The sequence below is a fragment of the Trifolium pratense genome, linkage group LG5, assembly GCF_020283565.1.
Source record: "Trifolium pratense cultivar HEN17-A07 linkage group LG5, ARS_RC_1.1, whole genome shotgun sequence".
Classification (NCBI taxonomy): Eukaryota; Viridiplantae; Streptophyta; class Magnoliopsida; order Fabales; family Fabaceae; genus Trifolium; species Trifolium pratense.
The window spans coordinates 43,280,272-43,348,263 of NC_060063.1; the positions used below are offsets into that span (position 1 = coordinate 43,280,272).

Consider the following 67,992-nt stretch of genomic DNA (forward strand, 5'->3'; position numbering starts at 1 on the left):
ACTAAAAGATCTTTATTTTATTTTTTTATCAATAATTATTAAAAGATCTGTCACTTCATATTGGGATACAAAGTAATTTTGTACTCGGATATGAAGTGACGCATCACTAACCACAAAGGCTTTATTTGTGTCATATGAACGTGAGTAATATATGACGGTTTGGATAAATCAATATTACAAGTTCTTAGGGTCCGTTTGATTGGAACGGAAGAAAGTGGGAAAAAATAAAAATATGAAAACTGTGAAATGAATTTAAACTAAATATATTAGTTAAAATTCATTTTTCAATTTTCATATTTTCTTTTTATTTCCTTCTAACCAAACACATTATTAAAACATTGTTTCTCTTCATTAAATGACATATGTATCTCAATAAATAGATTGAAGTCACTGAACAAAATGAATTTCATACTTATGATCCAAAATTTTCTCAAAATTATTTCTAATACACCAATTCTTTTCTCTAATGTACAATATTAATTAATCCAAGAAATTTATTTTATAAAATATCATACTGTTGAAGTCAATGAGCAATTCAGTACACTTTCAAACCTTCACTTATTGCATTACATGACTAAAGTATGAAATGAGAGAGAGAGAGAGAGAGCAGCACTAACTTGTTACATATTATTACTACTTAGTAATCTTAATTAAATTCAGACCCTTACATATTATCCTAATACACCAAATTTCGTCAAAGGACACCATTTATTTGGTGTACAATCTTATTAGAATATTGAAGTACAAAGAATGAAACAATACAATCTCTCAAGATATATCATCCATTTGAAAAAAATAATGTAAAACCACGTGGCCGAACCTAGTATTCCATAATTCCAAACAACTATATCCTAGGATCCTAGGATTCTTAATATATCCGAACAATTTATAACTACTACACCTCCACTTGTTGGTAGATAAGGTGGACAAATAGAAATAACAATTTTGGAAGCAACAATTGCTAATTAACTGTGGTAGCAGCTGGATTCAAGTTAGTCACTATCTTAACAATTCTAAGTTTTATCATAAAATAAAATTGAATTTCTTTTGTTGAGTTTTTATGTCTATTTGCTTAGTTAACATTTTTGGTAGTACAACATATTGTCAATTAATGACAAACAAAAAGAGACAAATTGGTTGATGAGATCCAAATTAAAAAAGAATGGACATTCTTAATTTCTTCCTCTCTTTCTTATGAATTGAAGCTTGGTAGAAAACACAAAAAATAGAGTAACCACAAATTAAATTGAACACTATATTAAGAGAGCACAAAATTTCCAAAATGGAGGTCTTGGAATTTTTGGGGAGGGACATGAGACGAGAATTAATTTGTCCATATTTGATCCGATATGATGTCTTTCTCGTAACACGGCTCAATTTCATACTAGATCGGGTCACCCCCAAAGTCACTAGTACTTGGACGAACCATCTCATGGACCGACTCTAGAGGCACACTCAAGCAGGGTTGAACATCATCATATCATTATCAGGACAGTTGGATCCAAAACCCTAAGCTAGCTAATTTGTGTATAGCTCTCCAAGACACGTACACAGTTATCCGAGCAAAGGTTTTAACCTTAAAATTAAATACTAAACTACAGTGTTTATTTATTTGATCGTCGGAGTTTTTTTGAGAGTTGTTGATCAATGTTCACCATCAACAAACCTCGTTCACATATTCAGGTCGGAGATTTAAGCATGAAATTGCCATTAAAAAAAAAAAGAGATTTAAGTATGAAATCAAATGCTAAGCTAGTGAGGGTTAAAGTCAATTGTCAAGTAAGCATAGACACAATACCAAAACTTTTCTTTACATAGAGACTATAATTAATGCGACCAATTTAAATTTCTTACGGATTAAGATTTGAGTTTATTTTCTTATGGATATTTTAATTACTTGAAGATCAAGACTCTTATCAGGAATCAAATTTCTGACCACATGTTTAAGATGATAAAGACTTTTACCACTTATATCAATTCATTGTTGGTGGATATTTTAATTTTTTATTTGTAGAAATCACGAGTAACTTATCTGAATTTTATCTAATGGTTTAGATGAAATTACTGCAATAATCTCGACATTTATCAAGTTTATCAAACTATAAAAAAATGAAAATATTGTGTCAAAAAAAATGAAAATATTAGTTGTCAAAAGTTATATTTGCTCTTTGATCTCTTGTAAGTGGTAATAGTTTTTTTTTTTTGTCAATTAGGCTAATTAATGACTAAAAATTCACCTCTTTAGGTGAATAAGTATGAGATCCAGCTTCAAACCTTTGCCCAACATATAAAATATAATGTCGCTAAAAAGAAAACATAATTTATATTGATATAATGATATATAGTATAAAATTCATTCACGGTTTAAATACAATTTTAATCCTCTTATTTTTTATTTTTTTTTCAATTTTAACATCTAAATATTCAATATAATGTGGTGAGTGGTAGTGTGGTTATGACGTAGCAAGGTGACATGGCTACAAACTGTTGATGTGGACGGTAAAATATTAAATTGATAGAGCTTAAGTGGCATATTTACAATTAAAAGTAATTTAATAAAAAAAATATGGAAATCACGTAGCACTTGTTGGAGGCTTAAGTGGCCAGCTAAGATAAGAAATTATGAAAAAATGACTTTAGTAGGGTCCCGGCTTAATTGACTTTGAATATATTGATAGCCCACATTCATTTTGATAATTTTCAGACCATAAAATGAAGTCGTTAGAAGAAAAACTATGACACTTTATTGTTTTCTTCTTCTTGATCATATTCTAGCTATATTTTCTTTGTAATTTCGGTTTAGGCTGCTAATTTTTTTTTTTTTTGGTACAAATGAAATATTATGCTTTTAACTTTATATTGCATTTCTTTGCTATTTCTTAAGTTAGATATTGCCGTTTTTAGGGGAGCAACATGATGAGACACATAAAGGAAATATGAACATGTGGGTTTGGTTCTAACTAGCTTTTCTCTTTTTTTTTGGTTAATTATATAATGGATGGACTATAAAGTTGATTAAGATTGAATTTTTGAAGGACTTGAAATTTGAGTTTAACAATATTAAAGGATGTAAGACCAAAACTTTTTGTGAATAAAGTTAAGTGTAAACTTTAATCTAAGAGCCTATAACTTTTTATGTTATTCTATTTATTTATTTTTGGGTTTTATCTTAAAGGGTATATGGTGTATCAAATTATAATGTTGTTAATTTTTTTTTAAAGAAGTTGTTAATTTGATCTCATTGATATTTTTGTATTTTTTTTTGTTTATTCATAGCACTCCTTGTGTGGTAATAGTAATTTGTTAATATAAATCCTTATTAATTTTTAAAAGGAATGCACTATTAGTATAATCCAACTTTGCACACGCATTCAATGAGAATTCATCATTTTGGCGTGTTATACCCCACTCTTATAATTTTTTTTTTGTCTGGTAGTTTAGTGACTAGAAAATTTCACTCTTATAATCTTATAGTTTATGAAATAGCAAAATAAATTAAAAAGCCTATAATTGGATATCACTATAATACAATTTTGCACTAATATCACTGAATTTTTTATTATTTATATATACTGATCTCCACATTTTAAGAAACATTGATATCATTTTATGCATCATTGTTCCCGTGAACGTAAATACAAAAATATGTTGCCATATGCATGAACTGAGGTTTGAATATGAGATTTTTCACTTGTTCACATTTAAAAGATAAAATTCTCGCCACAAGCTACTTGAAAAAAAAAAAAACTTATCAATAATAAATATATTTCAAAAATTCTAACACACATGTTAAAGAAATAAATGTAAAAACACTCTTTTAAAATTTGTGAATTTAATTTTTAAACTAAATGTTTTTGTATTATTAAAAAAAAAAATTAACAAACAAGCATGTATTAAATTCCATATGCATACTATATTCTATATTTCAATAAATTACATGCACTTAGTTCTTACCATGGATACGACCCTAGCTTGTTCTTAATTCTATCTTTTTTTCTCATTCTCTTTTCTTTAACAAAAGTAAATATCATTGGAATGGTAAACGAGCATAATGAGTTATAATGAAGTAAAATAATTACATAAAAAATGTTTAACAAAGCATAAGCATACAACAAAGCAAAGTAAAAATAATGGCTAAAATTTAACAAAACAAAGACGCAAATCATGAATCCCAAATGTGATCATTTCTATATTCACATAAGAGTAAATATTGTGGACAAAAGGACTCTTGACAAATTCCAAAAGTTTCAAAGTCTAATGTAAAAAAGGTTGCTAAAGATCCAATGTACCCAAAATTCCAATCTAGTATATTATTTATGCTCAACCTTTGCTATCATTTGGAATAATACCAAATAACTTTTAGTCAATCTATTTATCTTGCCGTCAAATTTTAGATTAATATCAAAAAAATTCTTTGCTATTTAACTGAGACAATAATGTTGGAATAATCAATTTCATTAACTAACCTCAAGTGTTTGCTTGATCACAAAAAATAGAGCTCGTTTATTATTGCTTTTTTAATTAAAAAAGCATATTTTTTTAAATAAAATAACTATTTTTAAAACTTTTCATCTTGTACAATTTTTAAAAAAATGAGAATCTAAAAAAAATCTAAAAGCTTGTTCAAATGAGTTGTTTTTAGTAGTTTATAAGAAAATAATTTTTTTAAAAGGTGATTTTCATATCGATGAACAAACAAAAAAACAATTTATACTTTTTATAACAAATATTATTGGTACAGATGGGCACTAAGCTCAAAGTGTGAGACCACTAAACATAACCTTATCATTTAAATAAAGTCTAATTTAACATTGTAATTTCCTAAATCATTCGTTTTAGAGGGAACTCATTAATTACTTGAATTCAATTTATAAGAAAGCAACTTTGAGGGCCATTATGAACATCACTATTACTTACTTTCTTACATAGGTGATCCCTTGGTTAAATCACATTTTCTTCATAGACAAAGATTAAATCCATTGCTCTTAAAAAATAAAAATAAAATTCTACTCAAACATTTTCATGCTATATTTTAAATAAATATTACTAGTACTGTATAAATTACGGGTAGTTTCTTGTTCTTGCCAAGAAAATTCTTTGGGTAGTGTAAATGTGGGGCAAACACAAGGATGACCAAAAATGATAAACCAGTTTTATAATGGTCAATTCAAATCTTAACTTTTAGGTCCATAATTGTTGTTTGAAGTTTTAAATGGCAAGGACCACGATTCCACTAACTCATAACACTATTTTTAGAATTTTTCGTATTATCTTTTCTTTGACAATGATTAATTAGTGGAACGAACAATAATAGTAAAACATTTCATGATATATTTTAAATTATTAATTTAAATAATTTTATGTTTATAAGACAATTGAGTTTAACTCTTTTAATGCGCTATTATTAATTTATAATAATTTTATCATGCATATGTGAAAATAGTAGGTGTTTAATTTAGTTGAGCTAGAAACATGGAACACGAATAAAAATGTCGAAATGTAACTTTGGAGTGTATTCTAACACTTCTACGACTTTCATGAACCTTTTGGTATTCGACTGTTTCTAGTTTGAGACTATATATCCTTTAGTAGACTACCAAGGATCAAGGTCGGCCCTATACAAGTGCAGGGTGCGCCTACACAGTCGGGCCTCCATTTTCTTGTGGATTAAAAAAATAAATAGATGGTAGTACGTAGGTCACTAAAAAAAATAAAGAGGTTAATTTAAAAAAGTTAAAATAGTTGTAGATGTCGATTTGAAGTTTTACTTGGACTCTATTATGTTATAAAAAAGAGTTAATGGTTAGTATTGATAGCAATTGACAATGATGATCATTTAAAAAAATATAATATGAAGACTTATCGATAATTTTGCTTCAAAAACTACTACAATGGAGACTTTTTTAAGTAACTAGAAGGTATTATGTTGTTATTAATTAGAATAAGAATAATTTCTTTATGCAAGAATAAGAATATTTTATATGTTAGTTACAAGGATCGCTATTTTTTAAATTATTAATAATCTAAATGAAGATTATTCTTTAAAAATTATTTGTGTTTTTTTTATTAAGAAGTTCATTTTTAACTTTTAAGGTCGGACCTCCAAATAGTCGGGTTGGCCCTGCAAAGGATTCATCTAAACTTATTGTCAATTTCAAAGTAAACAACATAAGGGAAAAATACACAAATAGAAATGGTGTCTTTCTGATTTTGGGATTAGGAGGTGAACCTCTATTAGGTGGTGTTTGTTTTGGTGTTTATTTTTGGCGTTCCGCAAATATATGGCGTCCTGCTATGTAGTTACTTTTATATCGGTTTTTGTTCGTCTTGTGCAGAGACCTGGTTAATAATACATTTGTTGTTAAAAAAAGAAAAAAGAAACGGGTGTATCAGTATACACGCGGTGCAGATAGGAATCTTCAAGATAGACATATAATTTTAAGTTTATGGATCCTACTTAACGGACCTCCAAAAACTTATGAAGTTCAAGTCCAAAAATTAAATACATTGCTCTTTGGGCCCTTTGAATTGCTCTCAGACCCTTAAAATACCCTCAATTTGAATCCAGGAATTTTTGTATCCTACAATCCGAAATGTAAGCAAGTTTTGTATCTTGCGTTCCAAAATATGTCTTAAATTCAGAATCTAAAAAGCAAAATATGCCTTAAATTCGGAATCTAAGATCCAAAATGATCCTGTATGATGCTTTGGCATTTGCGTTCCAAAATTAACATGGATTTTGGAATCTAGGTTTCGAAATCCTGAAATATGTAGTAGAAATGCCAGATTGGTGAAGATTGTGTAGAAAAAAGGAAAAAATAACATATGTTCCATTAACATGGATTCATAACATCAATGATAATATGACAAAGTGATATAAGATTCATAATATGCAATATTATCAATTATGATTTCCTCGCCATATTTGAAAGCATACATGTCTTGAATCTTAAATTTCAACGCAAAAAATGCCAGTGACATTACAACCACAAAAAGTCTCGGTGTCCATACGTGTCACTAGTCAGCAGCTGATTCGTCATTACTCAGAATGATTGGGTCATCTTTATTTGTCTCCTGCTCACCTCTTTCAATGTTAATCAATACCTCAAACTCACTCTTTCGGTCGAAAAAAATTTCTCATCATATATTTAAGCATTATTCTCAACACGTTTTCCTCTATTTTCGTAACAATTTGGGTTGAGTGTGTGTTTGGTTATGAAAGTACAACTAACTGCAGCTGGCATACAAAAATACATTTTCAGAATTTGCATTCCGATATTAAGCGCGTTTGAATCCTAGGTTCGCGAAACACACAAAAAAAATTGAGAAAAAAATAATAATTAAAACCCATTTCCGATCATGCGTTCCAATATAGACCTTGTGTTTGGGTCCGAAACACAATTAAAGGGGGTGGAAATAGCAATTACAGAGATATCAAGTTGAAATTCTTGTAATAATCATCACTCAAATTACATTATAAAAATACGCTTCATCTTAGGGATGACAATGGGTAGGGTACTATAGTACCCATTCTCATACCCGCAGTTTGAAAAAATATTTGTACTCATCCTCATACCCACGTGGGTAACAACCTTTGTACCCGTCCCCATATCCTATGAGTACCTAGGTACCCATACCCGTACTAGTTACCCGCAATTTTACTAAAAATAAACCGATCAATTATAAAATATCATATCGTTTTAATATAATTAATTTTTTTAAAGATTTTAATGTTGACTCATCAAAATTATAAACAAAAATTTTACTAACCTCATGTTAAAGTTAATTTCTTTGTTGACATATTCACATGGTGTTTGTATTATGTTATAAGTAAACTTTTTTATTAAAAATGTGTAATAGTTTAATAGTATTGTATTTTTTAAAATTGATATACATATGTAATTTATACAATAATATATATAAAATAAATAGATATATATATATATATATATATATATATATATATATATATATATATATATATATATATATATATATATATATATATATATATATATATATATATATATATATATATATATATTATGCGGGCATGAGGTGGGGTGGGTACTAAGGTACCCGTACCTGCACCCATACCCGTTCATTTTTGGGGGTAATTACTCATACCCGTACCCAAAATGCGGGTTTTTATCCTACCCGTTATGGGTATTTTTTGCGGGTGCACGCTGAGTATGAGTCAAATTGTCATCCCTACTTGATCTGGTAAAACTTAAAAAATAAGACATTTGTTATAACAACTTCAGTTATATTGTGTAACTTTTTCTGAAATCGAACAAATTGAAAGATATAAGAATTGATAAAATTAAAATTATTATTTATCACTAAATCAAGTACAACTTTTTGTCTCAACTTTATATTATTCTATTTCGTATTTACTTTTTTATAAATCAAACGGAATCTAATATTATTAGTGTTCTAAACTAGATAGTCCATCCACACCAGAGTCATCATTATGGGCAGGGTCGAGAGCATTCAATGCAAAAAGCAGTCTTTCATTCCCTTGTTTCGTCGTGGCACAACCCCCATGGAAGGCCAAGAAATCAAGTGAGATGAAGAAAACATGCGATCACAATGACGGTTCAACCGGATCAATGAATCTCAACTAATCGTTGTCAGATCGAAGAATTTTGATAATTCAAAAACGAGTCAGAAGATAAATAAAGTCTAACAAATATTGTTTTATCTAAAATCAAGTATTATTTATTTAAAATTACAATAAATTTGACAAGATTATATAGTAACACCGTAATACAAATTCAAAGCATAAGTTTTTTTTTCTTTTCTTTTTTCGTCACAATTCACAAACAATCTAAAAAATAGATCGTTGTCGGTGAAGAGACGAAGAGGAAGGTTTCTAGCGGTTGAGAGGAAGAAGGAAGTGAGGCAAAATAGCATGAAAACTTGAAAACTAGAAGAAGATGGACAATAATTAAAAACATGATGAAAACTAGCATGAAAACAAAATAGCTAAACTATAAATTATGAGCAACTCGGTTAAAACTTGTCACCAAACATAACTAATACTATAATTTTTATTCAAAATTAGTAAATCACAACAAATATCAATGATTTCTTTTTTTTTTTTTTTTTTGTAATAAACCTATACTTTGAATAAACTGTTTTCCGTTCGATAAAATAAGCCCCCAAGATGAGTTTGTGCACACTACGTATAGCGCAAGTTCATAGAAATTGTTAGCATATAATGACAAAAATGAACCTGCTCAATTAACCTCGTTGGACAAAAGAAGTACTAGTAGCAGGGCCGACCATATGGGTGTCCAAAGTGAGCCACCGAACAGGGCCTCATACAGTTAGGGGCCTCTAATTGTTTATATCTATTGAAAAATTTATATATGTAAAAAAAATTAATGACTTTGTTACTACTAAAAATATTTTATTACTAAAAAAAGAATATTTAATAGACACACTCTTAATTTTATAAGCAGCGGTTGATTGTAAAAAAAGAAGCAACATTACAAGAAAGTTTTTTTTTTCCCAAAGGAAATGTAAAGTTGATAATGATATTAGATTGAAGATGTATTTTAATGTTATTGATTAAAATATGTCGCTTTTATATATTATTTACAATTATGACTATTTTTTATGTTATTTACAATTTAAATAGAGAATGATTTTATTTTATTTTTTTAAAATTATTTTTTATTAAAGATTTATTTTTAATTTTCAAACAGAGCCTCCAAATACTTGGGACCGGCCCTGACTAGCAAAATAACCTTAAAAAAACCAACCAAATAGGAATGTGAATTTTGTCAAAGTTTAAAGCTGCTAACTAAGCTGACTTTTAATTTACTTATCTGTCTTATATCAAAGATGGTAGCAAAACAGTCACTATCTTAATGCACTAATTATTAATATTAATAGTTAGTGTAATTAATGTGCAAACTCAAATGATCAAAAGTCCATGGGGCCCCACATATTATTGTGCATCCTTGTGTGACTTGCACGTTTTTGTGGTAGCTCTTGTGAAGCAAGACCACATGCATAATAATTGAAGGAGATTTTGAGTATGCATATACTCCAATTATGATGGACCATGGACGCCTGAAATTAGGTTTCAAAGTACTCAAAAATGAGTTTTTTTTTTTTTGTTATGAAAAGAAAAAGATTTTGATGTTGTCATGTTGAAATTACTTGCATCATTCACCGCATGCTCCCTTGTGAAATTGGATTCTCCGTGGTTAAAAATATTGGGCTATGAGAGAAAGTTGAGTTGATCAACATATTGTGCTGACAACAAAACAATCATACAGATAATTTTAACACCACATATTCATCCAATATCTTAAAACAATGAGTCATTTTACTTATAAAGTGTTTAATATTCACTTTTCTAAATAATATAAAACTTCAAATTACATATTAGACTTGGATGAAACTCACTTTACATAACATATTCCTCATTAATCCAAAGTACTCTCTTCAACCAACTTCAATGTAGTTATAAATTTAAAAAATAATATTAATTAGAACTCTTTTCAAATGAATGACACATGCAAATAGTCAAGATATTAACACGCTTTTTATTTTATTTTATTTTTGTTATAGACAAATATTTGATGTTAATATATTGCTTTAAACGAGAGAAAAATATTAGCAATTGTTAGTGGAGATCAAACTTTAAACTTCACTATTAACCTTTTCAACTTTGCAATACTTTTATTAATTTTTTTTATATTAAATACTACTATTTATTAACTATTATGGACCGAGCTTCCCGCTCAGAAACCCAATCATACGAGCTTGGATAGCCGGGGTAGCTTCCAATACGCGAACATGACATGGATGGTCGACATTTCAACGGTCAAATTCCTGACACTCTCGTAACGTCAAATTCCACCGGAATGATGAGCATTAACTGCTCATCAAGACTTTCCAGCCGTTTTCCGACAGCCATTTGATGGCCATTAATGTCATCAAGGGTCTTGGCCTTGCGCTGAGGACTATATATACGTGATTTCATGCCATTTAGAAGGTACATACGATCTAGCACAGAAAACATTCACTCCACACTTAAACTGACTTGAGCGTCAGAGTGTCTGCAGGTACACAACTCCCCTTCTCTTCAACAGGGACAATCAAGAGCACAACGCCGGCGCGGTTGCATCTTCTGATCAGACGCGATCATTAACCAATCACAATTATATATCCACCTAAATGATACATATCCATATTTTTACTACTAAGCAACCCCTTTGGAGACGCTAGCTCTTGATTAGAGAGAGCCAAGAAAAACTGAGTCGGTAATACACGTGGAAAGAACGTGACACATTAGAATGTGACCGTGAATAGAAGAAGAACACAAAAGAAGATTCTTCATGAAAGTGTGGACTTACAATAGCCGTCAGTGAAGACCACGTGTCCACTAAACTCAATGACAACGCACAACAAGTGAATCTATCATTAAAAAACACATAACAAGGTTTGGTTGGTGTAGTTTTTTTAGTTTGGTTTGAAGAAACAAATAACTCCAAAAACCAAGTGGTCCTTAATATCTAACAAAGGAAACCCCCTCTCTAACTCTCTTCCACTTTCAGATTTGTCTTCCAAGTGTTCTGGACATACATACACACCTTCTAGATGAGGATGAGATTAATTTTGAGGATATGTGACTCGATTAGTGTCATTTCTAGTTTCCCATTAATACCCTTATTATATTTTTCAACTTCTAGCTAGCTACATAATACATTACATTGCTATAAAAGATTTAGTCAAAAAATAAATAAAAATACATTACTATAAAAGAGTTGAATGATGAATTTGAAAAATACTACTTAGAAAGAATTGACTGATGAATTTGAAAAATACTAGTTTTTAGTTGGGGGCAAGTATTTAAGCATTTTTTTGGTAGAAAGTATTTAAGCATTTTATTTGGGTACACATATAAGTCTTAACATAATAATAAAAAATAACGCATAATCCACTTGGACTTGATCTAGTGTTGGCTTGAGTCGTCATTGGAGTATGCTCCTCTCAAGATCTCAAGTTTGATTTCCTCTGGTGCCAATTTCGATAGGCTATGTCTATACAGAGCAAAAAAACCATGACTTTAAATGGGGCCCCGCAAGTGAGCGGTGAAATTGGTACTTTTAGATTAGTCAGTCCTAGACCTGGTTAAAAAAAATAATTCTTAATTGAAATTTATTTACCTCACAACTAAAAAAATGTAAAAATGGTTAGTAGTTTAATTTTGTCAAGAAAAAACAAATTTTTTTTTTGGTCAATAGAAAAAACAATTTTTTTTTGAAACGGCAAATATATTATTAACCAGTTCTTTGCACAAGACGAACAGAGACTGGTATAAAAGTAGTTACATAACGAGGCGTCGTATATATGCGGAATGCAAAAAAAAACACCAAAACAATCATCACTTAATAAAGATCCACCTCCTAAACCCATATATAATCAGAAAGGCACCCCTCAAATTTCAGGCCACCAGAACACACCAACCCAGTCCTAAAAGTTGTCATTGGATCGACTCTAACTCTCGATTTCGAATCAAAAGTGATTAGTCCATCAGAATTCAAAAAAAAGCTCCTCAAACTAAAAGCTGAAGGAAGAGAAAAAACAATTGTTATTGTTAGTATGGAGCTAGGGAACTTCGATCTAGAAGATAAGAGTATTAAAGTAGCACTTGATTTGAATTTGAGCATCAATTACGTAATGCACTATTGATCGGATATTGCCTCCCACCCGCATTGATTATTGATGAGATCACTTTAACCTTCTTGCCAATTTTTATTTGCTGTATATGGATTTATTTATTTTAAGAAACACCGTCATGATAGAACGCAAACCGATAATTTTAATTGTATCTTAATAACATATTAAATGAATTTGAATTTGTCTGACGTTTTACACAAATGATCTATATGATATAAACTTTTCAATCCAACGGTGAATTTTATAAAATTTATATCGGTTAAAACGTTTTTTTAGAGGTGTAACATTTGGTGTCATACTAGTTGGTTGGTGTTATATATTAAAATGCAAGAATTGAGAATTTGGGATGCAGCCATAAACTATGCAACGTGATCCAAATATGATGAATTTGCCGCAACGGTGCTTTGGAAGCAGATTAAAAATGCATGCAATGATGATGGAGAAGCGGTTGGTTTTGTATCATCAACTTATTCGCAGTTTTTTAAAACTATAAATTCACACATTTAAGAATTTTCCATCAGGATGATTGTTTCAACAAACACTAGAATTTTTTTATCACATCATGATGAAAGTGCAATTTTTAGATTAATTATACACCTGTTAAAAGAAGGGGCAGTATTTTTTGAATAATAGAAAAGGGAGTTGTTTCTTCTATATTTTTTCACTTTGTTGGGAAGACTGAAAATATGTCATGGATCCCACCATTTATCTTCTCTCGTCCCTGTTTCTCTGCTACACCAAACAAGAGAGATTCCCTTTCTCTCTTTTATGTCTCTCGTCCCTTTTTCTGTCGTCTCTATTTCACTACTACCAAACACACACTAAAAAGGTAATTAATTTTAGAGTTATGTTAATTAGACTTGGATCTTCTCAGATTTTAACTAATGTTTTCGAGACATTAGTTAAAGAAAAAAAAGTATATTTTACATTGGCTTAAATGCAGTTTTGCCCCCCTGTTTTGATTAAATCGGAATTTTATCCCCCTGTTTAAAAAGGCGGACTTTTACCCCATCTGTTTTATAATTTTTTGGATTTTGCCCCCCTAAAATTCTGCTTTCGAGTAACAACTTCAAAGCTTCGCACACAACTCAATTTGGATCAATAATTCACCAAATGGATATCGAAATGACTGTAATCGAGTTATCTTTCCACAGAATCAAACCCCACTAAATTTGAAGTTACAAAGAGAGATTAATTACCGTTTTAGTGAAGGTATGTCCCCCAAAGATTCTGCACAAAATCTGCTTTCGAGTCACAACTTTAAAACTTCGCACAGAATTCCATTTGGATCCATAATTCATCAAACGGATATCGAAATGACTGTAATCGAGTTATCTTTCCACATAATCAAAATCCACTAAATTTGGAGTTACAGAGAGAGATTAATTATCATTTTAGTGAAGGTCTGTCCAAATCAATTATTGTATGGAACTACTACTGGTATTTTTGTAATGTCTCTCACCCTGTAGCTCATTTTTCAATAGTATTTACATGTTCGGAAAACTAACGAAATTACCCTTGTTTTCATTTAAATTTCTTCAAATTTGGAGTTACGATGTGTTTGGTAGACAATGTTGAATTTGAAGGTCATAAGTAGATTTTTGCAAAATTAGTAATTGGACAGACCTTCACTAAAACTGTAATTAATCTCTCTTTGTAACTCCAAATTTAGTGGGGTTTGATTTTGTGGAAAGCTAACTCGATTATGGTAATTACGGTATATGTTTGGTGAATTATTGATCCAAATTGAGTTGTGTGCGAAGCTTTGAAGTTGTGACTCGAAAGCAGATTTTTGCAGAATTTTGGGGGATATACCTTCACTAAAACGATAATTAATCTCTCTTTGTAACTCCAAATTTAGTGGGGTTTGATTATGTGGAAAGATAACATGATTACGATCATTTCGATATCCGTTTGGTGAATTATTGATCCAAATTGAGTTGTGTGCGAAACTTTGAAGTTGTGACTAGAAAGCAGAATATTAGGGGGGGCAAAATCCAAAAAATTATAAAACAGGGGGGTAAAAGTCTGCGTTTTAAAATAGGGGGTAAAATTCCGATTTAATCAAAACAGGGGGGGCAAAACTGCATTTAAGTCTTTTACATTTTTGACACAAATTTCAAGGATTTCTTTTTTATTTATGATTTCCTTAATTAATGTCTAAGAGACACTAAATAAGTGTCATTTTTCTTAATTTCATTATTAAAATTATTAACATGCCGTCTTTAAAGTAATGAGCATGGTTTGTCAAGAAGGTATCAAATTCAAAAATTCCAACTCAACTAACAAATGTCGATACTCGATATTGTTTGATTGAATTGCTTCACTAAAATTCAAATTCGAAAATAGGCATGGTGACCGATAGGGTGTTTAAATTCAAACCTTAAGGTGGATAAGTGGGATAAACTGAGTTCGAACCTTGGCCTCCTACATATATTTATTTAAATTTTTATTAGTGTGATATATTGCATAAACTTATTATTTATTGGTTTTTAATTTTTTATGTTATATTTTAAATCAAACCTATTATTTTACATTGTCTTTATAATATTACTAATATTTAATAAAAAATTACAATTTATAATTGGATATCTAAAAAACTAATCCAAATTAAACCGCACAAAATTGAATCGGGTTTTTGTTTTAAAACTTATCCAAGCCGAACCGCGAACACCCATAGCGAGAGAATAAGGATAAATTTTGTCATCCCCAAATTCATAAAGTTCGTCTATCCACATACCCGTCTCTATTCTCAATAGGTTAAAATGTAAAACCTCAAACTCATACCTAATGGGAGTTCAGGTATTCCCGATGAGGTTCAGGTATCCTATCTTGCGCACCGCCACATCAATTTGGGTTGCATTTTTGTATTTTTTTTATTTATTAAAATAAGATTTTTTTTTGAACCATTAAAATAAGAAGTTAAAAACCCAAAACTAAGTTTATTTCAACAATGTTCTTTAAAAAAATAAAGAAAAATATTGTTTAATACAACGTTAGATCGAGAATCTATATATGTCTTAAAAGTTGTAATAAAGTTCCCAAAAATATAAATTATTTATTGATCTTCTATCCATACTTTGATACTTAGATGTTCTTAATTTATAAATTATTTTTTGATCTCGATAGTATTTTTAAAACATATAATGAAGATACAATACTTCTAGTTGTTGATAATCTCCGATGCTACCAAAAGCAATATCAATTGTTAAAGGATATATCAACATAAATATAAATATTTTTATAACATAAGAGTTCTTAAAAAGATAACGATATTTATTACAAAGTTAAAAAAAATCAATTTTTTATTTAAAAAATCTAAAATACCAATTTGAAAAATTAAAGCATTTTTTTTCCAACCCAACAAACAAGAAAAGGATGCCCCTGACATGTGAGAATGATTCGAGCCGTATGAAGGAAACTTGAATATTCGATTTAGAGTTAAGAGGTGTTTATATCACTAAACAACTCCTTAAAAAAAATAAAAGAGTTAGTTTATCCAGTAGTGATTGGTGCTGGACTTGGTAGGAAGAACCACATTTCGATCCTCACAATTATAATCAGAAGAGACTGAAACCACTTGATACCAAAACTAATCCTCGAATCAGATTAGACGGTTTAGTGAGCTAGATATTGGTGATGAAATTTTTATTTTTTTTACGCAACATTATAGCATCCTAGGATGCATTTATCCTATAATTTATTTATTTTTTGTATAACAATTATCCTGTAATTTACTAAACAAAAAATATTATTAAAAAAATAAGTAAAAAAAAAAAATTATTAAAAAATATTTTGTTGCGCTATTTGTGGCTTTTAATATCAGCAGTGACAGCGTCCAGATTCAATGGAGCTGCCTCGCAGAATAAACCGGGAACAAAACAAATATCTACAACGTTAAATTAATTAACAGTAACCAAATCTTTAATAATAAAACAACAACATTAAACAAAACAATTACTTAATCTTATCCTAAATTAAATTCCCGTATCATCCCCAACTTGTGCTGCGGGTATATCTGCTATTCCACCATAAAATCTCAAGGTTAAACCCGTCATTTCACCTTCACCCTTCTCCTTCAACCATCTCAAACCGATCACATAAAACATAAACACAAACAAACAACACAAAAACATCATAGAATTCCAATTTCAATTTCTCATACAAATCTCTCTCTTTTGCGTGCTTCCAATCTTAAACCGTGTTTGACTCTCTTTCCTTCAAAAATTCCAGGGTCTTTTTTGTAAATTCTTCTCTTTTAAGGGTTATTTTCAATTTCATCTCATCAATACTAATCTGTATATATAAATATTCAATTCAATTAGTCAGAACAAAAAAAATATATTCAATTCTTCAAAGTTTAAACAATTTTATTTTCTTAGTCAAAAAAACAATTTTATTTTCATTAATTTTTTTCTCTGTACAAAAACTTTTCCTCTGTTTCATAATTTCAATCATAACTGTAGCTGAATCACTTTTAAAAAAAATCTAATTATTCTTTCTTTTAGAAAAAAAAATTGAAAACTATTTTGGTGATTGAGTTGAAATTGAAAACCCTAATTCCCAAATTGAAGAAGAAGGTTTTGGTTAATGGCGGTTTCAACTATAGCTTTATACGCGAGTCCACCGAGTAGTGTTTGTTCAGCACCGTATCAGATTAATTCTCACGCTTCTTATGATTTCGAATTTGGATCTAGATCTTCATCTCCGGCGTCGACGGCGACGGCGTCGACATCGGCGAAACCGGTGATAGGAGGGTTATCGTGTTTGTTTTCATCACCGACGGTTGTGAAGCATGTTCCGTTAAGTTCGAGTTTTTCCAGTGGAGGTGAAGATGATGAAATGAAGGAACTGAGTAGTTCATTTTCGTATTCATTTTCATATTCTCCAAGCAAGTTTGGATCTTCATGGAAGAGGGATCATCAGATTCAGAGTCCAGTTTCTGTTTTTCAGTATCCTGTTTCGTGTAGTAGTAGCATGGGTGCATCTCGGTCGACGGCGAAGAGTAGTACTGGTGTGTTTGTGAGAAGTGCTTTGGGTTCTTCTTGTTTAGATTATGATTCTACAGGTGTTCGATTTCGCGGTGGTGATGGTGGTGTTGATGATTTGACTTTTAATTTGGAGGATACTTTTGTGGAAGGTTGCTTTGGATTTGAGTTTGAGCCTTATGCTAAGAAGTTGTTGATGAGTGCTCAGTTAAGACATAAGATCTTTTGTGATGAGTTTGTAATTAAGGCCTTTTGTGAAGCTGAGAAAGCACATAGAGGACAGGTGAATTGAGCTTGATGTTTATGTTTGTGTGATTTTTGGTTTTGATTTTTTGTATGTTTGTGAATGATTTTGATGAATTGTTTGTTTGTAGATGAGAGCTAGTGGGGATCCGTATTTGCAGCATTGTTTGGAAACAGCTGTGTTGTTGGCTTTGATCGGTGCGAATTCCACTGTAGTTGCTGCAGGGCTTTTGCATGATACACTTGATGATGCTTTTCTTACTTATGATTATATATTTGGGATGTTTGGAGCTGGAGTTGCTGATTTAGTTGAAGGGGTGAGGAATTTGTTTGATGTTAAAACTTATATGTTAATCAATAATTCGGTGTGATTTAATTTAAGATTAAGATGATGAAATTTGATGCTTTTGATTTGCATGTTTTTAGTTGACATTTGGATCATACCTTTCAATTGAATTTATAACTGAATTTTATTCTTTAGATCTGGTGTCAATTACTTGATTTCATCCACCTGATTATGGATGTATGTATGTACATCTCATATCAGCTCTCCTCATAATTGAGTGGTTACTGGAAGTTTTTGTTGTCTTGTCTCTATATTGAATATTGAGCCGTTTTCGGTTTTACCCTTTTTGATGTTTATAGTTATTATTGTATGGAAGTAATGACAATTCAAATCCAATGGGTTTCTTCTGCAATAAGCTTTGTTCACTTAGCTTCTTATGATATATTTGATGCTTTAATCTGTTGTGTATTGGTTAAGTGCTTCATTTTTATTTATTTTTCAACTTTTGTACTGCTTCTGGTTGACATTTTAATAGGATCTATAATATTATACCGATTAATTTGTACTGCTTCGAGTTTGCATTTTTATAGGAATGTATGATGGGTTATTTTGAAAAGCCAAAGAAATATATAATACCAATTTATTATTTTAAGATCAATGTATAATACCAATTAATGTCTCAACTTATGTTTTTTTTTTTAACTTTTTATTGTTTTGTTGACTTTGTTCCTTCAAGAATCTAACTGATTTTTATGGCATTTTAGGTTTCTAAACTGAGTCACTTAAGCAAACTGGCTCGAGACAATAATACGGCTAGCAAGTCTGTTGAAGCTGACCGCCTGCATACAATGTTCCTTGCCATGGCAGATGCAAGAGCTGTTCTCATTAAATTGGCAGATCGACTACATAATATGATGACACTTGATGCATTGCCGGTTGCCAAGCAGCAGAGGTTTGCAAAGGAGACTTTGGAGATTTTTGCACCTTTGGCCAATCGCTTAGGAATATCTAATTGGAAGGAACAATTAGAAAACTTATGTTTTAAGCATCTCAACCCAGTGCAGCATAAGGAGCTTTCGTCAAAGCTTGTCGAATCGTATGATGATGCAATGATTGCTTCTGCAATTGAGAGATTAGAGCAAGCACTCAAAGATGAAGGCATTTCGTATCATGTCATTTCTGGGAGGCACAAGAGCTTGTATAGCGTTTATATCAAAATGTTGAAGTATGTTTTACCTTTCCCTCTTCTATTTGGCTGTCTACTTATACATATTGCATGTCTATATTTATGTAAATGAAACTATTAATGAAACAAACTGGTTTGAGTTTAAAACTACTGTTGTAAAAGTTTAGCATCCTTTTCACCCGACATGGTGAACTGTATTATTTGTACTCTTCAAATTCTCAATTATTCATTTGTCTACATATCTGCAGGAAAAAACTAACAATTGATGATATCCATGACATTTATGGGCTGCGCTTGATTGTTGAGAAGGAAGAAGACTGTTACAAAGCCTTAAATGTTGTTCACAAGTTATGGTCCGAGGTGCCTGGAAAACTGAAAGATTACATAAGTTTCCCCAAGTTCAATGGGTATGTTGTAGCTCAATAATGGTAGTGTACACTTACAAGTGATCGTCTCTATATAGTCTCTGATTTAGATTTTGGAATTTGCAGGTATCAGTCTCTGCACACTGTGGTGATTGGTGAAGGCAAAGTTCCTCTCGAAGTACAAGTTCGAACAAAAGATATGCATTTGCAAGCAGAATTTGGATTTGCCGCTCATTGGAGGTACAAGGAAGATCACTGTCAGCATTCTTCATATGTGCTTCAGATGGTTGAGTGGGCTCGATGGGTTGTCACCTGGCAGTGCGAAGCAATGAGTAAAGATTCTACTTCAGTTGGATATGTCGATTCAATCAAGCCACCTTGCAAGTTTCCTTCGCATGCTGATAATTGTCCATATTCTTACAAGCCTGATTGCGGGCAGGACGGGCCTGTGTTTGTTATTATGATTGAGAATGATAAGGTATGTGCTAGAAATTTGTTTCATATTTGGGGCTTGTTTGGTCCATGTAAATGTTTTCTGTTTTTATTTCATTATTATTATTATTATTATTTGTTTTGAATTTTAAAACCGTCCTTTGTTTTGACTCTGTTTCTTGTTATACAAACAATGGTCAAATGTTGATTGTGTTAAAAATGTGGAAAAGGAATGCATTGTCACTTCATGCAACCGAAGTTTAGAATCTTAAGATGCATTTGAATGTCTATATTAATCATCGTTGTGTTTGACTGGATTTGCAGATGTCTGTTCAAGAATTTTGTGCAAACTCAACAGTACTAGATTTGTTGGAGAGAGTCGGGCGATCAAGCTGTAGGTTGACAACATACCGGTTCCCTCTGAAGGAAGAATTAAGGCCAAGGCTGAATCACAAGCCTGTAAGTGATCCAAATTGCAAGTTGAAGATGGGAGATGTGATCGAGCTTACACCGACCATACCTGACAAGTATCTGACAGAATATAGGGAAGAAATTCAACGAATGTATGACCGCGGGCTAACTGTATCAAGTATGGGAACTACTGCTACTGCAAGCAACATGGTTGGCACTGGTTAACCCATTCACAACTATTCCGACATTTCATTTAGTCACATTTATGTATATAGATAATCTGTACAGAAAAAAAAAAAGTATGTTACTGTTATGAACTTGCTAACTTGATTCAATTATGCTGTGAATGATTGATTTATGTAGTTGGGCCAATGGTTTAAGTTCTATTTTGTAAATCTTTCCTTTATGAAATAGTTTTTATCATTATAGTGTGATGCCCTCAAAAAGGGACTTATTTATATTACAGCAATATTTATGAAATTTGTTAACCAGCTCTCCTAGTCTTATATACCCTCAACCAAAGTTTAATAAGATCAATCTGAGTCAATGGATCACTAGTCAAACTAGTTGTTATTAGTTGAATTGCATTGCAAATTTGTGAACTCTTGATAGCAAATATTAGAAGAGAAGTTATCAATACTACGATATTAGATTACTAGTATATAATCTTTTTCATTTTTAATATATGCTTTGTGGTTATTCTTTGCGTACACTGCAATGCAAGACAAGTTCCAAACACACATGTAATACAGTCCCATTAGTTTTAAAAACTTGGATTGCATTCCATTTAGTACCTGTTTGGTTTCAAGTTAACATGCCTTAAACGCACGTCCAACTCTCCAAACGTGATTCCAATAAAACATACAGATGTTTGGATCTCATTTTATAAAGTGATTCAATTAATTGGAAGTGCTTCTACTTGAAGCTCCATTTCATAGCTTCTACGTTTAGTGAATCGATTCTATATAAAATAAATTTGATTTACCAATTTGCCCCTTTCACAAGTGTTGCAGTTCCACTATTTTTGTTTTACCCTTTCTCTTGCTGTTGGTAAAAAATGTTTAGCAATTCTTTTTACTAACCACCATTTGTTATGTTCATTTAGATCCATAATTTAGATCCATAATAATTTATTATTATGCTAATCTAATATTTTTTTAAGGGTATGATTTTATTTAAATATTATACTCTCCGATCATTTTTATAAGGAACATTTTGATTTTTTTTTCTTTTTATAAAAAATACTCTTTAAATTTATTTTTTATTAAATAGACAATTTCATTTGTATCTTTATTAAATAAAAACAAATAATTTATTTCAATTTTAATGCATTAATTAAAGAGACCTATTTCTCATGCTACTCCAAGGTTAGTTTTGGAATAAAACATAAAACTTTAGAATTATTAACGAGAAAAATTAGTTTCCTTAGTCTATGTGATTTTTTCAAAATGTTTCTTATAAAAATGATCGGAGAGAGTATTTACTAAGTAATTTTGTTTTATGTTTCTATAAAAAACACATATTAAAACCCAATTTGGTAATTGTGTTTCCAAAAGCAATTTTGATTCAAATTATCCAAACAACTTAAAATGTTGAGAATCACTTTTCATGAATGCATCCAAACATAAATCAATTCTGTTAAACTCACTTTTAACCAAACTCAATTCTGTCAAACTCAATTCTGTCAAACTCAATTATTTCCGCCGCTTAACCAAACACACACTTAGATTTGACCAATTACAAATGCATTGTATTATATAGATGCATATGATTTTTTTTTACGGAAGTTTCATAGGATCTTAAAAAAAATGGAAACTAGCTGCAAAAGTTATTATTCTCATTTTTTATTTTTTATTTTTAGGGAAAAATAAATCTAATAAGGAGATACATGACATAATTTTACTTTTTATTAAAATCAATAGATTTTACTCAACGATTAGGTCCTTTCTCCCTCTAAATTCAAACTCAGATTCTTTGCAATAATTCAAACATTTGGTGTAATAAGATAATCAAACTTGTTAAGTATAATCCTTACTTTCTCATATTATTACATAAATTTGCATAATACATTAAACAAGTTTTTTTTTTTTTTTAAATGAATTGAAGTTAATATATAGATGGACAAAAATACCCATGGTTTTAACTTTTAGAGTATGTTTGGGTGCGCGTTCAATCACATACACCGCACGAGAGCAAGTCTTTTCACTCTAAAATTGAAGAAGCTATAAACCAAAGTTTTGAATTGGATGTAAATCTAATATTATTCCACCACGAAAACGAACATGAACTTAATACAAAATACGATTTCAATTTAGATCGTATCAAATATATATGATCACAATTCTTTGCAATACCAAATATCTTACGCGACCACTACTGGGATTGTGATTTAAAACTTTGGTCATATTTAATTTATATATCTCTATCTCCACAAGAACTCTTGAACTGAGGTTTGCCAATAAAGAACAACTGATCTTAACTGTTGATCAGAACAGGTGGAAGGCCAGCTGGAAGTCCGTTGAGCAGATGATAGGGCAGCAGGTCCGAGCAGATGGTCCACGGAGGGGGGGGTTGTACCTGCAGGTGCTCCGATGCTTAAGTCAGTAAGAGAGCAAGAGGTACTTAGAGAGAAGTTAGAGAGAGATAGAGATTGTAGTAATGAATAGTGTCTACCTTGCTCTCCCAAGAGGGAGAGTATTTATAGCCCCCAGCTCTGGGCCAAAGGTCCTCTTAGTGGGCTGGACTAGCCAAGGCCCATTAAGAGGGACTGCCAAGATATTACCCTTAGATAGTGGGTGTGGATAGCAATTTTACCCTATCTTGGTTGAGAGGTTGTGTCATGCTGACATGGAGGTGATTGGACAAGCCACGTGGACTTGAGAGGGTCTAGGTGGACTAGCATTAGTCCAGTCCAGAACAGGAGCCCCCCAAGTCGTTGCTCCTAGTCATAGGAGTGATGACTTTAGATGTGTGCCCAAATGTAGAAGAAAATCTCCTTGCAACCTCTCTTGAACAGAGTAGATGAGGAAGTTGCTCATCTAGACCTTGCTCGTAGCAAGTGTTTGCTCGAATTGATTTTTCGAGGAGGTTGGTATCTTGCTCGTAATCATGGTTACGAGGAGGTGTGTGTTGCTCGTATCTCCTACGAGGAGATATTTATGAAAGACCAAGTGGTTGCTCGTTGTTACGACGAGGAGGTAACAACGAGGAGCATATGTTGCTCGTATCTCCTACGAGGCGATATTTATACAAGGGCAAATAGTTGCTCGTTGTTGAGACGAGGAGGTATCATTGAGGAGCATATGTTGCTCGCTATTCTGATGAAGAAGTTAGCACCGAGGAGGTCTTCCTTGTGAAGTGCAGCTTTTTCTTGAAGGTTTGCTCGGGTGTGATTCGAGCAGCTTTTTGTTGGGGATGTGAAAGGGTGCATTTACTGCTTTGATTTTTACGAGGGGGTGTAATGACCCTTGGATCAAGGTGTCTCTTCATTTTCCTGGCTTGTTCTATAAATATGGGAGAGTGAATTTCATTCTCACTTTTCACTCTCTCTCTTCACTTGTGATTCCTGAAAGTTTTCTCTGAAGTTCAAACGTCCTAGTCACGTCATTCTTCAGATTTCCCTCATATTCAAGGTAATTTTTCTAAATTTTACTGCTTTAGATCCATCTTTTGCTGTTCTTGCCCAGTTTTGGGCGTTTTTTACATGAAGAATGTATGAATGTATGAATGTGCCGGGCACTATATGTATTTAGAGCCGGGCACCATTTAAATTTAGAGCCGGGGAGTTAGTCCCCTTTGAAACTTTAAGTTAGATGACTAGTGACGGGGAGCCTATCTCCTCGTCTCAATTTTTAGACAGTTTGTTTGCTAGTACCGGGGAGTCTATCTCCCCGTTTGAAACTTTAGTCAATTGATTTTGTGGCCGGGGAGGATATTTCCTCCCTTTTTAACTTAGAAAATTTCTCCATGAAATTCGTTGTTTGAATCTCGTACCGGGGAGGTTATCTCCTCGTCTTTCCCTTAGGAATTAATTGTTTGAATCTCGGGCCGGGGAGCTTATCTCCCCGGCTCTATTTAAGTCACCCTCCTCGGTTATTTTTGATTTGCCATTTGAAAAGGGCTTTTGGTCGAGGGCAGCGTCCTCGTCCTATCCTGCGCCCTTTCACTTGAATTGCAGTGAAAGGGTGGATTTGTTCGTCGAATTCACTTTGTTTTTGCTGCATTTCAGGTTGTAAAAATGTCAGAAGCCGAGGAGGTCGTGGAGACGCATGTTGTGGAGAAGCATGCTCTGGTTGACTGTATAACCGATCCTGCATTGGATTGGGTTGCTCCTGAGCCCCGGGGAATAGCCTCGACGCTCAACTCTCGGGACCCAAGAGTGTTCCTGACTGTCGAGCAGGAGAGGGGGGACGGGCACCAAAATTGGTCGACCCGTATACCCGGGGAGGATGAACGGGTGTGCTCGTCCTTTGGTGGACTTGACTTCGCAATGTACGAGTTTGTTTTTAAGGAGATGGGGCTCAGGTTGCCGTTCAGCCCCTTTGCGGCCAGCGTGCTTAAAGCGTTGCAGGTGGCTCCGTCACAGCTGCATCCAAATTCTTGGTCGTTCATCATGGGGTTCGAGCACCTCTGCTCGTATAGGGATGTTCGTCCCACTCTTCCCCTTTTCTTCAGAATATTTAAAATCCAACGCAAGCCGACGAGGGATGCCGGGCAAGAACCTCGCCAGAATTGGGTTTCTCTAAAGCATCACGAGGATGTTAAACTTTTCAAGATGTTCGTGGACTCCATCAAAGACTTCAAAGGGAGGTACTTTGTGGTCCGTCCGGAATCGGAATCTGCCCGGGAGAGTTTGTTAGAATGGGCAGAAGATAGGGACGAGCAGGGTGTTGCTCGGAAGGATGACAACGGGCAACCTATACTCCGAGCAGTCCCTAAGTTCCCATTAAGTTGGTCGTATGACCATTTTCAAAAGGAACCAAAGGAGTATACTTCCGGGGACGCGGATTTGTCTCCCGAGGAGATGGCTGCTTTTGAGGATTTAAAGGCGTTTGTGGCCGGTTTTACTCCGGGCATCTGGACGACTCGTAGGGGAGTCATAATAAGAGACGAGCATGGGAAGGCGAAGGTGTCTCCCCGCTTTATAAATACTAGAACCCTCCTTAAGTGTAAGAATGCCGGGGAGGTTAGGCTGTGCTTGGGTATTGCTTCTTTTCTATTTTTAACTTAGAAAAATTTTTTGCTTTTGTATGCATTCTTCGTTTTTATTAACCTGCTCGTTGTTTATTTGCAGACGAAATGGAGAGCATTGCTGAGCGCATGTTGAAGGCCAAGCAAGATGAAAGGGCGAGCAAGGCTGCTCGGGGAAAGAAGAAGGTTGTTGCTAGAGCTTCCCAGGAAGTGAGGCCGGGGACCCCTTCCGTGCAGGTTATTGGGTCCTCGGGTGTTGGTACGGGCACCCCTACCTCAGCTCCCCGGCCTCCTCCAGCGAAGAGGACAAGAGAAGAAGATCCCCCGGTTCAGGATGCGGGCATGGGAGGATGCAGCAAGTTTCCGGTTCCTCGGTGCTTTACCGTGGACAGATTTTTTGAGAAGTATCCCCCGGAGGTCTTTGAAACTGAAAGGGCTGCCATTCTTAACCAGGAACCAGAGGCCCGTAGGGAGCAGCATGCTCGAGACATGGCTGCTATGGTGCGGATGGTCTCGAGCTCCCTTGTCCTCGGTGACGAGCGGGAGTCTTTAGTCGAGCAGCTGAACACTGCCGAGGCCCGGCACGAGCGGTCCAAAAGTCGGATCAACCAACTCAAAATTGTTGTGGAAGATCTCCGGGAGAAGCAAAAACATTGGGGTGACCAGCTGGACGAGCACCGTAAAAGGGGAGAGGATTTGGATGCTGCTCGGGCTGAAATTGAAAGGCTTAATGCTGCCATGGCGCCGGGCGAGAACGAGCACAAGGCTGCCGAGGGGTTGACCACCCGAGCAGACTTGGTCAAGGTGATTGCTCAGCTGTCTCATGATTTTGTAGAGGGCACTGAGTACGCCTTTGAGAATGCCGTGCAGCAAATCAAGTGCCTCAATCCTGACGTGGAGCTGGTGACCCGGGGAATGCATGTGAACGGGCAGGTCAAGGATGGCCAAATTGTTATCCCGGCTGGCCTGGCCGACTCTGATGAAGAGGGGGAAGATGCTGAGGGGGTGTTCGAGGAGGGTCATGAAGACGAGCAGGATGATGTGACTGAGCAGGAAGATAGGTGCGAGGAGTAGATGTCCCCGGCCTTTCTAATGTAATTTATTTTTGTCTCTTTGATTTTTGGGGCTTTTGAGCCATGGTTTGTAATTTTGGAACAAGTGGGCTTTTGTCCCCGTTTGATATTTATGACAATTCCGGGCAGGTGCCCGTTTTATTTATCTATGCTTGTTTATAACTGCTCGTCCATATCTGCTCGCATGTATGTTGCCTCCTTTTTTAACTTAGAAAATTTTACAAAATTTCGTTGTTTAAAATTTCAACCGGGGAGCCTCCCCGTCTTTTTAACTTAGAAAATTTTGGAGAAATTTCGTTGTTTTAAAATTTCAACCGGGGAGCCTCCCCGTCCAAATAACTTAGAAAATTTTTACTTGAAATTTTGTTTAAAAATTTCAACCGGGGAGCCTCCCCGTCCAAATAACTTAGAAAATTTTTACTTGAAATTTTGTTTAAAAATTTCAACCGGGGAGCTTGGTCCCAATTTTTAATTTAATAATAATTAGGGCCGGGGAACTAGTCCCCTTTTCAACTTAATGAACATTCAAGCCAGGGGGTTGGTCCCCTTTTCTCAATTTAATGAAAATTAGTTGTTTAAACTTTGAGCTGGGGAGCTTATCTCCCCAGTATTAAGGTGCTCGTCTGGAATTCGAGCAGGTTGGTGTGCTAAGTTTTGCCTGTTTATTTATGCCTGTTTTGTACAATTGTTATTCTTTTTGCATGTATGAATGCTGTGCTCGTTGTTATTTTGCTGGGGAGGTTTCCCCTGCTTGACTTTGAGCATGTTCTATTGAGGGTAGTCTCCTCTGATTTGACTTAAACAGTTTAGGGAACTGTATAAGCACTTAGAGTTGTTTCTAAGTTACGCGAATACAGGCACGCTAGTGTACCCTTTTTCGCAACCTGAACTTCCCATCGCGAGCTGGGTGCTAGGTCGTGGCACTGGTGCGAAGAGCTCGTTTCAAGAGTTATCCTCGTCTAGCAGAAGTTCTATTTCCCTTAGGTGAATTAGTTCTCCTGCCATGGTTTTAGATGAGCACGTGTGCCATGGTGCCCTCCGTTGTTTAAGGTGCTCGACTCGTTGTGTTATGAAGTGCGAGCAGCCTTTTTTGGCGTGGCAATAACTTAGCTGTAATATTGTTTCAATTTTTGAGCATTCCAAGGTCGAGGAAGTTTCTTTCCTCGAAGGTCCTCGAGATAGTATGCACCATTTTCTGTTTTGCTAATGACGCGATATGGTCCTTCCCAATTTGGGGCAAGTTTGCCATCCTGGGAGTCTGCGTTGCGTCTTAGGACGAGGCTGCCCACCTCAAATTCTCTTTTGATGACTTTGGTGTCATGCCGGGCAGCTATTTTTTGTTTCAAGGTGGCTTCCTTTAATGAAGCTCCCGTTCGAATTTCTTCGACGAGGTCCAGCTCCTCTCGAAGTGCTTCGTCATTCTGCTCCTCGTCTAGAGGTTGCTCAGTCCGACGAGATGGTTCCCCAATCTCTACGGGGATGACTGCCTCCGTTCCGTATACCATTCGGAAGGGGGTTTCTCCAGTTGTGGAGTGTGGAGTTGTTCGATAGGCCCAAAGTACGTTGTCAAGTTCTTCGACCCATTTCTTTTTGTTTTGGTCGAGCCTTCTTCGTAGTCCTCTCAGGATTACTCTGTTGGCTGCCTCAGCCTGCCCATTAGTTTGGGGGTGCTCAACTGAGGTGAAGTGCTGCTTGGTGCCCAGGGCAACGAGAAATGCTTGAAACTCTTTGTCTGTAAATTGCGTTCCGTTGTCTGTGACTACCACCTGTGGTATTCCGAATCTTGCTAGCACGTTTCTTTTGAAGAAGCGCAGGACTCTGAACGACGTTATGTCGGAGAGGGGTTCGGCTTCAACCCACTTTGTGAAGTAGTCTACCGCTACTATTAAGTAACGGTTTTGGTAAAGTCCTTTGGTGAAAGGACCAAGTAGGTCCATGCCCCACCAGGCGAAGGGCCAGGGGGAAGACAAAGATTTTAGCTCTCGAGGGGGAGCTAAGTGCATGTCCCCATGCCTTTGGCATTTGTCGCATTTTTTCACATGGTCTTTGGCGTCCTGTTGCATGGTTGGCCAATAGTACCCTGCTCTTAGAGCTTTCCTGGCAAGTGATCTACCTCCCAGGTGCTGGGCATTGATGCCCTCGTGAACTTCGCGTAGGATGTAATCTGCTGTGTCCTCGTCCGCACATTTTAGGAGGGGAATGGAGAATCCTCTCCTGTATAATTTTCCATCTAGTATGACATAAGAGCAGGCTCTTCGTCTGATTACAGCTGCTTGTTTCTGGTCGTCCGGGAGAGTTCCGTGCTTGAGGAAATTGTATACTGGAGTCATCCAGCAGTTCTTGTCGCCTATGACGTTTATGTCCATGCCCTTGGTTGGTTTTTCTATGCTTGGACGAGGGAGTATCTCTTGGATGACGGATTTGTTTCCGCCTTTCCTTTTTGTGCTTGCAAGTTTGGACAGGATATCTGCCCTTTTGTTGTGTTCGCGGGGAACATGTAGTATTTCAACAGAGTTGAACTTAGTGATTTTTTCCTTTACTAGCAGCAGGTATTCAGAGAGGTTATCATTCTTGGTTTGATATTCTCCTAGCACCTGTGAGGCTACCAACTGTGAATCTGTATAGATTTTTACCTCCTTGGCTTCCAAGTCCTCGGCCAAACGTAGTCCGGCGAGGAATGCTTCGTATTCTGCTTGATTGTTCGAAGTTGGGAAAGATAGTGCTAAGGATACCTCGATTAGCAAGCCATTCTCATTTTCAAGAATGATGCCCGCACCTGCTCCTGTAGCGCTAGATGCTCCATCCACAAAGATTGTCCACTTATCTGCTCCGTCCACTGTTGGAAAGGAGCTGGTCATCTCTGCGACGAAGTCAGCTAGGACTTGGGCTTTTAAAGCTTTTCTGCTCTCGTAACGAATGTCGAATTCAGAGAGTTCGAGGGACCATTTGAGCATCCTGCCCGCCATATCTGGTCGGCCAAGCAGGGACTTGATTGGCTGGTCTGTTCGGACCACAATAGTATGAGCCAAGAAATAGTGTCTGAGTCTCCTTGCAGCATAAACTAATGCAAGGGCTATCTTTTCAATTTGTTGGTATCTTAGTTCAGGGCCTTGTAAGGCTTTGCTAGTAAAGTATACCGGTTTCTGCCCTTCGTTTGTTTCACGAATAAGGGCTGCACTTACCGCCTCTGAAGCGACGGAAAGGTACAAGTATAGTATCTCCTCGTCACTTGGTCGTGAGAGGACTGGTGGCTCTGACAAAGCCTTTTTTAGATGCTGGAGAGCTTGCTCGCATTCATCTGTCCATTCGAAGACTGCTTCTTTCTTTAGCAGTTTGAAAAAGGGAAGTGCGTGCTGTGCTGATTTGGATACAAACCTGGAAAGCGATGTTAGCATTCCATTGAGGGTTTGTATGGACTTCTTATCATTTGGAGTGGGGAGCTCGGCGAAAGCTCTGCACTTGTCGGGATTGGCTTCGATTCCTCGTTCGGTTAGGTAAAACCCCAGGAATTTACCTGCTCGGACCCCGAAGGTGCACTTTTCTGGATTGAACCTCATGTTGTATTTTCTGGCCTGCTCGAACACCTTTCGAAGGTGCACTACATGGTCTAGTTCCTCGGGGGACTTGACGATCATGTCGTCCATGTAGACTTCAAGCATGTCTCCTATTTGTGTTTGGAAGACTTTGTTCATCATCCTCTGATACGTAGCTCCTGCGTTTTTGAGACCGAAGGGCATTACGTTGTAGTAATAGTTGCCCGACTCAGTCATGAAGGCTGTTTTTGTTCTATCTGCTACGGCCATTGGAATTTGGTTATAACCTGAATAAGCATCCATGAAAGACAATAATTTAAAGCCAGAAGAATTATCAACTAGTCTATCTATGCTAGGTAAAGGATAAGAGTCTTTAGGGCAAGCCCTGTTAAGATCGGTATAGTCGCAACACATCCTCCATTTTCCATTAGATTTTTTCACTAATACAACATTGGACAGCCAGGTTGTATACCTGGCCTCCGAGATAAAATTTGCCTCTAGGAGGTCTTTTACACATTTTTCTGCAGCCTCCGATTTCTCGGGGGACTGCCTACGCCTTCGCTGAACTACAGGAAGTACAGTGGGGTCGATGGTCAGCTGGTGACATGCGACGTTGGGGTCCAGGCCAGGCATTTCAGAAGCGTGCCATGCAAACAGATCTGCGTTTTCTTTCAGGCAGGCCTCCAGTTGCTTCCTTGCCAGCTCGGGGAGCCCAGTCCCAATCTTGATTGCCCTGCTCGGGTCTTCACCGAAGGGCATGAGCTCGAACTCTCCATCCGGCACTGGGCGACGGTGTTCCTGACTTGCCTCGTCGTCCTCTTTCTTGTCCTTTCGGAGCTTCTTTTCGTCCTTGTTCTCTTGCTTGGAGAACCTGCTGTCCAGGTCAATAGAGCTAATCTCTGGCAATGGTAGAGAAGCTGCTGCCTTGGATTTTTTTGATTCGGGGAGCTGCCCGATGTACTCGTTTCCTTTTGAGGAGGCATTGAAGACTCTTCTGGCCGCTTCAATATCTCCGTGCAAAGTTGCCACTTGCCCCTTATGAGTGTAGTACTTCATTTTGAGATGAGCAGTGGAGGGGACGGCCATTAGGTCTGCAATGGCTGGCCGGCCCAATATGCATTGATAAAGAGATGGGCAATCCACCACCAAGAACTTGACTTTGATTGTTTTTGCTGTTTCTTCGGAGCCTACGGTGACGAGCAGGTCCACGTAGCCCCAAGGTTTTGTTGTTGCCCCATTGAACCCAGAGAGATCGGATCCGAAATAGGGAGTAAGGTATGTTTCATCCAATTGCAGAGTGTTAAAAAGCTGAGAATACATGATGTCGCAAGAGCTGCCCTGGTCGACCAGTACCCTTCTGACGTCCATGTTGGCCATGTCTACTCTAATGAGCAGGGGTATCTGGGAATTAGCTGCTCCTCCGGGCAGTTCTTCCATATAGAAAGATATGGGCTTTGACTGCCCTTTTGGTTTGTCTATACTTGCACTTCTGTTGGAGGAGCCATCTAATAGCTCTTCGAATTTCCTTTTGATTGATCCCACAGTCTGCTTGTCGAACCCACCACCGGAGATCACCATTGCTTGGGCGAGAGTGTCCCATTTGTTTAATGTAGGGGCAATGTAGGTGTCATCCAGATGGTCTGGGATGAGGAAATCTTCTGGTCGGGAGATAGCCAGGGCAACTGGCTTGTGCCCTGAGCTCTCTGGTGCAGCTTCCTCTGAATTGCTGGTTTCAACAGCATCTGTCCGGGGAGCACGGTCCCGCTTCACGTATTGCTTAATCTGTCCGTTCCTTATCAGAATCTCAATAGCATCCTTCAACTGGACACAGTCATCAGTGTAGTGGCCATAACCTTTATGGTACTTGCAGAACCTGGTCTTATCCTGGCCTGGCTTGGCAGGTTGTTGTCTTGGGAATTTAATCCCTGCCTTGCTAAACTCTGCTGAATTGACTTCCTTCCAAATTTCATCCCTTGTCCTGTTAAGGGGAGTGTAATTGCTAAAAGTGCTGGGGGGTCCTCGGGTTTCCCTAGGCCTTTCGCCTCTTCCTGGTCTTTCACTTCTTGGTCTTCCTCCTCCTCTACTGGACTGCTCAGCGTTAGAACGAGGGGCAGGTTGATTGTTTCCTGCTCGTCCGTAACGGGCAGCGTCTGCAGCTTGCTGCTCTTCGTACTGGATGTATGCCTGGGACTTGAGGAGAAGGTCACTGAATGTGCGTGGTTTTTCGATTCCCACGGCTTTTGCGAAATCGCTGTTTGGTCTGAGGCCCCTCTGGAGCAAGTATTTCTTCATATCATCTGTTGTCTCAACCTGGACGGCCTCCCTGTTGAACCTTTCTATAAAGCTGCGAAGAGGTTCATTTTCTGCCTGGAAGATGGCGTCCAGGACTGCCTCGGTCTTCGGCTGCTTGCGGGAAGCAGTGAAGTGTCTACGGAACTGGTCGGATAGGTCCATCCAGGATACTATGGAACGAGGGGGTAGGCTGTGGTACCAAGCCATTCCTCCTTTTCTGAGAGTAGTTGGAAAAATCCTGCACCTGATTGCTCCGCTAACCCTTAAGAAGTTAAGGGTAGCGTTAACTGAAGCAATGTGCTCGTCTGGGTCTGTCAGTCCATCGTATACAGGGAGAGCAGGTGGTCGCTCGAATCCCTTTGGCACAGGAGCCTGGAGAATATCATGAGATAGGGGGCAGCGAGGATCCTCCTCGTCACTCTCATGGGAGTTTAGGGGAGGTGAGTCCTCACGGTCCGGAGTTGGACTTCTGGAGAATTGATTGCGGCTTACAGGTTGCGCTTGCTTGGTCATCAAACTAAGTCCTTGAGGAGAATGACGACGGGGTGGTGTTCGGTCCACCGTTTTTCCTTTCTTTGAAACAGGGGAAGATACACCCTCGCGGGGAGGGGAGACGTGGTCTCTTTTCTTGTTTGGCTGCTCAATCCGCTCAAGTGCAGGTCGTCGTTGTTTGACAACCTCTTGACGAGGAGGGGATTGAGAGACAGGAGTCCTCCTCGGGGGAGAATTGTTCCTTGAAAATCGTTGGTTTCTCTCCAAGCGATCAAGTCTGGTGTTCTGCTCGTCCAAGCGGCGATTCTGGCCTTGGAGAGCCTCAGTGGTTTGCTTCAAAGCAGCTATGAGCGAAGCAAGCTCAGCGTTGGTAACTGATGCAGCGGACAAATCTGTCTCTGCTGACTTACCCTGCTCGGACTGGGGGCGCTTCCCAGCCTGCTTCTCCGTCAGGACGCCCAGGTCGCCGTCCTCCGAAGTCCAGGAAACTTCCTGCCCGTCTCTTGGGTCAGACTCGGGGAGGGCCTGGTGGTCTGGTACGAGAGCAGGAGACAGGCGGGGAGAAACGGGAGGAGCAGCGTCCTCGATGTCATTGTTAAAATGAGTTGAACTGGCCATGACAGAAGTGTGAATGATTGGTTTTGTTCTTTGTTTACTTGGTCGGCAATAAAGAAGGGGAGAACTCAGATCCCCACAGTCGGCGCCACTGATCTTAACTGTTGATCAGAACAGGTGGAAGGCCAGCTGGAAGTCCGTTGAGCAGATGATAGGGCAGCAGGTCCGAGCAGATGGTCCACGGAGGGGGGGGTTGTACCTGCAGGTGCTCCGATGCTTAAGTCAGTAAGAGAGCAAGAGGTACTTAGAGAGAAGTTAGAGAGAGATAGAGATTGTAGTAATGAATAGTGTCTACCTTGCTCTCCCAAGAGGGAGAGTATTTATAGCCCCCAGCTCTGGGCCAAAGGTCCTCTTAGTGGGCTGGACTAGCCAAGGCCCATTAAGAGGGACTGCCAAGATATTACCCTTAGATAGTGGGTGTGGATAGCAATTTTACCCTATCTTGGTTGAGAGGTTGTGTCATGCTGACATGGAGGTGATTGGACAAGCCACGTGGACTTGAGAGGGTCTAGGTGGACTAGCATTAGTCCAGTCCAGAACAACAACCAAGAGCATCACCAAAACCGCAGCCAAACCCCAAGAAGAGCTTCCAATTCTAAGAAGGGTTAGGTTATCCACAATGAAGATACTCATTTTTTAGTACTTAACTGGACCCTACGGGTACACATCACTCATTTATAATTTTTTAATAATAGTACCTAATAAGTACTCAATCTCTCCAACCCAACATCTTTTAAAAAGTTCTAATTAGGCCCTACCAATAACACATCTCACCAATAACTATACATTATTATCAACGGGACTTACAAAAACAAAATAGTATTAATGCTTATTGTATAACCAGTACCTATTAGATACTCAAATGGATATTGCTTTGATGGTAGTACTTAATAAGTACCATGAGTACCTAATAGGTACTACACCATTGGAGATTGTCTTACTTCTCATTAAACGCACATCGACACTCATGCCACTATACAAACAAAAGGCTATTAGAAAAGGTATGGTTGCATACTGGCATCGACTATTTTTTTTTTTAAAAAAAAGAACTCGTTGCATAATATACAACTGGAAGGTAATAATAATGAACAATGGAGCTAAACTGAGATAGATACTATAGTAAAGTTATGAACAACTCTATTGACTTGCCTCCTAGTAAAAACTATGTTGTAAGATCATGTGCAATTTGGGTTGAAGATTGGTGTTGAATAGGGGTTTAATGTGTTGAATGATTGGAGGAAGAGTGTTGAAGATGATGTGGGGGAGGGAAGAGTTGAAAACTTTCAACATAGTTGAACCTGACCATTGATGACACGTAACTTCGTTTTACTTGCCAAAATAGGCGCGTGAGATGCACACGCGGGGGAAGAGTGGGGAAAATTTCACGCGGAGAGAGAAGAAAAATAGGGACACTTGTTAATTTCTGATTGGCTAGACAGATTCTTATCACATTAATACTTTGAACTCAATTATTTCATCGCAAAATAATTTTTTATTTTTTTATTTTTTTACCAAAATTCATGATTTTTTTTTCTATAAATAGAGACTTGGTTCATTTGATTTGGACACAGAAAAAAAAAACCGGATTTTTTTACTATAATAATCTTATTATTATCTTCCTATTAGTGTTAATCTTGAAGTATTAGTCTTTTTTTTAGTGAAATAAATCCCAATAATCACTTCAACAACACCCAAAATTTGCTTCTGTGTTGTATTGCATTTCAAATTATTTGTATCATACTAATTACGTTACTTGTGTGTTGTATTTTAAATTAAGTTAAAATGATTTGTATCGTATAAATTATTTAAATAAATTTTGTTTTTATTAAAAAAAACTAAAAAATAAATTGTTAAGTGTTTATTATTTTAATTTAATTTTAGTCGATAATTGTAATTTTATGTAATCATAAAAATAAAAATAAAAATTTAAATAAGAATATGAAATAAAAAGTGGTGGGGTAGAGAAAGTGGTGGATTAGAGTGTTGAATGAAAAAACTATTGGAGATGATAAAAATTGAATATGTGTTGAATGATTAGGTGGAAGAAAGAGAAAATGATCTGGAGTGTCGAGAAGTGAAAAAATAGTGTTGAATATTGGTAACCATTGTACATGGTCTAACAAGCATTAGACTGACTTAAGTGACTACAAGAGAGTTCTTAATTCATTTTCATACATACAATAATTCATCAAAACATTCGCAACCTTACCTTTAGAAATGAGCTTATGCGTCCTTCCACGTCAGCACCCACCCACATTTTCAAGTATCAATTTGATTGATTTTGAAATTCAGATACTATATTAAAATTGATCGAATTTCGGAATCGATCAAATTGGTCTTAGAAACATGGCTGCTGACGTGAAGGATATTAGAGGTATAGTTAGTTGCATTTGTTACTAGTTAGTTAGTCTAGTTAGTTAGCCTATAAATAAGTCAATTGTACCTAATTTTCTTATCAATCGTAATTGTACTCATTATCATCAATACAAATTTTTTACTTTTCTCTCTACTTTTCTATGGATGCCATGATTCTTAACATGGTATCAGAGCCTGGTTGCCCATAGCGTCGGAGAAGAAATGTAACAGAATTCTTCTTTCCCACAGCTTCTCTACTGAAACAGTATTTGAGGTTTGTACTACACTTATAAAGGCTATCTTTGCCATATCTCTAGCCAATGTGGGACTTCTAACAAACCCCCTCACGTCCAGAACTGAACAAGCTGAAACGTGGGATCAACAACAACGGGTGGCTCAAATATGGAAGGTCTCCACAACAAACAACAAATGGATCTAGGATAGGCTCTAATACCATATTAGAATTTTAGAGCCTATACTCAACCACAAAAGCTAGCTTGAGAGTTGAGGTTTGCACTACACTTATAAAGGCTATCTTTGCCATATCTCTAACCAATGTTGGACTTCTAACAAAGGATGCGTAAGCGGTTAATGTCTCGTCACGACGGTTAACGGTTTTTGATGTAATATTTTTAAATTAAAAAAAAAACAAAAAATCCCCAACATGGTTCGCTCATTCGTATTCTTGATCCCGCTCATTCGTGTAGTTCCATTTACATTACTCCATAGCTAGCTCTTGCATTTCAACGTGAATTTGGAAGCTCCATTACCTACCTTGCTTCATCAATCTCGATCTCATTTCACTTCTGTTCAATCAATCTCCATACCTCTCGATCGATCGATCCTCCTCACTGACCGCGTTTTCCGGAGATTCTGCTACTGTCCAAAGGTTATTTATTCTTCCTCCTTCTCAAATTACATTTCCCCCAATTTAGGTTATTCATTTTCAATAATGCTTAAATTTCAGTTTCAAACAATTCAATTCCTTTGCATCACAAAACTATTATTCATGTTATATATTGCTCTAATTTTTTTTTTATTTTAATGCCTATATATTGCTCTAGTTATTTATTCATAAGATGAGTTGTGATTATACTGATAGCATTGTGCTAATCTAATTTCAAATTTTTAGTATGTCTTGCTTGGTTTAACTCGTAAGGGGAGAATTTGATTTTCGGTCGGAAAATCACTGTTTTGGTCCTCGAAAATGTAACTTGTTGTGACATTGATCACTGAATTTATCAAAATTGCTTGCTAATACATTCACAATTGTCTCCTTTATTAATCATTTTGCGGTTCTCAGATTTGTTTTTAGGTAGTCAATTTATCGATAAAATTAGTAACGAAAGAAGATATACTAGGGATGTATTTGCAATTTTAATCATCTAAAGACTAATATGATAGTGAATTACACTTTCATGGACCAAAATGGCTGTTTACCTTTACGGCTTTACTACCCCAATTCGGAATTTATCATACACTTTAGTGGAGGTCGTTCTTTCTTTGCTTGTTTTATCGGTCTATGAAACATTTTTGGATCAAGGTTTGTATATTGGGAGGTTAACCTAGTCAATAATGCTGCAGGTTCTGTTGAAATAGGTGCGGTGTAGACGTGTAGTTGGTGGCTTTTCCATCGTCATTTTTCAATTTGCTCTTTCGACGCCAAAAATGCCAAGGGGTAGACCAAAAATTACCGTTAAAGCAACCGAACCGGTACTTGAACCCAAGGAACCTCACTTCATGGACCACGAAATCAAAGGTATTAAATATCAGATTCTTTTCTCCTTTTGAATTTTTCTTCATGAAGTTCAATACATTGCAAAATTTGTGCTAGTCTGAACTGAATTTGAATTGTTTGTGCAGCGTTGGAGCAACAAATCGGTGCGATTAGGGAAGTTAACGAGGTGAAAACCGAATACTTGTTGACAGACTTGCGGTTTCTTCGCTCATGTTTCAGAGAGGAACAGCTGCAGAAACCCGTTTTAGAGATTTTTGAAGAAACTCTTCCAAATCTGTCCATTGTGAATGATAAAGGGAGTGCCAAATTTGAAGTGATATGGAAAGATAAAGAGTCTATGAATATGAACATGAACGGTGGTGATGTAAATGCTTCATTGCTGCAAAGGTTGTCCATGGCTTACCCTCACTACTCTTCAATTCCTCCTTTTGCTGGTGCCTTTGAATATTCTTCCAATGCAATAGGTCAACACCTCAAAACTCCTCTGAAGTACTATTTTTCTTATGCAGACTTTTGTCTCTAATTTTGATGAATATTAGTAAAAACACTACTCTATATGGATGCATTTTTAATATCTGACAACAATTACTTCCATGTTTCCACCTTGACAGGGGGAACAAGCTTTATCGGTGCTGATAATCCGTATTTGAAGGACTTCGTATGTTCTCTTTCTCCACTTTGCTGCTACACTTACAGTCACACACCTTTGGATCACTTGCAAAAGGATGATAGAAACATATTTACGTGTGATAGTAATATAAAATCACAGATCCCAACTTAAAAAACCCAATCTTTCATTAGTTAGCAATAATCATTGTAGAGTATGTTAAATTTTATGACAAAAATAGGTTGTGAAACATGAGGATAACTGACATTACTCGTGCTCATCTGTTCTTTTTTGTAATATCATCTGTATTATCCATGGATTTAAAAGAAGCATTGTGCTTCTTTAAGTGATTAAATTTGTATTGCATGGGTTTTGGAGGAACCATCTTAACTCTGGTACATTTATTTAAGTGAACTCTCGTATTTGTCGTTGAGGATAAAAGGATGTCCCAATTAGTCTTCAACTGAAAAGTTAACAGCTGAATATGGTGGTGAGTGGTGACTCTATGTGCATTTTGCAGGTGACTAGTCACAGGTTGTCTGTTGGGATGATGCCCAAAACACTTAGGGTTCCCAAGCCTGGCGAGATGCTTCTCTCTGTCCATGGATCACCCTTAGGTGTTTACAAGGACAATAACATGGAAGCCGTACATGGTATGATTAAAAAAATGCTTGGGATGAAAATTGAATCTATTTCATTCTTTATCATGTTAATGAACAAGGGATAGTTCTTGTCTACCGTAATGCTTTACTTTTGACATGCTTTTCTGTTCTTCAACACCAGTTGAAGCACTACCAGTTTTTCTGGTTCTAGATGGTATCTATTCTGCTTCAACACAACACTACAAGTTTTTCTAGTTCTAGTATGGTATCTATTCTGACATGCAGAGTCGGAGGAGGGTTGAATTCTGGTTAAATCTCTTGCAGTTCAAGATCAAGTTTTTCATGTATCTATGCGCACCAACCATTAAAATTTCGATAGTGACTCTAGATGAGATTTGGGTCAAAATTTGTGAGTATTCATTGTTTGTAATTAGTATGGCTAGTTTGGCTGACACATATGCCTAATACCAAAATCGTGTTTGAAACTAGTCTATCTTATTAATGCTGTTATATTCTGTGTTGCATTTCCCTGGTTTCCTGTTTGGATGCGCCAAGAAATTGAAAAGAGAAAAGTAAAAGAAAATAGAAATAACCTTGCTGGTAAATGGTAATAGCAGCCTCTTGTGAAGCAAGTTTGGCTCACAAGCAAGAGTTTGCTTGGGTTCAGCTTTATTCAGCTTCAGCCAAATAGTGAAATAACCTTAGGAAGTATGGGATAGGTTTTCTTCATTTGCTTCGGCCAACATTAATTATGGCTTATGACAGGTGCTTGTGTAGTTTTTATGCTTGTTTTGAGTCTGTTGGAAGAAAATTTGCCCTCAGCAGATATAGGTCATTTTTTTTTAATACTCAGAATAAATCTCATGTAATTTTCATAAGAGATTCTTATATCAATTTCAAGCTTTTTCCTTCACTTTTACTCATTATATTAGATCTTCGGTCTCATTTTTTCTATCTATATCTTACACTATTTTCACATCCCATGTGGCTGAGAATCTGTCAATTTTTGTTTTAAAACTTGCTGATTTGATTATATAGTATGGTGAGTAAATCAAATAGAGGGTAGTCAAATCACTAGAGGCAGAGGAATACCTAGAAAAACTATAAGAGAAACTATTAAGAAAGATTCAAAGATTAATGAGTTGGATAGAGATAGGATTTATGAATATCTCAGCATTAGGATAATGGATTATAGATTTTAGTGCAAGTGATCACATCTGTTCATCCTTTTAATGTTTCAGTTCATATCAGTACATTACCCATATACATGTTAGAATGGCAACTGGTCATGTGTCTATAGCATAATATGCTGGCACATTTCAATTCTCTCCTGCCTTGGTCATATCCGATGTGTTATTTGTGCCTTATTTTAATCTGAATTTGATATCTGTCCCTAAAATTTGCCTTGATATCAAATATATTGTCACATTTGATCATATGATAAATGTTTGATACAGGAAAGAAAGACCTTAAAAGAAAAAGATGATTGGTTTGGCTGAGCTCCTTGAGGGATTGTATAACCTGACCATACAAGATGCACCAGTCACCATAGCCACATCTCAAGCTACTTCATCCACCTTCATTCCTAAGGAAACCCTTTGGCATGTTAGCCTAGGACACTTATCCAATACTAGATTGTTAGATTTGCATAAGAATTTCCCTTTTGTAAATGTTGATCATGATTCTGTCAGTGATATTTCTCACATACAAGACATAGAAAATCGAAATTTCCTCTCAGTTCAAATAAAGCTAGTAACATACTATGATTTGTTTCATTTTGATATTTGGGATCCAATTTCTATTTCTTCTGTCTATGGACACAGATATTTCCTTGCTGCTCTATAATATGATTATAGTAGATTCACTTGGATTATTTTATGCAAATCAAAATGTGAAGTACCTAACCTTGTTCACAATTTTTTAATCATGATTAAAACACAATACTATTATCATATCAAAACAGTGAGAAGTGACAATGGCCCAAAGTTTTGATGTCTGAGTTCTATTCCAATGGACAACTATTGAGAACGTTTTGATGCCTCATTTGATCTAGATCATTTCTCTCCCGACCCCCCTCATTTTTTTTATACCCCCCAAAAATCCAATTTTGCCCCTTACGGTTTGAAACATTTTTGCCAAAAAACTTCGGTTTATATTCACCGAAGCCAAATATTAGACCATTTCGGTAATTGCGAACCGAACATTAGCGTTTTCGGTATACAAAAAACGAACGTCAGCTTGTTCGGTACCTGCGAACCGAAATGTCATAGATTTCGGTACGTTGGTCGCTGGAATTAGGCCATTTTCGGTAGCAGTTTACCGAAATAATTGTTTTGGTACCTGCGAACCGAAATGTCCCAGATTTCGATAAGTGGTTACCGAAACTTATCAGCATGTCATATTATTTCGGTTCGTATAAACCGCAGTACCCCAAGGACAAAAACGGAAATTCAGGGGGTAGAAAAGAATTGAGGGGGGTTGGGAGAGAAACTATCTTTGATCTAAGCCTAAGTATAGCGTTCTTGAAATTGGACAACTTTTTGCACATTCACTTGGTCACACTCATTTGTCTAAAGAACTTTGATTTGAAGACAACAATCATTTGCAACGTATATACTTGGAGAACAAATTATAAACAACGTGCTATAGCTCATGCAAGTTCATTGCTAACGCTTCTCTTTGAAAGCATCTGAAGAACACTTTGAGAACGGTCTGATAATTTTACCATATGCAAGCAACTTTATACTAGTTGTCTTTTTGAAGGACTGTCCACTAGTTTTTTTGAGCATAATAGTCATACTTTAAGGTCAAACAATGCAAACACGCGACATCTATAAATAACACATTTGGTTGCATTTAAAGTGTAAATAGTTGAAGTCACAAAAAACATCTTACACTTTTGTCTGTTTAGTACAAGGACACATTGAATCATTCTTGAAACAAGGTGATGCTAACTAATGTCTTTAGACACTAGTTAAGAATAAAAAAAGTTGTTTTTGCATTGAAAACTTTTATATTTTTACTAATATTAACTACACAAATTTTTACTATATTAGATTTTCTTAACTATTGTGATCGGGACAGTAGTTAACATTTTTTATTAAAGGGTCATGATAACTAATAATTAGGGTGGATTATAATCGAAAGTTATTTGATATGTTATTGAAACTCATTAAAATTAACGGTTTACGGTTTATGAATTTTAATTGAATATTGTTAATTTTGACGAGACTCAATAACATATCAAATGATTTTTCATTTTTTTTTTTTAAAATTATAAATGATATAAACTTTCAATTTAACGGTGAATTTTATAAAATTCGTATGCGTTATAATAATTTTCACAACTTATGCATCATGAAAGATTCGGTAAAGTCTTCCATGTTAGCCAACGCTAACAATTAGGGTCATTTTAGTAACTTGAACAAAAATTGTTTCACAAGAAGAGATAATATCAAGTATCAACACAGTAACAGTTAAGCAGTAAACGACGTCGTCGAGCTCCTTGATGTTCATTGATTCTGCAAATGCAATTTGTTGAGCACGAATGAATGATCAATGTCTTCTCAAGAACAAGCACTAATCTCTCTTCTCTCTCAGTTAGCCCTATCCTTCGACGGCGCCGTTTTCGGTTTAGGCGTAGCCTACGTCGCCTTTCGTTCCATCCGCAAATTCACCGTCACCTCCGCCGCTCTCCAAAAAATCAGCCACGCTCCTTCCATTTCCGTCTCCGACCTACGCTCGCTCCTAACCGAAACTGATTCAGACGCTGATGGATACTCCGATGATGGAAAAATCGTAATTGTCCGTGGTACTGTTGATGCTAACTCTGCTGTTTATGGCAGTTGGACAAACTTGTGGCCTGGTGTATTGGTTTCTCGTGAGTCTGGTGATAAAGGTGTTGTTCTTCAAAGAACTCAAACGGTAACCGCTTCTTCGTTATGTCTTGAATTTTTATTTGCTAATTTTAGGGTTTGAATGGATGTTTAACTATGAAGCACTTACACAGACTTGACACTCACATAGACCGGTAAAATCACGTGTCAGTGTCAGACACCGGATACGCCTTCCATCATAAGTGTCGGTGCTGCAAAGAAGTTGAATGAATGCTTATTAAAGTGTTGGGAAGTGGGAGTATGTTTTGTCACTATAAATCAGAGATCCGTATAATTTGAGAAAATGACATAATTAGATGGAATCAGTGTTAGTGTCGGACAATGGTGTCCGACACTGGAACACGTCTAATATGAGGAGTGTCCGTAGTTCGTGGCTTCGTGCTTCATTTGTCAATGTTAAATTTGTGCTTAGGTTTGAATGGATTTTGAACTATGAAGCACTTACAGAAACACATACATGACACTGACACCCGGACATGCCTTCCATCAGAAGTGTCGGTGGTGCAAAGAAATTGAATGATTATTAAAGTGTTGGGAAGTGGGAATATATGTTGTCATTATGAACGACAAACACGAACACCAAACACCACACGGGTACTAAGACGTTGACACGAATAGTGCTTTGAGAAAATGACATAATTTAATGTAATCATATGTGTCGGTGCTTCATTTTTTTCAGTGTTAAATTTGTGCTTAGGTTTTAGTGTGGGCAATGAAAATCACTTCATTGTTGATTCATTTCTATGCACTAAAATCATAATAATGGAAATGTCCATTTCTTTTAAATAATAAGAAAATCTCTTCTTGTAATGGAAATAGTTTTCTTGTCGTTGGTAACATTTTTTTTCTCCATCGTATAAGAGAGTGTAAATTTGATCCCAACTTAAAATTTCATGCAATTGAATTGTGAATTAGAAGACTAATTTATATTTTATTGTCATGAAGTGTATATACAATGAATGGAAGGGCTTATTTGGATGGACTTCTGATGTTCGAGCCATACTTACAAGATCTTGGAGACAACAAGAGTCCACATCCTTAAGAAAGGTAATGCATAACTTTGTTACTTGTGGCTCATATATTGTATCCAAAATTTCTAGTATGATCTTATCAAGGTATTTGAGTTTTGAAGGATTAAATTGAGACCGATTTATTTAAATAAGACATGTAGGACTATCCTATTTGATAACAGTGAAGAAGTTTCTGTCCTATCCTATGCAACACACATGAGGCATGCACAGATATCCCAGTAGATTTTATATCCATAATTAGTTATTGGTTTGAATAATATGTAACTTGGAACCTGTTGTTGCATAAAATTGTTCACCATATGCTTCAGCTTGCATAACCAAGGCTACTAACAAAATTCAGGAACTGTGAACATGATCTACTGTCAGGTTTAATGGCTAAAATATGATCAAAATAAGTCTTAGAGGGATTTGATAATGACTTTTTATTTTCTTGAGAGAGTTGCCTGTTTAAGCATATGCACCGTTTTTGGTGATTTTATTTTATCACTAAGATGCGTCTTGCTTTATTATGGTTATTGACAGTAATATGCAGTGTCTCTTTTTATCCCCTTTCTTTTTGTTTAGTGTTTTAATTGTTACAGGAATATAATCTCCAGGATTAAATCATATGTGTGTATTGTTTCAATTGTTTCTGTAAAGAAGGAAGAAAAGAAATATCAAACTCTGAATATTATAATATATAGTTATGGTAGTATGTTGTGTAATGATGAGCTATAAAATAGAAAGCAGCAACTTTATTTATACTGCCATTGAACTCCTAATCTCAATCAAATAATGAAATATGGTAAAAGTTCGTCTAAGATACCCAAAAAAGTTAAGATCCATGGTGATAATATGAAATATTTTCTAGATTTTCCAATTCCAACACTCCTCTCAAACTAAAACTCACAAGCTCATGTTATAATCAAACATATACTAAAATGAAATAAACTAAAAATACAATGTAATGGAAAACAAGATTGGAGATGGGGCAATAGCATCTTGGACTAGATACAGGATCAAACTGTATCTTTGGCAAAGACAGGGATGGTGTGAGTTACAGGTAATATTATTCTGTCAGAATGATCATGTACTGTAAGGGAAATCAACATTAGTGTGAATGTCACTTTACTGTTGGCCGACTTGTCAACATCAACATGTAAAGATAATGATACAAAAGTAAAGATGAGCAAATATGAAGAATTGATAAGATCCTAAATATGCTGAAAGACAAACAAACACCTCCCCCAACTGAAAATAAGTAAAGAAAAAGCTGGTTTGGACCTGAAAATACTATGGATAGGTTAGGAGAGGATTACAACACAATGAAAACCCTTTCTAGTTTGGAGGGGTGTAAACCAAGAAGAAAGAGGACTTCACATGCTTTCTCACTCACAGATGAGCTAAGCTGGGCAGATTCTGGTCAGTGGTGCATGGCAGTGTGTTGAAGCTTTGGCAGTAATACAACTTCAGGACCTGGCTGATCAGGATATGCTAGAGCTAACGGAGTAGCTACGAGGGAAAAAGATGAACTTATTTGAATATATGAAAACGTCTTATAAATTATAACATTTTAGAATATCTTAGTTTATGTTTTAGTTGTAGTTGTAGGACTATTTTCATATCTTTGTTAGAATATACAAAAATATCTTATAGAAATACTTATGAGGATAGATCTGATATCCATGGTTGTGGAAGAGAGTGACCTTGGTCTAAATTTCAATGGTAGGAGTTTTTGTATGAGAAAAGAATTACGGAGATAACATCATTACAATAGAGTTCTAGATTCTAGGGAATTCTATAATTGAATAGTAAGGGAACATGTCATAGATATGCTACTGTTATGCTATCATATTAATTATAGATATTTAGGAAGATAATGAGGAAAAGAGAGATCAAACTCTAAAGAATAATATTAAATACTGATTTATAATGTGCTAAAAAATTGCAATTCCTGATTATAGTAATGTTAGACTCCTAAAAACCAATCGTTAGTTGGTTCAGTGGTGATTGGTGCTGAATTTGGTAGGGAGGACCGCGGTTCGATCCCCCGCAACTGCGATCGGGAGGGGGCTGGAACCACTTGATGCCAGAACTGACCCCCGAACCAGATTCAACTGGTGGTGAAAAACCAAAATAAAATAAAATATTAGACTCCTAAAGGATCATCTAAGTCCCCAGATACTCTTACCAGATTCTAAGATACATTAATATTTATACAGCAACAATAATACAGTAATGACGTTATTAAATATTTCTAGATATTCTAACGATATTTTTATTTTAGGTCCCTTTTGTTCTCATTGATGTTGGACGGCAGTCAAATACTGAATATGTTGTTGTCAGCATGGATGGTTCAACACATCCTTTACCTCTTACAACAATTTATCATAAATTGGAACCCATAAATTCTCCTCCTTATACATTCTTGCAAGCTCTTTTTGGGCACGAATATCCAGTAAGTTAATATTCTCTATTAGTTTGTGAGATTGTTGATCACTTCATCTTTGGTATATCAGATTTACTGGAATGTTAACATATGATGTTTTCTTTCTGCAGATTGGACTGCTTGATGAAGAGAAAATTCTTCCCTTGGGGAAGGATATCAATGCTGTAGGCCTTTGCAGTTTAAGAAATGGAATTGCTGAAATCAAGTCTTGCAATGATCTTCCATATTTTCTGTAAGTTTCTTTTGCTTGAAATAAACTGTTACAATGTGGGACTTCTTAACATCAGTAAATAATGATTCATGTTTTTTGTAGGTCTGACTTGAGTAAAGATCAGATGATTGTAGATCTTTCCTTTAAAGCAAAATTACTGTTTTGGAGTGGCATTGTTCTTGGTACAATGTCAGTTGGGATCATCGGCTATGCAATTGTCAGGTATGTTGGTTTTCATGACCAGTCCATTTAGACTTAATTGTTTACGTAGTGTACTGAATTCTGTTAATCATGCCGACTTTACAATTTCCTGTGACTTTGGTTGGATGAACTTCACCATGATGAACCAATAGAGGAATTGTTTAATTTGGTTGGCACACAGAGTGATGGCCTTAACTTTGATAATAATCAGAATTGTACAAATGATTAAAAATGATATTATTTTTAGTGGTTAGAATTGATTTGAAGACAAACTTTCATTTTCTCAGGAACTGGAATAAATGGAAACAATGGAAGCAGCATAGGGAGATCCAGCAACAAAGGCAAACAATCATTGAAGCTGATTCTGATGATGACGTTGGAGATGTTCCAGATGGACAATTGTGCGTTATATGTTTGATGAGGAGAAGGCGTTCTGTTTTTATTCCATGTGGGCATCTTGTATGTTGCCAAGGGTGTGCTATGTCAGTTGAAAGTGAAGTGGCACCCAAGTGTCCAGTTTGTCGTCAGGAGATTCGGGATTCTGTGCGAATTTTCGAATCTTGAGTAGACAGAGGCTGGTCCGTTCACTGTGACAAGGGGCTTCCTTGCTGTTGATGACGACTGATGCATTTTATTTGTATATATATTAGGGAAAACCGGTCTGGCTCATGTTTTATGTGAACACGTGAATTTAGCTAGTTTAGATATTTGAATATATGACTTGAATGTGGCAGTCGAGTTTATTAAGTCATAGCCGGCTTCTCACTGTTTGAAGGAGTTTAAGCTCCTGTAATGAGTAGTATACTTTAGGGAGAAAAGTCGAATATTTCTACTGTTTGTAGTAAAATCAATGAAGTATAATTTAGTAAATTCATGATTTGTTAGAAATGTGGATGTAATTTCAGTAGTGGGTTCTCATTAATACTTGAAGTTCTTTAATTTTCTTTTAGAATGAGAAGCTCATAGTTGAATCCTTATTGGGTAATATTGTAAGATTCCCAATTTTCCGAGTTGCAGTGAACACTTTTTTTAAGACTGCAGTGAACACATTTAATTTCACCAAACTCCTATAGAATGAGCCCTGAGATGTTGTAAGTAATGCTAGAGTCACACCCTCTAACGCACTTAAACATGTGTTTTACAGAGTGTAAGTAAATGCCACTTGCAAAATATGTATATTTTTCACGCTGTGCCGTTGATAACCGAGAATGTGGCCAGACTGTGGTTTGTTTGGTGACACCCGTGCTCATTTGTTGTTGGTTAACATTAGATATTTGTGAGACACTCCTAAATACTAGTTAAGAAAATATGGTTTTTATTCCAATGCTTCAACTTTTTAATGGAACATTTGGGGTTAAGGTCAGAACAAATTTAATTCAAAGGAGGTAGAACTAACAATTGAAAGATGTGTTAACAAATAGAGTAGTGAACGAGTCTTTTGATTTTTAATCTGATATTTGTTAGCTTTATATGATCTAATTTGCAGATTTGTAGCAGAAAAGCAACAGGTACCAATTCTATCTTCTAAATAAATCATTACAAAACAGACATCAAATTAAATAGTTTGCAGCTCTCTATTATACAAACATTTTTATAGTTGAAAATTTAGCATAAGGAATAGTTTCATCATGGTGGCACCTGTAACCTCTATACAGAACTCCTACACCAAGCTACCTTGCTTAAAGCTTTGCTGTCAATGTTGAGCTTGAACTATTCTGTTTATCCAGTTTCCACAAAGAACAGAAAGAAACAGGTTGACCCTTCCACCATAGTCCCACAGTTGTACTGTTCTCTTCTTCTACTTTCATCTCCCAATTATTATCATACTTCCTTAACAAAGCTCGACCTCCATCAATTGCATCCTCTCCAAATACTTCACCCGCAAATCCTGCTTCTTTCATTCTTTCACACCATTTTTCTTTCCCTTCGTTCATCTCACGTTGGTTTGTCAATGCTTTTGCAGCCTCACCTTCCATCATTCTCCTTTCATCACTCTCACGGCCTTTGAATGCCGAACTGGTTGAATCTAAAAACCTCCATAAGTACTCCACTCTTCGAGAGAATCCAGTGGCGAAATCGCCACAACTACTGCAGCAACACTCCATGTTATTCTCACTCAATATCACCCCTTTAGGCTCCATGTCTCTCAACACCTTCAGAAACTCTCTTCTTTCATCGGGAGCATTATGATTCAAGTGGTGCAACCTGAACTGAGCACAGACTATAAGAGTTTCATCAGGGGAGGTGTCAACACTTTGAGCATTTAGTGTCTGTAATGGATGATTATCAAGCTTGTTTATCTGCAAATTGACATTTATGGACTGAGCATAACCAAGGAGTCTAGAAGAGAAGTTATCACCACATGGACCTACTGAAAATGGGGTTTCCATATTTTGGTCATTTTCAGTTGATGAAGCAGTAACCACAGTGAGGCGAACCAGAGGAGGAGGTCCACCAGGTCGACGACTCAAGGCCTCTAGAAAAGTTGGCCACTGCACCCCATGAGAGACTCCAATGTCAAGGATGTGAAGAGAACGCGAACTGTTCGGCTCTTCAGCTAGGACTTGGAGGATGGAAGCATTTGCTATGTTATTAGGAAAGGAAAACCAAGGGCTAACCTCATAGAATTTCAGTAACGACTTTTGGAAGAATCGCGGTTCTGTAGATGCAAAAGTTATAGTCCCTGATGTGGTAGATGATGAAGATGAAGATAGATGGTGTGTCAGTGCTCGGAGACCATGCGCTGCAAGCCGGTGGTTGGCATCACCAGTAGTTGAGGCTAGCTCATGAAGAACATATAATAGATGTTGCACGCGATTCAGATTTCCACCAGTTATAGCTGCAGCACATGGGTTGAGCAACTCCTCAGCCCACCTACCATCCTTGTTGTTTCCATTGCCACTGTTATTTCCACTGGCCTTACCTGCACCTTTCTTGTTCCCACCAGGTTTTCTAACCACTGTCCCTTCAATAGCTGCATCACCATTATCAGCTTCATTCGTCGGACGACTCTTGATTCTCTTGTTCTTTTGGTTTTGTGATTGTTTTTTGAGACCTGGTTCATCCTCGGCATTGCGTTTCTTCGGTAAATCAGAAAAGGGTATATTGTTAGAACTAATAGGCTCAAGTGATGTTGTGCTAGTGGTAGTAGTAGTACTAGCAGCAACAATGTTGTTGGTGCTGTTGGTACCATTAGGGGAATTAGTATTAACATCAATCTGATACTGGTTGTGTATATCTTGGTTCTGATCCCATAAGGGATACTCTTGGATGTAACCGTTGTTATATGGATCATCCAAGAATGATGGAAAGAAAGAGACAGAACCTTCAAGCCAGTCAAGAATGTGATCTGATGTTGGGTTTGGTTCCATGGTCATTGTGTTGTGATGAAGGAAAAAAAAGAAAGAAAAACTTGAGTTATTGAAGAAGAAAGATTGAAGGGTTTGAAGGGGTTAATAGTGTTGGATCATTGACCATAAACAAGAGGATGATAGATATTAATTAGATCATAATCATAGAAGATAGAACAAAAGACTTTTAAGTTAATTAGTTTCTGCCATGTACCTATAAAATAAGGCATATAGTGTATATAATAGAGGTATTTTTCAAGTATTGACAAATGAGGGAATTTTCTAATTGTTTGTGTGCTGTTTGTTTGGAAGATGTGATGTTTTATTGAAGTTTTTAAAATGGTTTACCTAGGCAACTAGCAGACGAGGTTGTCTCTTGTTTATGTTAAATGGTTAACTTGTTCTTTTTGTATTATATAAGAGATTGATATATACTGTTTATAAGATTGAATTTGTGTATTGAAGAATGTGATAGGTTATTTCAAAACTCTAGCCGGCAACCACTATTTGACTAATTGATAATTCTTGAAAAGTTTATGTCTGGCTTGGCTTATGCAACCTCTATTTGTTCTGTATTTTGTTGTTAATAGAACTTAAATTATTGCTTTTTTTTATTGTGAAGACAAAAATGATAGCAACATATTACTTGTCATTAAATTTCGGTTTAGGAGGAGAGAATTCATCTTGTGTGTCCCGTAGATTTTCTGACGGAGATTTATCACTGTTAAGCAGGGGCGGAGCCAGGAATCAAATATAAGGGGGGCCAGGTCGAAAAAGTATAATTTCGTAAATATAAAATTTAATTTTTTTATTTTTATATAAAAACTATTTTATATATAAGAAGTTTAAGAACATGCAAGTAATGTATAGCTTTTTAAGTATAAGAAATATTCAAAATGCAAGGCAAATTACCCAACATGTTTTATGCTAGAGGATAAAAAAATCCAGAGCATATTTTAGTGTTTCAATTTTAGAAAAAATGAATATAAAAAAAATTGTAATATTTTGAAAATCGGTTTTAAAAAATCTATTTAAAAAAAAAATCCATTTTTTTAAAGCAAAAACAAACATAATCATTTGATTGTTTTTTTCTTTTCTTCTTTCCAAAAGATTTAATTAAGGGTAATAAATATTCAACTTGTAAGCAAGCTAGGGTAATAACTATTCAATTTAATTGGGCATATAACATTAAGCATTCTAAAATTACTCATCAAAAGGAGTTGATAAATAAATAATATAGAGAACCATGTCTCTGTACATGTCAAGAAGCTGGTAGTGGCAAGACACTTGACTATCATACCCTAAAAGGAAAGTCCAAATGCATCTAGTAATATATTAATGTATTTTTAGTACATAAATAAAAGGGTAAAGATAGAAATGTAAATTTGTGTTGAAGTCGGCATGTGAAACTGCTGCTGCCCAAACCTCATTAGTATCGCCGGTTATGTGGCCAACTATTAAAACAAAACAAAGAAAATCATATATTATTTGAATTTGAAGCTTATCAAAGATACAATATTGTATTGACACAAGATTTACCGATTAAATTTTTCGACAGCAACTTCATCAACCACCATATTGACATCTACGGGATCATTTTGATATGGTCGGAACACAGACAATTGCAATACATCTCCAACCTTCTTATCCCACACCATCTCCAAAAACTGAAACACAGACAAGGGATGAAAAAAGTAGCTAACAAAATCATACATTTATATTCAAGCGCAAACGGACAAATACCAAAAAAGAAACAACACTAACAACCAATCAACTGTTGATTTTAGATAGATGAATAATATAATCTCCAGAAGTTGATTAATATTTAGAATACAACAATTGGATTTCAACCAAAAAACAATGCAGACGGAAAAGGACCAACGAGGGGGAATTCTCTTCATGACTCCGTTTTTTATGAGTGAGTTCAATCTCTAGGGTGGCATTTTGGGGATATGAGCAATCCCTAGGTTGACTGACATTTTGCACATAACTCGTGTATACGAGATATGAGGAATCGAGCTGCTGAGGTCAAACTTTCTCTTAATGATCACATCACAACAACTCAAAAGTGCTAACATAAAACATTTGATCCTAATCTAGTCCAATAAATTTGAATTGAATGCCTTACAAAGAAAATTAATCTCTTGAGAATGACATTGGTAAAAATATAAACATAAATAGAATATACCTCCAAGAAACTGCGAACAGTTTTTCCACCACACTGAACTATGACATCTTTCAAACGCAGTCCAGCAGAGTCAGCAGAAGAACCTTGAATTACCTACACACAAATGGATCATATGAAGATGCGCAATTGTGAAAAATATTACTTAAATGAAACTGTCGTGGGTATCCTACAGATCCAAACATAAAAACAAATAGGCTTTGAAAATTGCGAAACAACAAACGAACTTGAACGGGGCCTAAATAAAAGTCCAATTCTTCAAATCAAACAACACAGTGGTAGGATTTCAAATCTTGGATAACACATAAATGCATTAAAAGCAAGAAACATGAGATGTAGGTAGGTAGTATGTGCAAAAATCTGAAACTACGCTATATTCCTAGACAGTATAGTATACCTTTTCAACAAGAACTCCATTGCAAATACTCGGAATCTTTTGAATAACCTTCTCTATGACATATATATCAGCTGTGTAAAGGTTTGTAGCCTTAAATCCAAGAGAAGGTCGCCAGATCCCCCTGTTGTGAAGAAATATTCATTAGGTCATATGAATGATTGGTTATACCTAAAGGTATTTATTATAAGATGAAAATAAGTTGTTTTTTCAAAATGCCAGTAGAATGCCCAAATGATTAAAGATGGGCAGAATTCAAATACTTGTGAACATTATGAAGTTGGAAACTTAATAACCGTGAAAATATCAACATTTTAGAGAATCAAGATTGCATGACGCTACATATCAAAAGTTGGTCGACACTGGACGTGTAAGTTTAATTCTTCCAAATAAGACTGATACGAAAAGTGAACTTCTCGAAGAAGGTCAAACCTAACCAAAACAAAGCAAGGGGTGACAAAAAGCAAAGATGGAGGAAGAAAATGACTGATGGGGCTATAGGTACACCAAAATCAAGTGCAAGTCTTAACAACAAAAACTGAAATTTGATGAATATGTTCAAAATTTATACAGCAATGTAGCATTGCAAATTCTTCATACATAAGGGGGTTTTTTAAGCGGAAAAACCAATTGAGTTTGATTGTTTCAGAATTTGGAAAATAATATTGTCTAAATAGGCATCTCTATGCTACATTCTTATAACAAAAAATTCATGATTCAAAGCTTATATAGAAAGAGTAATGTTGGTGGCTAATAAAATTGCACAGATGAAATAACTGAAACATTAAATACGGACTAATAAACACTCCATCAATTATATTATCGTAGTGCCAATCGTAGTGCCAATGAAGTAATGAAATACCAAATTAATAGCTGGTAGTAGGTAATCTTCATCAAAAGGCAACAGTAAAAATTTATTACAATTATGAAATTCTTACTAAAAAATCTCTCAACTGCAACATCGACATATACAAGTACCCAAATACACAATAACTGAAAAACATTGTCTTGTTACCAAGTGCTTATAGACCTCAATGAGCAACTAAATAATGTACTATTAATAAATACAAACAATAAAATTAGATTGATAAACACAACGGTAACATACCCGTATCTTTTGTAATTCTCCCAGCATTTGTGAGCTATATTTATAGGCAAAAACGGGGTAGGGAATCCAAAATCATAATAAAATGTAACACCAATCACTTCTCCCGACATATTTATGAGCGCACCACCCTCACCACACTACAACAAAAACAAATGTTAATAAGAATGGGAGAGAAGCTATAGGGGATGAGCTATCAATGTCAAAAAGAGTCGCAAAAACAATAAAAATGCAAATAGAATGGGAGAGAAAATACTCTTGTGGTATTGCAAGTCCCCGTGAAAACCTCCTCACAGTCAAAATCGCAGCGACCAAGACTGGAAAGGAACAAACAAGAGTTACAAACAAGGGAATTTGCCAAAATAAACTAATAATTACCCCAAAGATAAGATATTAACAACGAGAACTCTAGCTATCTAACTAACATGAATTCACCGGGAGCAGCCATAAGATCAAACGGTTTGGCAAAATAACGCCCCACAGCAACTATTGCATGACCAGGAAAAAGGTTAAAGTGGCTAGAATGTGGACGAAGCTGAAATGACTTCTCCTTAGCCGGATTAATGTTTATGTAATCATCCACTTGTCTTAATGTTGCAGTAGCCAGGGATGAATCGGACTGAAACCGTATCCAAGCAATATTATAGTGGAAATCGTAGGCACGTACTTCTCCCTCGTATGATTGACCATCATACAGGTATATCATAACCTACAAAGAAGAATTAGAGTCTATTGTCAATTTCACTTTACTGCAGATGCCTGATCATCAAGTTATGATGATTTATTTTTTAGGATACAATTATCAGTAATTGCATGTCAAAGGCATAAAAATAAAAAATCCCAATAAACAAATTACACGGACAGATTGAAATCGTTTTAATCAGCAATATAAAATATAAATAGCATCTAACAACCTAGAGACTCACTCGTCTATTGATTAGGTTTAAGGAATATTGTAACAAATTTGATAAATCTGAAGACATAACATAAACCATGGATACCTAAGCAAAATCCAATAAGAATGCAATATTCACAAAAGTAAGAAGACATGATGACTAGTGATCCCAATTAGGTTGAAGAACCACAAATATAAACACCAACCTTAAGACTGTCAGCCAACTTATCTTCCACCATGTCTTCTTCAGTAGGACGACGAATGAGATTGGCAGATGTTAAAACAATATGACCATTATTGCCATCATTTTCAATGATCACGCCAGAACTTTGAAATAACTCTTGCTCCCCTGTATTCAAATAAAGCAGTAATAGTAAGAGACAATCAAACTCTGATACCATAACCATAAGTAGTAAATATAAATAAAATTATGACAAGTCAGTTAAGATAGTTAGAGTTTGTTTGTGTTAGTTAATTAGTTAGAAATTAGTTATAGTTTGTTACTCAAATAGTTGGTGCAATTAGACTCTACTAGTTTGTACACATTTCATTCATCTTTTATCAATCAATATGATTTCTTACGAGCTTATGAGCTTTGAGTATGATCTATAACACTTGTTAGATTAGGTATGTTCTGGTGTCAAACAAACAGACACCGATACTTATGATTACACTGAATGGTATTATTTTCCCAAATTATTAACAGTGTCGATGTGTAATGTCCTATGTCGATGCTGTTGGGATTGATTGCAATGTAAGTCCCACATTGCTAATGAAGAAGAAAAAAAGGTGAAAGAAATTATATTGAAGAAGTCCCACATCGCTTAGAATTGTGAAGCAATGAGGGAATCAAGGCTATATAATGGACCTAAGTTCTTTGTTTGTAATTGCACCAAGCAGTAACACTTGTAAACACTTTAAGTTTATATTTGTGTCTTTTTTGCTTTTCTCTTATGCTCTTGTTTAAGAGTATTTGAGATGTAGTTCAAATATTTACTTTGGAGAGTGTGGGTGTATTGGGGCATGGGGTGATTGAGAGTGAAGTCTATGTGTTGTAACAATTTTCACATAGTGTTTATTCTTTGGTTGTCGGTTTTGACAACGGTCGTGGTTTTTTCTCCGGTTTTGGAGTTTCCACGTTATATTCTTGTGTTTTGCTTGCATTCTTTTATTTTCTCTATGCCGGTTTTTCCCAACAACTGGTATCAGAGCTCTTGGTTTGATTTAGGAGGAGGGAGTTCCGCTGTGAAGTTTAGGCTAGAGAAAATTGATGTTTGGCTTGTAGAAAATCAATTCAAGGATGTGTTGATGCAATCAGGGTTACACAAGGTCAGCTTGGAGAGGCGGTGGTAATAATACTCGACATCAATCTGGAGAGGCGGTGCTAAGAATACTCGGGTTACGTCTGAAACAACAACTTATTATGAGGATGCGAAGGTGCTAGTGGAAGTTGAGAATCGTGGAAGTTGAGAATCGGTGGAGTGTTGAGTCATATGGACTTTGGAAGCTCCTATCACATGTGTTTGAAGAAAAAATACTTTTGAATCCCTATAGCTAGTTGAAGGTGGAGTTGTTCATCTTGGTGACGGAAAGCTTGTAAGGTTCTAAGGTATGGGTGAGTTTCTTTTAACACAATGCGAGGTATTTTCTTGAACTTTGATGCATAGATAGTAGGTAGATTACTTGTTAGATAGTTCTACTATTATTGGGATAACACATGATGAACAACTCCACCTTCAACTAGCTATAGGGATTCAAAAGTATTTTTTCTTCAAACACATGTGATAGGAGCTTCCAAAGTCCATATGACTCAACACTCCACCGATTCTCAACTTCCACTAGCACCTTCGCATCCTCATAATAAGTTGTTGTTTCAGACGTAACCCGAGTATTCTTAGCACCGCCTCTCCAGACTGATGTCGAGTATTATTACCACCGCCTCTCCAAGCTGACCTTGTGTAACCCTGATTGCATCAAATGCTTCATAGACTATAAACAAAACTTTGAAGTATATTTTGCAGTTAAGAGGAGTTGAATAATACCAGTAGTATAAGATAAAAGAGCAACAATGGAGGAAGAAACCTCGAGAACAGCTCTCTTTGTATGAATATCCAGAAAGACATTATCATCATGGTCTTCGAATTTTGGTAGCTTTCCAGATGAAATTTTTCGGTAATGCCGCGGGGCTGCGAAGGATTTCAAACATAGATTAGTGAATACTTAAAGAATTCAAAATCAAAATAAAAAGGAAAATCTTACTGAAATATTCATCTGGATGTTCTCGTAACCAAGGGTTTTTCCTCTTTAAGCACTTTTCATGCATTACTTCTTCCGATTTTCCAAGTAAAGGCGCAAATATTATACGCATAATTCAACTATGAACACCAACGAGAGAGAGGGGAAATAATTAGAAAAGCTGATTTAATGATACGGGTATGGGTTAGCAGGTCGGGTCATACTGGGTCCGAATTCATTTTTTAAGACCCAATTAGAGTTAGAATCAGGGTTAAAATATTAATTTGTTACGAATATTATTAGTGGATGTCTCCTAACTCAGGTAATTAACCCATTATGTTCACCTATATATAGATATCATGTATCAGTATAATGTAACCATAATCCTAGAGATGAATAACATACACTATTTTTTCTCTCTTTTCTCTCTTTTTTATCTATATTATTGCTCATATTTACATTAGTTTATAACAAATTAGAGTTTCTTGGTAAAATAGATTTTTTTTGTTTTTATGAATTACGGTTTCTTGGTAAAAAAGAAAGGCGCGAAAAGGTGTGTATATATATATATATATATATATATATATATATATATATATATATATATATATAACAAGAGAATTGGGTTTTGATATTTGATTCATAAGTGTCTTCAACTATTGGTTACACGGGTTTTAAATCAAAGTTGTATTGGGTGCATGTTATTACAGAAAATTATTTTCCAATATTTGTTGATGCAACAATTGCAACCGTAAAGATATAAAACATGTTGACGACATGGTCTCAATCACAGCTGCGGACCAAATGGTTAATAAACTCATTTTATTATCGAATATACAAATATTATCGCCCTATCTTTCTCTGATACAGTTTTGTCTTGTCCAGTATTATCTTGTTATGTCCTATACTGTAATGTTTAGTCGTTACTGTTTTACGAATCAAACACACCCATAGCTTCAAATAAGGTCAAAATGGATTCTTCAAATAACAAGAATGAAAAAATCTTAAACATCAGATTACGTTTATCATTCATTCATTAATCCTTCAACAATCATGTATGTTTGATTATTACTATTAATTCTGTTTATTTTGATTACTGATTGTTAGAAATCATTATATAGGATACAAATGGATTCGTCTCGTCAAATAACAAGTATGAATCAATATTTCTTTGCGTTCTTATTATTTGAATTTTTTTTTTACAACAAATAATTCCCCAATTATTTTTCATATTACTACTCAGCAAATAAATCATATTATAAACCCTAATTGGAAAAACTATTAGATCAATGATTTGACTCATATTATTTCACAAAACTTTGTTTAAATGATATTTTATATCAATTTCATTAATCAGGATTTCAATTCCCAATTTTATTTTAGGTCAATCTTTTCAATTGCAATTTCATAATATTCTGAATGTATCCTAAGTCATCTAAATATTTTTTTTTTATATAGTGACTTTGGAATTGATGAAATTGAACCAGAATATGCAAAATTTCTGGAAGACTATGCAAAAAACTATGACTATTATGATGGTCAAGGAACACCTATAACTGATGAGGACATATCACCTATTAAAAATAACATACATCAGTGTACTGATAATGTCTACGGTCGATCGTTCACTAGATTGTCAATTAGCGGTCAACTAATTGAATCATATGATTTTGAATTGACTCTTGCTTACCTAAACAAGGCTACAAAGACTCAATTTGTAAGTTGTTATTCAACCTAAAGTTTATTTGTTTCATTGATTTACTTACTACCATATTGTTTATACTTTCTAATTCTAATAAATAATGTTACTTTTTGTAGACATTACCTTATGAATTTAACAATTATGTAAGGCAATACAATTTTCATAAGCTGGTTCTACAAGTACCAACCAAAACAGTTCAATAGTTCACTTAAAATATCCGAACAATCCTTCAGAGAATGTCAAGATTGCCAGAGGATGGAAAAATTTCTGTTTTGACAACAATATTCAATTGGGAGATAGAATAAGTTTTGAATTCAAACAGATAACCTTGAATGTTTGTCAGGTTTCCATAATTTAGACTAAGTATTATGCTACAAAACTCAACAACATTATCGAATGAATTATTTGTAGTCACATTATGTTATTTTCTAAGTATTTCATCTTCCGGTATATTGTTGTAATGGATTTTATGTTAACTTCTTTTTTAACTATTATCGCAAACAAACATTGTATCGATTAATGATAACGCAACCTTCTAATCCAATTAATTGTTCTGTTTATAAAAAATTATCTTCGTTGAAACCAACTTCGTAACGCGCCGAAGGCGCGTGCAATGCGCCGTAGAGCCCTTACGACCTAACGCACCGACGCAATATAAAGTGCCGAAGGCTCGTCCCGTGCGTACGCACAGCTTTGTACCTAGTTCAAAGTAAAATTAATGGGACTCAACTCAATAAGAACTGCTCACGAATCATTAAATTTTACATCAAATACCTTTAAATGTCAACTACATCATTATATGTTTAGATTAATGGAACAGAGAGCATATCCTTCCTTTTGTCAAATACATCATCAAATAGGTCCTTCCTCAAATAAGCTCCTTTTGTCATTTACATAGGTCCTTCCTTCCTTTTGGATCCCCTTGGAGCATCCTATAATAAAATATAATGATATAATTCACATTTTTGTAAATAATGCCACATTTACATACATTATAACAAATAAGAGTGAAATTTTGTATGAATTAACTAACCTCACCACCACCTGTAAGTTGTTTAACATTCTGGTTAACTTCAGAAGAACCTTGAGGCTTGGTTGTGTTAATTTTCACAAACTCTTTTAGCTTTGTTACGTGTATAGCAGTTAGACAACCGTCAAACTCTCCAACTAACATTCCCACAACCTTCCCATGAGTGTTGAAGATCGGACCTCCAGAGCAACCTTTCTACACAAGAAACCATTACATTGTATAATGGGAATCCTAGGGTTAAGATTCTTCTCAAATGATAATTTTATGACTTGTGTGCGTCAAAATAATTTTGGTTCCATATATTCCCCATTATGCGACAATTTGGTGTTTTCTTCAAGTCAAGACCAGGATAATTAACACAAGTTTTAATAGGACCAGACAGCAAATCATTCACGCACGGGTATGCGGCACGTCCAACAAATATGGACCATATCATGTCTTCTGAATGGCCTACTTGTAGCAATGTCTGACAATCAGATATCGAACCATCATCGCAAAATTCAGCATAATTGCCACAGTTGGCACCTTTGACTACCAATAAAGTTGTGTCCCATCTGGCCTTCCTGTCCAGTACTTCGGCTTCCAAAAAGCTATTATCATCAAACCTACGAACTGCAATGCTACGCGGGAATTTAGGAAAATAATGCGCACTAGTAATGAGTACTAAGTCACTCTCTTCGATTGACTTCCACAAAGTTGTCTTATCATTTTTTAGTGCAAACATTGTACCGTATACTTCAACCTCTTTATCATCATCTTTATAGCTCGCTTTTATAAACCATGTGTAAGACTTCAATCTCTCACTTAATTTCATAAATTCAAAATCAGACAAAGAATCCTACGATTCAATAATTATTTTAAAATATCAGTTTAACAAAAGAAACATATCCTAAATTAAAATATTGGTGCATGAATAAAAATAGAATTTGAAACATCTAAGCTATCTTTTTAGCTATAAACGACTTATAGGGTGCGTTTGATCTGCTAAAAAATAGGGGACTGAACTGGGCAATTTTTGTTGTACCCTGTTTGATTTGAAACTGGTTATGGGACTGGACAAATTATGTAGCAAGAGACTGGACAAAAACAAGAATTTTTGTCCCTCATTGAACCACATGATAACTTTTTGTCTACAGTATAATTATAAAAAAGACGAAAATACTCATTTTATTTTCGAATATACAAATATTATCGCCCTATCTTTCTCTGATATAGTTTTGTCTTGTCCAGTATTATCTTGTTATGTCCTATACTGTAATGTTTAGTCGTTACTGTTTTACGAATCAAACACACCCATAGCTTCAAATAAGGTCAAAATGGATTCTTCAAATAACAAGAATGAAAAAATCTTAAACATCAGATTACGTTTATCATTCATTCATTAATCCTTCAACAATCATGTATGTTTGATTATTACTATTAATTCTGTTTATTTTTATTACTGATTGTTAGAAATCATTATATAGGATACAAATGGATTCGTCAAATAACAAGTATGAATCAATATTTCTTTGCGTTCTTATTATTTGAATTTTTTTTACAACAAATAATTCCCCAATTATTTTTCATATTACTACTCAGCAAATAAATCATATTATAAACCCAAATTGGAAAAACTATTAGATCAATGATTTGACTCATATTATTTCACAAAACTTTGTTTAAATGATATTTTATATCAATTTCATTAATCAGGATTTCAATTCCCAATTTTATTTTAGGTCAATCTTTTCAATTGCAATTTCATAATATTCTGAATGTATCCTAAGTCATCTAAATATTTTTTTTTATATAGTGACTTTGGAATTGATGAAATGGAACCAGAATATGCAAAATTTCTGGAAGACTATGCAAAAAACTATGACTATTATGATGGTCAAGGAACACCTATAACTGATGAGGACATATCACCTATTAAAAATAACATACATCAGGGTACTGATAATGTCTACGGTCGATCGTTCACTAGATTGTCAATTAGCGGTCAACTAATTGAATCATATGTTTTTGAATTGACTCTTGCTGACCTAAACAAGGCTACAAAGACTCAATTTGTAAGTTGTTATTCAACCTAAAGTTTATTTGTTTCATTGATTTACTTACTACCATATTGTTTATACTTTCTTATTCTAATAAATAATGTTACTTTTTGTAGACATTACCTTATGAATTTAGCAATTATGTAAGGCAATACAATTTTCATAAGCTGGTTCTACAAGTACCAACCAAAACAGTTCAATAGTTCACTTAAAATATCCGAACAATCCTTCAGAGAATGTTAAGATTGCCAGAGGATGGAAAAATTTCTGTTTTGACAACAATATTCAATTGGGAGATAGAATAAGTTTTGAATTCAAACAGATAACCTTGAATGTTTGTCAGGTTTCCATAATTTAGACTAAGTATTATGCTACAAAACTCAACAGCATTATCGAATGAATTATTTGTAGTCACATTATGTTATTTTCTAAGTATTTCATCTTCCGGTATATTGTTGTAATGGATTTTATGTTAATTTTTTTTTAACTATTATCGCAAACAAACATTGTGTCGATTAATGATAACGCAACCTTCTAATCCAATTAATTGTTCTGTTTATCAAAAAATATCTTCGTTGAAACCAACTTCGTAACGCGCCGAAGGCGCATGCAACGCGTCGTAGAACCCTGACGTCCTAACGCATCGACGCAATATAACGTGCCGAAGGCGCATCCCGTACGTACGCACGGGTTTGTACCTAGTTCAAAGTAAAATTAATGGGACTCAACTCAATAAGAACTGCTCACGAATCATTAAATTTTACATCAAATACCTTTAAATGCCAACTACATCATTAGATGTTTAGATTAATGGAACCGAGAGCATCCTTCCTTAAACTAACATGTTTCAAAACAATATTAAATGGAACAGAGAGCATATCCTTCCTTTTGTCAACTACATCATCAAATAGGCCCTTCCTCAAATAAGCTCCTTTTATCATTTACATAGGTCCTTCCTTCCTTTTGGATCCTCTTGGAGCATCCTATAATAAAATATAATGATATAATTCACATTTTTGTAAATAATGCCACATTTACATACATTATAACAAATAAGAGTGAAAATTTTGTATGAATTAACTAATCTCACCACCACCTGTAAATTGTTTAACATTCTGGTTAACTTCAGAAGAACCTTGAGGCTTGGTTGTTTTAATTTTCACAAACTCTTTTAGCTTTGTTACGTTTATAGTAGTTGGACAACCGTCAAACTCTTCGACTAACATTCCCACAACCTTTCCATGAGTGTTGAAGATCGGACCTCCAGAGCAACCTTTCTACACAAGAAACCATTACAATGTATAATGCGAATCCTAGGGTTAAGATTCTTCTCAAATGATAATTTTTATGACTTGTGTGCATCAAAATAATTTTGGTTCCATATATGCCCCATTATGCGACAATTTGGTGTTTTCTTCAAGTCAAGATCAGGATAATTAACACAAGTTTTAATAGGACCAGACAACAAATCATTCACGCAGGGTATGCGGCACGTCCAACAATTGTCAAGAGCCGCTAATTGTCATGCCTCATGCGCCGACAACCACTCCCCGCCCTCGTCAGCCTGGGCGTTACACAATAACCCAGTACTCTCACCGGTTCGATGACCGGTTCGGTTTTTAAAACACTAATTATGGTTATACGCATTGTTTTGGTATTTCCTTTGTTTATCAAACCACACATATATTACATAGTTCTGTCAAATAAAATGGTATTTTAAATTGTTCATGTGAGCTTGACTCAATTGAGTAAGGATCCTCTCCATTTTTTTATAATTTTAATTTCTTTCATTGTCAAAGTTTTTTATATTTTGAGTGTGTAAAAGAGATTTTGATTCATTTAATTTATGTCATGCTTTTATATTTTCAAAACTATATAGTAATGGAGGAGATGGAAAAAATACAAAAATGAAGATGATCCCAACCAGTAGCGGAGACAGGGGGTGGCTAGGCTAGGCCCTAACCCACCCCCATAAAAGGAAATTACTAATATACCATAGGTATATTAATAAAATTACCAGTTATACTTTATATATATTTGTCGACGCGGATAAGTTCTACCTTGGACAAGTGGCCCGGTGGTAAATGGGATTAGTATGTTTGGATCGGAAATAGATGGAATGGATTAACTTGAGACCTTTATACTAATTACTTATATTTTTTCATTAAAATTTCAATATTCACTATTATGAGTCATAAAAAGAATTTAAAAAATCAAATTTTATTTCTTGATAGATTTGGTAAATAATAATTATTTACTAGCATAATTTTTTAAATGATAAAAAAATATATCTTTCAAAAATACTCATTTACCTATTAATTTAAAGACCTATTGTAAAAATAAATTCAAAGTTGCGACTAAAACACATTTTTTATCAATAAAAAATTTGCAATTTCATATTTTCACCGATCGCCTTATCACTTCACTCCCTCTCATCCACCTTAACCACCAATTCATCCTTATAACTCTGAAATGACAACTAATTTTAATTAGGAACAATGATTCTCGTTTTAATATACACGTAATATAGTGACCCCGTCGAACATTTTTTCCCGGCTCCGCCACTGATCACAACTCAGTTCAGTTGGTAGAGATATCACACTATATATGGAGAAGGGTGGGGTTCGAACCTAATCACTCCACTTATTCACTTAAAATTTCTAACTACTACCAAAAGTAATTTAAAATTTAATTGTATGACAAAAAAAATTTGATTTTTTTTTGGCTTTCACCACCAATTGAATCTGGTTTAGAGGTCAATTCTGGCATCATGTGGTTCCAGCCCCTCCCAACCGCAGTTGCGAGGATCGAACCGCGATTCTCCCTACCAAGTTCAGCGTCAATCACTACTTAACCAACTAGCTATTCATATATTTAACCTCTATTTTAAAAGAGAAAAATGTACTTTTTGGTTTATAGTAGATATGGATGATTAGTCAATGATAATACAGCAGTGCTATACAGCACGACAGATTTGTTCATCTATGTTGCACGACCGTTACTTAACTTGCCTGAAGCCTTTGTTACTTAATTAAGTCCATCCAATGACACTTTTTGATTAATTAAAATAAGAGTTTAATTGATATGCACCGACAGTGTAAAATAATTTTACACCATCATCTAATAAACAACCACTATTTTGTCATGTCATATATCAAGAAAGTGGGGTGAAGTGGGGTGAAGTGGCGGAAAACATGGTTGATATTGGTTGACAGTGTAAAATTATTTTACACCGTCGGCGCATATCAATTAAATTCTTAAAATAAAAGGAAATTAAATAAGTCAAATGTTAAATTATATTTTTGTACTTAGTTAATTACAAAAACATTTTACTATTAAACCATTAAGTTTGGTCTCATCGTGAGAAATTTAAGTATTATTCCACCAATTTTTCTTATAAAAAAGTAAATATATTTTTAGAATTATAGAATATTTGATGTGTGACCATGATATAGGTATGAAATTTTTATCGCCGTTAACGGTGACTAATCTCCATTTCTAGTTCATAGATTATATTAATTAAATATTCTATGAACCTAAAAAATTATTTCTCTTGCGATAAGTACTAAATTGTTGGTAAATGTTAAACAACCCGAATTTAAGTTGAAAAAAAAATTGTGTCGAACTCAAACACCAAATTTTGAGTTGAACTAATTTTTATTGAATCGAGTCGAGCTCAAAAGAGTTTGACTCGACTCATTTCCAGTCCTAATAAAAATTTATCAAAAATATAATACTCTATAAATCATTTTGGTTTTGGACACAATACTCTCTGAAAATCATATATAGTGCTAGATATTAAATTGGTCCTGGGATGACCATCTTGGCCAAAAAAACAAAATAGAAAAAAAATATAAAAGAAACTTAAAGAAATGTATAACCACCGCTTGGAATAATATGTCGTGCGGTTTAGACGACAATTTGTGTCGTACACTAAAGCATTTTTCATGATAATATGATAAAAAAATTCTCCGTTTCAAAATCTATAAAAAGGATACATGAGTTTGGGATGAATTTTTCATTATACCTATTTTATCCTTGAATTAGTTTCACAACTTCCATTAACTAATTGATTATTTTTTTAAAAAAAATTAAAATCATAAAATGTGAATAAGTGACAAATGGGTTGTCTATACATGAAGGGTTACCAACTTAATACTACATCTATAATATATAAACAGGATACAAATATTTTTGATGTCGACTTTCATAATACCAACAATATCCTTATTTCTTTTAGCAATAAAAATCTTTTATTAACAAATTCACCATAACATAAGACATGTATTTTTTTTTTACATAAGTTAGACACAGGCAGGCGCGGAACGCGCCTGTCTGGCCCGCTAGTCATCATAAAAAAACAAAAAATGAACTCTCATTGTAATAAAACCCTATTCCGCGTCCACACGTCTCTCCCTCTCTCTAAGGTCAAGCTGCAACGCTCTCTCTAAGCTGAAGATTAACACTAATAGAAAGATAATAATAAGATTAATATAGTGAAAAAATCGAATTTTTTTTTGTGTCCAAATCAAATGAACCAAGTCTCTATTTATAGACAAAAAAAAAATCATAAATTTTGGTTAAAAAAAAATAAAAAATTTGTAATGAAATAATTGAGTTCAAAGTATTAAATGGATAAAAATCGTTTAGCCATTTTTCTCCTTATAGCTTGTTCAATTTTAAAGTAAAATTGGAATTACTTTCTTCAAAAGTAGCAACTCTTTTGTTATTATAAAACCATAATTTTTTGTTGCCAATATTTTAAGTGATTTACATCAAACCGAAACGGTTTGTTCCAGTCCGCAATATAATCTGAGCCAGTAATTTCTTCGGTAGACATGCAGAAAAGAAAAGTCTTAAAATTGTTGTTTCCGTGGTTCAAAATCGTTAAAAATAATTTTCAGCCACCGAAGATATTACTGGATTGAGTCGCGGGTCGATACGCTTTCTTTAAGACGTTTCGTGGCACTGCCCAAAATTGTGCAAGGCAGGCGATCAACCACGAAGTCCCCAGGATAAAACAGCTCAGTTCTACTGATACCGATAAATACTGCACTGTAGATATCGGGCAAGAATTACACCCTCAAATATGGTACTCAAAACCATTGCGCTATAGTTTTAAGTCCATTCTAATATGGTACTATGACCATTCTAATATGGTACTGAGACCACTCTCTTATGGTACTTGGACCATTCTTAAATCAAAGGGATTATGGTAGTATGACCATTCTTAACTTGAAGGAATTGTGATACTTTGACCACTCTTAAGACAAATTAATACTAATACAAGTACTAATATGAAAAGGTCTGATTCTTACTTGTGTAAATTATCAACTACCTCACTGGTTAACACAATAAAGAATTAGACAAAATCTAGTCTACTTAGTTGTTGATAGGAAATAAAAGCTTATAGTCTATTTCTTCACAATCCATATAGTCATATAATTCACGGTTTATGAACCACACAAACTATCTGATAGTCACTCGATAAAAACAAATGATAAAAGGTAATCATAAATCAATTAGCAAAAACTCTATGAAATAATGACATATATTCAATTAGTCTATATATGAACCGAATGATATAAAGCATGAGTACAACATTCGGTTTCTTAACTAATGCCATTATCCAAACCGTATAAAAGATGAAAATGAGTATACCAACCTCACTGGCTGAGCATGATCGAAATTGATTAGGCAACTTTGGTTTTTGAGGTTTTCTCTACAATCTACCCATTTTCCATGTTAAGCTTTCCACTAGTGATTGATATATTGTGAGTGCACAACCAAAATTTGCTAAAACTAGTTGAATACCCTTTTTCAATGTGACTAATCTTGTGTTCATGTGGCGAACTCTGTGTAACAAGGAACGGTTGTTACTTCCCTTTTTTCTTTTGTGAGCCGCCACTTTAATATGGTGTTATTATTAATTAGGGTTAATATTTTCTCAACCCACTTAATAGTTAACAGTTATATATTAAAAGAAAATATCAAATGCTTCTTAATAGGAACACATGCTTGACCTTTTCTACTACTATTTCTATTATTAATTTTATACTCAAAATACACATTAGTATTTAATACATACTAATATGTTCTAGTACCCGATGTGGGACTCAAATATTTTATTTTCAATTCACACATAATGTGTTCTTTGTTCCAACATATTCTTTATATGAA

At 35.1% G+C, this 67,992-nt stretch overlaps 6 protein-coding genes and 1 long non-coding RNA gene across 10 annotated transcripts; 4 read left to right on the plus strand and 3 right to left on the minus strand.

The window, feature by feature from the left end:
- The first annotated feature begins 17,087 nt into the window (after positions 1-17,087).
- On the plus strand, positions 17,088-21,036 carry LOC123883057 (probable GTP diphosphokinase RSH2, chloroplastic). Its single transcript, XM_045931750.1, has 6 exons — positions 17,088-17,973; positions 18,065-18,250; positions 18,984-19,444; positions 19,654-19,812; positions 19,897-20,248; positions 20,527-21,036. The coding sequence occupies exons 1-6, from the start codon at positions 17,293-17,295 to the stop codon at positions 20,836-20,838; spliced, it is 2,151 nt and encodes a 716-aa protein (XP_045787706.1). The 5' UTR covers positions 17,088-17,292; the 3' UTR covers positions 20,839-21,036.
- Positions 21,037-22,826: 1,790 nt separating this feature from the next.
- LOC123883059 lies at positions 22,827-34,410 on the minus strand. Its single transcript, XR_006800106.1, has 2 exons — positions 34,355-34,410; positions 22,827-23,082 (listed from the first exon to the last, which is right to left on the minus strand). It is a non-coding gene; the product is annotated as an uncharacterized LOC123883059 (long non-coding RNA).
- On the plus strand, positions 23,107-26,877 carry LOC123883058. The gene is made up of 2 exons (XM_045931751.1): positions 23,107-23,231; positions 25,907-26,877. The coding sequence occupies exon 2, from the start codon at positions 25,912-25,914 to the stop codon at positions 26,875-26,877; it is 966 nt and encodes a 321-aa protein (XP_045787707.1). The 5' UTR covers positions 23,107-23,231; positions 25,907-25,911.
- Positions 34,411-36,750: 2,340 nt separating the features above from the next.
- Positions 36,751-40,885, plus strand: LOC123883060. Of its 4 annotated transcripts, none has more exons than XM_045931753.1 (6): positions 36,751-37,052; positions 37,748-37,922; positions 38,027-38,365; positions 38,513-38,559; positions 39,029-39,161; positions 39,292-39,634. In XM_045931753.1, the coding sequence occupies exons 2-6, from the start codon at positions 37,832-37,834 to the stop codon at positions 39,363-39,365; spliced, it is 684 nt and encodes a 227-aa protein (XP_045787709.1). In that variant the 5' UTR covers positions 36,751-37,052; positions 37,748-37,831; the 3' UTR covers positions 39,366-39,634. The 4 variants fall into 4 exon arrangements, 3 of the variants coding, with proteins under 3 accessions (XP_045787709.1, XP_045787708.1, XP_045787710.1); XR_006800107.1 differs by adding an exon at positions 40,568-40,885 and having other exon boundaries at positions 36,753-37,052; positions 39,029-39,519; XM_045931754.1 differs by lacking the exon at positions 39,292-39,634 and adding an exon at positions 40,568-40,885 and having other exon boundaries at positions 36,754-37,052.
- Positions 40,886-42,543: 1,658 nt separating this feature from the next.
- Positions 42,544-47,826, plus strand: LOC123883061 (E3 ubiquitin-protein ligase SPL2). The gene is made up of 6 exons (XM_045931756.1): positions 42,544-43,034; positions 43,952-44,053; positions 46,304-46,474; positions 46,576-46,697; positions 46,779-46,898; positions 47,165-47,826. The coding sequence occupies exons 1-6, from the start codon at positions 42,669-42,671 to the stop codon at positions 47,439-47,441; spliced, it is 1,158 nt and encodes a 385-aa protein (XP_045787712.1). The 5' UTR covers positions 42,544-42,668; the 3' UTR covers positions 47,442-47,826.
- Positions 47,827-48,454: 628 nt separating this feature from the next.
- Positions 48,455-50,614, minus strand: LOC123883062 (protein NODULATION SIGNALING PATHWAY 1). Its single transcript, XM_045931757.1, has one exon. The coding sequence runs from the start codon at positions 50,252-50,254 to the stop codon at positions 48,557-48,559; it is 1,698 nt and encodes a 565-aa protein (XP_045787713.1). The 5' UTR covers positions 50,255-50,614; the 3' UTR covers positions 48,455-48,556.
- An 816-nt stretch (positions 50,615-51,430) lies between these two features.
- LOC123883063 (putative protease Do-like 14) lies at positions 51,431-57,226 on the minus strand. Its single transcript, XM_045931758.1, has 10 exons — positions 57,066-57,226; positions 56,849-56,992; positions 55,013-55,155; positions 54,337-54,620; positions 54,168-54,228; positions 53,915-54,051; positions 52,810-52,930; positions 52,416-52,508; positions 51,767-51,894; positions 51,431-51,681 (listed from the first exon to the last, which is right to left on the minus strand). Exons 1-10 carry the CDS (start codon positions 57,172-57,174, stop codon positions 51,657-51,659), a joined length of 1,245 nt encoding a protein of 414 aa, XP_045787714.1. The 5' UTR covers positions 57,175-57,226; the 3' UTR covers positions 51,431-51,656.
- Positions 57,227-67,992: the final 10,766 nt, after the last annotated feature.

Excerpts from the sequence above, each read along its gene's own strand:
- LOC123883057 (XM_045931750.1), top strand. The coding sequence starts at position 17,293 with ATGGCGGTTTCAACTATAGCTTTATACGCGAGTCCACCGAGTAGTGTT. Across the intron at positions 18,251-18,983 it reads TTGCTGATTTAGTTGAAGGG|GTTTCTAAACTGAGTCACTT; the intron begins GTGAGGAATTTG and ends ATGGCATTTTAG. Across the intron at positions 20,249-20,526 it reads TTATGATTGAGAATGATAAG|ATGTCTGTTCAAGAATTTTG; the intron begins GTATGTGCTAGA and ends CTGGATTTGCAG.
- LOC123883058 (XM_045931751.1), top strand. The coding sequence starts at position 25,912 with ATGGAGAGCATTGCTGAGCGCATGTTGAAGGCCAAGCAAGATGAAAGG.
- LOC123883060 (XM_045931753.1), top strand. The coding sequence starts at position 37,832 with ATGCCAAGGGGTAGACCAAAAATTACCGTTAAAGCAACCGAACCGGTA. Across the intron at positions 38,366-38,512 it reads ATATTCTTCCAATGCAATAG|GGGGAACAAGCTTTATCGGT; the intron begins GTCAACACCTCA and ends CCACCTTGACAG. Across the intron at positions 38,560-39,028 it reads ATCCGTATTTGAAGGACTTC|GTGACTAGTCACAGGTTGTC; the intron begins GTATGTTCTCTT and ends TGCATTTTGCAG.
- LOC123883061 (XM_045931756.1), top strand. The coding sequence starts at position 42,669 with ATGTCTTCTCAAGAACAAGCACTAATCTCTCTTCTCTCTCAGTTAGCC. Across the intron at positions 43,035-43,951 it reads TTCTTCAAAGAACTCAAACG|TGTATATACAATGAATGGAA; the intron begins GTAACCGCTTCT and ends ATTGTCATGAAG. Across the intron at positions 46,698-46,778 it reads AATGATCTTCCATATTTTCT|GTCTGACTTGAGTAAAGATC; the intron begins GTAAGTTTCTTT and ends TGTTTTTTGTAG.
- LOC123883062 (XM_045931757.1), bottom strand. The coding sequence starts at position 50,254 with ATGACCATGGAACCAAACCCAACATCAGATCACATTCTTGACTGGCTT.
- LOC123883063 (XM_045931758.1), bottom strand. The coding sequence starts at position 57,174 with ATGCGTATAATATTTGCGCCTTTACTTGGAAAATCGGAAGAAGTAATG. Across the intron at positions 52,931-53,914 it reads GAGAATTACAAAAGATACGG|GGGGATCTGGCGACCTTCTC; the intron begins GTATGTTACCGT and ends TCTTCACAACAG. Across the intron at positions 51,682-51,766 it reads GCTGTCGAAAAATTTAATCG|TTGGCCACATAACCGGCGAT; the intron begins GTAAATCTTGTG and ends TTGTTTTAATAG.